Here is a 72089-nt window from a genome sequence, read left to right as displayed (position 1 = left end):
AAATACAGAGAACGATGGCTTTTGGGATAAAAGTTATTTCTTTTCTTTTTTCTTTCTTTCTTCTTTTTGACATTTTTAACAATAAATCTATTTAATATACTGTTTTATATACTATAAGTGCTGTATGGAAGTTTGTTTATTAAACAAAGTAAACCCTTGGTGGCTATTTGTATATTCAAGGATCCTGAGAAAGATGTTGGGACCTAGAGTAGTCCCTGGTTGCAGTAATTAGTTACCTTACCTACAGAAGGCAACCAATACGTCCATGCATAAACTAGAAGAATCTTTGAATTAGAGTCATTCCAATATAGAATAGTATTTAGAAAACCAACCAAATCTTTTATTTTATATCTCCAGAGATCTTTGTTTTCTGCCTTATCTGAGGCTTTATTAGGGATGGGATATAAGACAATATTCCGTCAACAACTTTCCCTCATTGGTGGTGGTCTTTGTAAACTGGCAACAGAAGGAACCAACATCATCATCCCTCGGCTCAGGATGTCTTTGCTTATTTATCTGGGGAACACAGACAAAGGCATCAGATAGATTTCACTGCTTGACTAAAGTAGGATGTACCTGGAATTAATGGAGTTATGTATAAGCTCTAGGGTAAAGGTAGAAGAAGACTGTGGTTATTCACAATCTTATTTGTAAAAGGGGGTTAATTCCCACTTGGATTTGGGTCAGAGCAAGTTTCTTCTCTGTTAACATTCCCATCAGCTTATCGAATTTATTTCATTACGTATTTAAAATCCATCCACTTTTTTGCCTTTTGTTTTCTCTTCCAGAAAGATCATTAAAGTAACTTCTCTCTGGTGCCATGTTGGCATTCCCTAAGAAGATTCATGATTGGACTATGTTCCTGGGCAATATAAATCAAACCCGATGGCAGGAATATGTTGATAGCTTGAAGTAAGTGAAAAATAAATTAGGAAAGGAGAAGGCCTGGAGTGCAAGACATAAATCTCAAATTTAAATCTCAAAATCTGAAAACCTGGCTTAGACTCTGTTAAATGAGTCAAATGGAGAAGAAAGAGAATATGGAAAGTGGGTGATTTTGGTTTATACAAGTATCAGGAAGGAGAGCACATGGGCTTTAAGCAACACCAGGAGATCCATGTGAAGGGTGTGGTAATCACAAGAGAAATAGCTAATGGTGCTTTTGAACATTTAGATCATACAAAGGATTATCTGTGGCATTTTGGGTTTTTCTTAATTGATTTAATTCTTTATTGTCAGTAGTGGGGATTGAACTTAGGGCATCATGCAGACTGATCAAGGGTTCTCCTACTGAGCTGTAGTCCAAGCTCTGTTTGTGGCATTTGAAAAGAGAAATATATATGGACACACACAGATCTATCTATCTATCTATCTATCTATCTATCTATCTATCTATCTATCTACCTATCTATGTATCTATCTATATATCTATCAATCTATCTCTATCTACCATCTTGTATGTATCTATGTATCTATCTTTCTTCTATCTATCTATCTATCTATCTATCTATCTATCTATCTATCTATCATCTATCTATGTATCTATCATCCATATATCTATATACCTGTAATATGTATATACATCTATATATCTAAATATCTATATGTCTATATATCTGTATATCTCTATGTCTATCATATATATGATATATATCATCTATCATACATAAATGCATACACACACACAATACAGTCATCAGTCAGGCACCAGAGTTGCAAAGCTGCCTTGCTGAATTGCTTATACTCATTGGCTTTCCTTGGTATGTCCTCTACTGTCATTTTCTTCCTGAGTCAAAAGGCACATGATTCAGAATTCTCATGGAACTGATCGAAATAATCCTCTCTATAGCAATATAGAAGAAAAGATTTGGTGGTTTGGGTCAAAATAAACCTTGTCTTTGAGTTTTCTTTTAATTAGCTGTGTGATTTAGGGAAGGTCACTTGACCTCTGCATTTTAATGTCCCCAACTTTGATTAGACATGATGAAATGAAAATTGCATCTATACTGAATTCCACAATGCCCACCTTGCAATTTGTGTCTACAATGGATAGGTTCTTACTGAGATGCATTTCTATTTCTCTGAAACTTCATACTTCAAAGAAGTATTTACATTAGGCCAAATGAAGAAGTTAATTATAAGGCTTGACTTACCTAATAAGAAGCATGAATATCTGATCCACAATGGCTTACATCCTGTTAAATCTTATTAAAGTTCTCTCAATAGAATGATTTCAATGTACAGTACCTACTGCTCTTCTGCATATCCTGTCTCAGAGGGCTGAGTTGGACTGACTGAGGTCAGGATATCTACCCTATAAATCAGAGTTGGGGTGAACTGCATTCAGAGGCTTTCTGATTTATGATATTTGAATACAATTTGATTTTTTACAGATTCTTTAAAGTACATCTGTGTTTGCTTGCAAGTATGTACGTGCATCACCTGTGTACAGGACCCTCAGAGGCCACCAGAGGGCATTAGATCCCCTGAAACTAAGATTACTGATGCCTGTGAGTTGTCACTATCTGAGTGCTCAGTATTGAACCCAGGTCCTCTGCAAGAGCAGCTAGTTCTCTTGATCCCTATTGCAGTCCTGGAATACCCTGTGAATGGGTGCTTTTAAAATAAATTGTAGACATTTGACTATTCAGACTTGATAAAAAAAAAATCCCCCTTTTCTTTCTCAAATTATTCTCATGTGAAGAGTAAAATGCTTTCCTTTTACATAAATGAATGGCGTAAAGCAGCAAGAGAAAAAGTTGGCTCCTAAGATGCTTGAGTTTTTCAAGTGGAGTTGGTGTAGCTAGCCAGTGAACACAGATAATTTGGGGAGACGTGGGGTAGGAAGGGGGATTTGATTGTGTCAGACCATGTTAGAACTGTTACAACAAAAATCTAGATGCTAAATGGTTTATAAGCAACAGAAAAACTGGAGAACTAAGAATTTCAAAACCAAGTTACCTTGGAAAAATTTCTCCTCCTTCTCTTTTGTTGCTTTGTCATTGTCGTCGTCGTTGTTGTCTTCTTCTTCTTCTTCTCCTTCTCCTTCTCCTCCTCCTCCTCCTCCTCCTTCTCCTCCTCTTCCATCTCCTTCTCCTCCTCCTCTTCCCCCTTCTCCTCCTCCTCCCCCCTCCTACTCCTCCCCCCTCTTCCTGTCCCATCCCCCTCCTCCTCTGCTTCCTCCTCCTTCTTCTGTGACCTCATGTGGAAGTGAACTTGCTAAGGCTTGATTAATAAGTACAATATTTGATTTGTGAGGACTATGTGTTGACCTATTAATATTATCACCTTGGAGGCCAGGGATTCAACAAGTGATGTTTGGAAATGGGGAGGAACAAAACTATATAGACCAGAGTGGTATGGTATGTGAGAGTTTCTTTTCTCTGTATGGAAAGTTGTCTAAGCATCTCAGATAACACTAAAAGGCTCTTCTGGGAGGTTCTGGTGCAGTGTGAGCCCTATCATGTTTCTAGCCTTTGTTAGAAATATTGCAGCATCCACTTTGAGAATCTGCTGTGAAAATTACAAACTCAATAAAATAAGCCATCACACAAATTTCAGCCCTATTGGCCACAACCTCCAAGGCTAGGAGAGTTTTCAGTTCTTCCTCACTTTATAGGGGGAAATGATAAAATAGCATAGGTTTAAGCTAGAGAGTGAAGTTTACATAATTTTGTATTTGTTTTATAATGTGTGTATTTATTGTAAAGAAACTAGGAATGTAAAAGCTAGAAAGAATAATATAAGTTTTTTTAATGAACCTATCTCTAAGATAGACACTAATTTTACATTGGAAATGGTTTTGAATATCTTCCTGGAAATTCCCCAGATGTCCTGGGTCACTCTTCCAGAGAAGGAAGGATGGGGAGTGTCAAGATATTGGAAACTCATGTTTGTGCCTCGGGGTGGTGTAAGCTCATTTCTACAGTTGTTAGAGACAGTGATTTGCCATGGATGAAGAGTTTATGAGAGGATAAAGGATTGGCCACAGATTGGCAACTTCAGGCTCTTGTCTCCTGAGCATTTTTGTATCCTGTTTCTCCCTAGTTGCTGTCAACTCTGCTTGTGACCATGGGAGCTTGCCAGACCTCCCAGGGCTTGTGAGCTCCCACAGGGTCCCTAGGGATTCTCAGATAAGGCTGAGTGATGGACTGATGGCTCAGAGCAGGAGACCTTGGCCAACGTTCTGGAAGACACTTGTCAGTCCATTTCATTTGGGTTGACTTGTCCTAGGATTTCCCAAATTGCTGGTCAGAGTTCCCTGAAAATGGAGGTTTCATGGGGGAGGAAATCTCTTCTATTTAATCCAAGGAAGATACTGAGTTATTTCTTTAGAATTATAGCAAAGGCAGCCCACTACAATTTCCTTGCAGGGCTGTAACTAATGGGGTAGCTCTGAAATAAATTAATCCTGCTGTGTTGGCTGGTCACGGGAGGATCTTCAAAGTGTATTTCCCCCCATTAAACTTCTTCCTACAGAGGAATTTGAATGAGATCAGAGTGAGAAAAAACAAAAACAAATAAATTATCATAAGATTTTGAATAAATGCCTTAGCTACCTCATGGGCTCCCTCTTTAACTCGGAGCCCTCCCAAGTGACAAATTTAGAAATGAAACATCTGAAAGGATGCATATGCTATGAATAATGGATGCAGTGTATATATGTGCCTGTATGTCTGCATATGTATGTATGTTTGTGAACATACATGTGTGTGTATGCACGTGTGTGTAGGCCAGAGGTCAACTACTGATATTATCCTCAAGAGATGTTTACTGTTTTGAGACAGAATCTCTCTCTCTCTCTCTCTCTCTCTCTCTCTCTCTCTCTCTCTCTCTCTCTCTCTCTCTCTCCCTCTCTCTCTCTGACCTAGGGTTCAGGCCACCCAGCAAGCCACAGGGATTTTCCAGACTCTGTCTTCCTAGTACTAGGATTAAAAGCACAGATTCACATATCCACGTGCTAGGATTTCTATGTAGGTGCTGGGATCGAACTCTGACTCTCTTGATTCTGTGGTAAGCACTTAACCAACTATGCTGACTCCCCCTAACCCCCAGCCACAGTATTCTTTTGACCTCAAAGACTTCACATGTGCTCTAACTTCTGCCAGTAATTCACACCCAGTTCACACAGTTCACTTCCCAGGACTCATTGCGAGTGAGCTTTCATGTTTCAAGCCAGTATCTCTTCCAGAAAGGCTCTTCCTCAGCCTCCATCCCGCTCTGTTCATTCTTGGTCTTCAGTCCTTCATGCGCTATAGAACATCTTCCCTAATGTAAGGCAGTTACTCATTCCCTATTCTCATTCTCTCCCTCAATAATGTCTGCGATGACAGGGACTGCAATGCATTTCAAAGGCAGTGGGACCACCCACACAGGGCCTGGCATACACAGGCACAGACCAGCATTTGCAGAACAAATGGGTTAAGAGCACTTAATGCTTTTACATTAAAAGTATGTAAAGTCTAATCTGCCTCACAGAGATATTTCTAATAGTTACTTTGAACATTTCTTTTTTCCTACAAAGAGCTGTAAGTGTGAAAATATGATAGTAATACTTTCTTTTAAAAAGAGAAAAGGGTGGGTATTTCAGTTATATGTTTTATGTTTCATCGATGCAATGAGCTATTACAGTCTGATTCGCAGTACATGCGGTAATCGACCAGATCTTGCTAAAGGCTCTAGATAATGTTCTGTCTTCCATATCCACAAGAGGATAGAGAACCCCTGCTAGAAGTTGCTCTTTGGCTCTCTGTCTATCTATCTGTCTGTTGGTCCCTCTCTGTGTCTCTCTTATGTATTTCTTTGTGTCTCTCTGTCTCTGTCTGTCTCTGTCTCTGTCTGTCTGTCTGTCTCCCCCCTCACCTCTCTCTCTCTCTCTCTCTCTCTCTCTCTCTCTGTCTCTCTCTCTCTGGATGAGTATCGTGACGGGACTGGAATGTTTTTGAATATTCAAACCTTGTCAGTGCCAACTTGCCAATGAACCTCATACATTTCTAATCGTACCTCCATTTTTTTAAAAAATGGTTTATCTATCTTAGGAAAAATACCCCTCATATGTATTGTGCCACATGTTAACCAAGGCGGATCAGTCACCTCTGGAAGAGGAAAAATGTTAGCTAGTGGAAGCTAGCCTGAGCTAGCTTCATGCTTTCTTGACAGTTCCAGGGTGAATTAGAGATCTCAGCTTTGTACAAACCGTTTCATTCTGTTGGGTAGTAGAGTCCAGAATTTTATCTGTGATCAAAGAGCCAGAAATGCAAAACTCCCAGAAACAAGCAGAACTGTACACACTTCTGTCTGAAGTCTCCGCAAATGATGTGTAAGGATAAAGTAACAGGTCGACAAGTTAGACTTCGCTAACATCAAAAACACTTGTGCAGAGGCTGAGGACACAGCACAATGGGTAAAGAGACTGCTCCATAGGCATTGAATCATAAGTTCAGAATCCTAAAACCACGGAAAAGCCAGGAACAGCAATGTGTGCCTATAACCCCAGTGGAAGAGAGCCAAGATTGCAAGCTCCAGAAGAAGTGAGAGACCCTGTCTCAGAAAATAAGACAGAAACTGACAGAGGAAGACTTACAACACCATCATCTGGCATCTACATGCGTACCCACACCTATACACCACACAAAATGCACCCATGTGCTGCAGACACACACACACACACACACACACACACACACACACACACACACACCACAATACACATTTTTGAAACATCCCATATGCATTAAAGGACACTATGAAGAAAGCAGAAAGCTCACATTCAGAATGGGGAGAAAATATTTGCAATATAAACCTGACATGATCGAATATCCCATATCATAATGAATGCTCACAATAGAGTAACAGAAGGAATAAAAGAGACCAAATTAAAGCCTGGGCTTTAATTTGTCGACATTTCTCCAAAGAAGGTCTACAAAGGGCAAGGGATTGCATAGATGAAGGTGATAGTCACCATCTTTGTTCACCAGGGAAACATGCCCTGAGTCACAGTAGGCATCATTCACCATCCTACAGGGATGATGATTTCAAAAGCAGAAAAATAGCAAGCAGCGAGGGAAAACTGCATCATCACTGGTGGGAATGTAAAGTGGGGCATCCTTAGTGGGAAACAGTTCAGTGATAACTAAACCAAATCTTACGCACAGTGCTGGTACTCACAGCAAGACAATTTATAGTCGCAAATAAATAAATAAATAAATAAATAAAGAAAGAAAGAAAGAAAGAAAGAAAGAAAGAAAGAAAGAAAGGAAGGAAGGAAGGAAAAGAGAAAAGAAAAGAAAGGAAAAGAAAAGAAAAGAAAGTGCTGGCAATAACTCAAATGACTATCAACTGAAGAATCTAGAACCCTCTTCTGGCTTCCTTGGGCACCTGTACTCGGGTGCTCATAGCCACATAAAGACACAGACACAGACACAGACACAGACACACACACACACACACACACACACACACACACACAAAATCACATAAAATAGAGAGAAAGTGATGGCTTTAAAATGACTCCACATCATCTCAACTTTAAAAAATATGTATGTGTGTGGTGTGTGTATGCGTGTGTGTTTGTATGTGTGTGTGCAGGTTTGCATGCGTGAGTGTGCCTATTCGTTCGTTGGTTCAAAGTTGATATAGGTATCTTACTTGATTGCTCTCCAATTTATTTACTGAGGCAGGGTCTTACATTGAATGCAGAACCTGCCAATTCTAGCTGGTCTAGCTGGCTATCCTATCATAAGTGTTAGAAGTATAAGCAGCTCCCATGCCTGCCCGACTTTTATGTGGATTCTGAAGAACAAAACTCTGGTCCTCACTGTTACACAGAAAACACTTTATTCATTGAGTTATCTCCTGAGCTCTTCTTTCTTTTTCTATTGTGTTATGCTTATGCATTGTATACATGGTTGTGTGTGTGTGTGTGTGTGTGTGTGTGTGTGTGTTGTCCTGAGGTTGATGTTGATTTTTGCATTGATTGTTTTCTATCTTATTTTTTTCTGAGACTGGGTCCCTTGCTGAATCTGAAACTTGGGGGTGAGGGAACTAGACAGGTAGACCAGTAAGCTCTAATCACCCTTGTGTTTCTCTTCCCTAGAGCTGGCATATTATTGGTGCATGCCATCCCATTTAGCATTATATGTGGGTTATGTGGGAATCAAACTCAGGTCCTTATGTTGATGCAGCCATGGCTGTACTGACAGAACTATCTCTCCAAACCATAGGCTCTTTTCTTCTGTGTTCGAATCTTTAACGAAAAACCTTCTGTTTTCTCAATAAAGCAAGCATCCTTTGTAGCAGAAGTATATATTTTTCGAGGCTACAAGGAGCAGTTTCCTTGTGATTTGTGAAGCTGTAGATGGGCTTTTCATTTGTCTTGTATTCCTTCCAGAGAGTATGCCGCCTTCAAACATTATGCCAAGAGCTGCAATAATTTAATCAATATTATAATTAAACAGTCCCACTGTAAGTATATATTTATACTATGGAGTTGACAACTGGCTTTAAGGAGCCCCAAGTCCAACAGTTCTGGGCATCATTTACAGTCCCCCTGAGGCACTGACATGATTGATCAGCACCACAATTAGGAATTACGTCCTCTGCAGAGCCTCTTGTGGATTGGGAGAATTGATTATCTTTCCCTGGAGAGGTCAAGTCTCATAATGCAGATGTTAATTAATTTTTTATATTAAAAGCTAAATACAAAGATTGAATCACTTTTATTAGGAACTTCTTCTAATGAATCCCCTGCCCTCTGAACCCAAACACTTTATCTTTGGACACATGCATTCAATTAAAGAATAAAAAAACAATTGATTGTGGAAACCCACCCATGGAATCTTCCTATCAAATTATAGATATATGCTTAGGTGTCCTCTTCAAGTGTAGGATTACCCTGAGTGTTAGCAGGTTCTTCTCCTTTTTATCCTTTTCCTATTTCTCTTTGAAAAGTAATTTGGAAAAGAAGTTAGGACATTGGAACAAATACCATCAATTTTTCTTTTACCATGAAGATTGAAAGAAAATAAACGCATGCAGTTTATTTCAAATACATCAGATAAGAGTATATCAAAAAGCCATGATGTTGATGGGACTGGAGCGATGGCTCAGCAGTTAGAAACACTGTTGCTCTTCCATTGGATCTAGGTTGGATTCCCAGCGCCCACATGGTGGCTCACAACCCTCTGTGGCTCTAGTTCCAGGGGATATAACACCTTCTTTTGGCCTCCTTGGGAAACAGCCATGGAAGTGGTATACAGATAAATAGATAGGCAAAACTCCCACATAAGTAAATATTTACAATATGTAACTATGATGCAAATTGCAGAATAACCTGTAAATCATCTATAGACCCACAGTTGCTGCAAATGTAGTGAAAGTTCACAACCAACTTTAGAACAATTTCATTGGAAATTTCAATTAACACATAGCCAATGTTGGCTGGCATCCAGCTAGCTAGTCTTTGTGTGGTCGGGTTTCCCTGTAAGGTATGTGGTTTTAACTGCTATACTTGGCATTGACTTAAAAAAAAGACTTTCTTTATCAGTGAGATTAAGTATATTTTAGTTTCTACCTATTTTCTTACAGAAGGTTTTTTGGGACCAGGTGGAATTTCACTTCTTTCTTCCTAGCATGGCATCATATCTGTAGTTTGTTTTTTGAACACTGATTCGGTATTTCAGAGCAGCGGGATGCCTGTAATAAGTCTAAAACAACTCATTAGATGACGAAAGAGAAAGCCTTCAATGGGCTCCCCAGCAGAAGGCATGGTATATCACAGTATGCTTTCACACACACCTTAGTCGAAGTACCTCACGTGAGGGGCTGATTCTCACTGGGAAAATAGGCATTAGGAACAGTTTATCAAGGGACAGTTACTCATTTCTGAACAGATGTGGTTCTTGGCTCCTTGGTACACATTGATGGCTATAAGTGTTTTTGACCCTCGATGTTGGCTTACTAGGCAGTTTGCTGGGGCTGTATTGATAGCCCATGACTCAAATGACTTCCTCTTTGCAGTCTCCATGCTGGGTTTAACTGAAATATAGTGACAACTTGGGTGGGCTATTTTCAAGTTTGTGGGACTTTGTTGTTGTTTTGTTTATTTGTCTGCCATATTCCCCTGTTTGAATGTCTGTTCTGACTCTGTATCTTGGTGCCTCATATCTCCCACTGTCCAACAACTCTCAGAATGATAGTCAGGGCCTTATCCCACTCAGACATGTTACACTCAAACAGTATATAGTTCCCAGGCATCAGCAGGGCAGCATCACTTGCCCTTCCACTATTCTTTTTTTTTTTTTTTTTTGAAAATTACCAAACATTATTTTTTTTCCTTTTTTTTTCTTTATTAACTTGAGTATTTCTTATTTACATTTCGAGTGTTATTCCCTTTCCCAGTTTGCGGGCCAACATCCCCCTAACCCCTCCCCCTCCCCTTCTTTATGGGTGTTCCCCTCCCCATCCTCCCCCCATCGCCACCCTCCCCCCAACAATCACGTTCACTGGGGGTTCAGTCTTAGCAGGACCAGCCCTTCCACTATTCTAAGGTACCTAGAAGAAGGAGAACACAAAGATTTTAAATATGATACCACATGAAATCCGCTCCACAAATTCTAAGGCTCAAGTCAGGGTTTTATTTGCTTCCTCATAATCTGAAATTGCATGTTTTCAACAAAATGGAAAGTTGTAGTAATTTTTAAATTTATATCGTTCAATTAGAAGCATTTTCAATCAACTTCTAGAGAACCAGGGGTTTGAGGAAGGGGCAAACACTAGCTAGAGAGCTCAGGTCCTTTGTCTATACAAGGTAAACAGGAGCTGAGGAGGAGATGGTTGAGAGACAAACCCATATCTGAGTATAGGAGAATGGGGAAGAGCTGGGAGCTGTGGAAGTGAGGAGTAGAGACACCTGGCACCTGTGACATTCGACTGACATGGAGAATAAAGTAGGAATGAGGCCCTTCAAGTCTTGTTTTACATGTTAAAAGCACTTTCCCCTTCACAGCTTAAGAAAATGCTGCAGGGTGTTAAATGCTCTTTAAATATTTTGGATGTTGAACTGAGATTTTTTAAATGGCACCTAAGGTAGAGCTTGGCCCCCAGATGAGCCCATCCCACCTAATACTCAGTTGTGCTTGGAAGGTCCCTCTTTAGTTTTTTAACTTTTTATTGACTCTTTGGGAATTTCACTTCAGGCATCCCAAATCCACTCATCTCCTCATCCCTTTGTATCCACTTTCCACTCTTGCAACCTCAAAATGAAACGATAAATAAATATAATAAGAAAGAAAGGAAGGAAGATGCAAACAAGCAAACAAAACATCTCTCCATGGAAACTGCAGTGTGTCACAGCATGTCCCATAGTATACCCATTTGTCCAAACATCTTCACTTGCAAATGTTCATTGCAATGAGTTGATCTGGTTTCCATCTCTGGCTTCTGCTATACCATCAACTCTGGGACTCTTTTTGGATATCCTGTTGTTGCCCTGTGCCATGGAGATCCTGTTGCTTTGGATCTGTAGGATAGGCTCCTTTACATACTCCAACAATTCAAAAGTAAGTTTGATGTCGGGATGAGTCACCTCAAAGCCCTGTATCTGAGACTGGGTAGTTACTGGATTGATCAGCCCACAGGTCTCCCACACTCCCACCTCCAGGACCAGCTCTCCAGCAGTACTCTGACTAGCTCAACCAGTGTAGCAGCCAGCAAGGGACAGCTCTCCTGCTCCCAGGGCCTTGGAGCTAATCCAAGCCCAGGCCACCATGTGCTTTACTGTGCTGCCTAAGTAAGCTCTCCCTGAGTGCCAGAGCCTGCAAGAAATCAGGGCCAGCTCTCTTGCCTGCTGCAGGGGGCAAGGGACATAAGTGGGGAGGGCACCTCTCCCTTGCCCATGTCAGGGGCGGGGCCACGAGTCTCCCTCTTGTAGGGTGGTCAACTTCTACATCTCTGGCCATGAAATAGGGAGAAGGGAGCATACGTTTTACCTTTCCCCAGCAGTCTCCCAAGCTTTAGCACGTCTGTGAATTCCCAACTCCTATTTCTTGGTCTAAATATTTTGCTATCTTCTCATCACTATCTCGAGAGTCTATTTTCTTATGTTTCCTTATTAGACTCGTGCGGACTGTTGGTTTTAATCAGGTTGGTGAATTTTCTTATCTATTCTGAGTTAGTAGTACTTGTGAATCTGTTCACAGGAGAGTGTGTCATTGCAGACATCATGAAGAACCAATGACATTCTCTTCCTCTGTCCCTAAAAATACAGCAAACAGAAAGCCAATTTTACATTGCAAAGTTGCTTCCACCTGTTTTTCTATTCTTTCTTGAAACAAATGTGTTTCCCTCTGTCTTTAGTAATTAGAAAGACTATTAAATAAGGGGGAAAAAAAACCAAACATTTGGTCAAAATGTTTGCTAAACACAGCATTTTGCTAAGCACTGGATTGTAGTAGAATGGGAAAGAAAAAAAGAAGACAGTCTCCTATCCTCACAGTGTTTGCAGGAAAAGGAGAAAGATGAGTGTTGTAGTAGTCAAATAACTACCTACAGAAATGCATATTCATGGACTACCTTAAGTACTGTGGGAGAAAGGAACAGGATGTAAAAAGACTATGACAGGATGTTTTCCTAGGGTGGCTCTTCAGTTACAATCCTATGCTGTGCTAAAACACCCTGACCAAAAGCACTTAAGAGGGAGGAAAGGGTTTATTAGGTTCACATTTCCACATTACAGTCCATCACAGAGCAAAGTCAGGGCAAGACCTCAAGAAGGAAGCTGAAGCAGAAACCACAAAGAAAGGGCTGTCTCTCTTCAAGCTACTGTGTCTCATAAAGGTTCATGCCTGGCTAGTTTGTTTGTTGTTTTTCGTACAGCCCAGGCCCAGCTGCCCAGGGAATTACTCTGCCTGTAAGGAGTTGGGTTCCCTTATAGTCAATTAATAATCAAGACAACTGTTGCCCTCCCCCAAAGGCATACCAGCAACCCAATCGGGTCTGGGTATCTCCCCAATTGAGAGTGCCTTCTCAAGGGACTCTAGGCTGTGTTGGGTTGACAGGAAAAGCTAACTATGACAAGTGAGATCAAAGGAGACTTCCTTGAGGCATTCACCAGGCAAAGGTAGAGACGAAAAGTAGTCCAGACAGCCAGGAAAAAAAAAAACTATACAAAGATACTGAGGCAAGTCAGAGGACTGAATATTTAAGAACCAGAATGAAGTCACTGTGCATTCTAAAGGCAGCTGTTTGAGCCTGATGAGGCAAAGGGGCCAAATCCTGCTAAGTTTTGAGGGCTGTGCTAGGCATTTTCAAATAAGAGCTACATGTGGGAAACTATGGATATGCTTTAAGCATCAAAGCAGCATGGTCATGTTTGCTTAAGAGCATCGATTAAAGGAAGGGGGAATATCGAAGACAAGCCAGGGGCTACAGCCAGAGTCCAGCTAGGGTCTGATGGAGGTTTGGTATGAATTTGTAACAAGGACCTCACAGTTAAGGGAAAGACTTAACAGATGCATGGGGGATAAAGATTGATAAAGCTAATAAAGTGATTGACCATAGAGATACAGAAAGGAAAAAAGGGAGGGCAGTAGAAAAGAAAGAAATAAGTAGTTGAATGACATGTCTGTCTCTAAAATCATTCTAGTAATAACTGGCTGGTGATATGACTTGGTTATGGTACCCAGCATAGGATATATTATATAATATACAGTTCTTGCTGCAGAAGAGACCTTCTGTAAGAAGACAACTCCAGTATGACATGGTTACCTGTGTGTATATTAAAACTTCATGCCTGTATGTAAATAATCAAATTAATCTTCTCTATTGATATTTTAAATTCAACCAGCATAAAACTACCGCTATATGGAGGATAGATCTTGTGTTTCTTATTAACCTCTGAACTCCAGAGTAATTTAATTCCAAATCCAAGATAGACAAGATAATATATAGCCAACTTGTGCTATGGCATTTTATCTTTGCATTTATTTGAGCCTATAAGTTCACAAAGTCAGTAAAAAAAAGTGGCATCCTGGTTCTAAATAATTACAGTATTTTAACTTTAATTTAATTACCGTGCACTGAAGAGTAGACCTTTTAAAACTATGTAGCGATTTGCCTCAGCGAGTTAGACTAATCAGTATACCTCATTATCTGCAGCACATAAAAGGAATATATGTCTCCCACTCTATAACACGTTCCTTCAATGTGCTCCCACCGAGCCATCAAAGCCGATGCCCTTGCAAAGCTGCTTGATTTCCTTTTAAAATAAAAGTCCTCAAGGGTGAAGTTTTGCAAGGAACAGTCGCGAGGGAAAGAAAGTGGGTAAATCAAGAAGCCAGCCTCTGCTTTGGCAGCATCTAGCCTCTGCAGGAGTCACAAAGCACTGGTGAGTTAATTCTTTCCTGGCAGGTGACATAAAGATGATCTATGGAGTCATCACTATCTATACGTGGATGGAAAAAAGTATGAGGACCTGTCAAATGAAAATAGCATTGCAATCGAGGTTAGGTTGATGATCCCCTGCACGAGTTGGCATCAAGGCGGATGAGCGAAACTCTTTCAAAATGACCGGCATCAAATTTGTGTGGTGGAAAGAATAGCAAAAAAAAAAAAAAATTAATCAGCTAAATGAATAATTCTTAGAAATTGTTTTGGCTTCTAAGGCCAGGATTGGTCATGTTCACTGGGAAGAGAGGGAGAGAGAGATACTTGGATCTCTGGTGACATTAGCTAGCTAGCCTAGCTTACTTGGCAAGTTCCAGGCCAATGAAAGACCCCTGCCTTTAAAAGGTTAGCATCACCCGAGAAAGGACACCTGAGGTTGTCCTCTGGCCTCCACATGCATGCATACATGCACACACACACACACACACACACACACACACACACTTACCTATACACAAACACATGCAGATGCACACAGGACCAATACAACGTTCCGAGCATTGATAGACCTGATTCATTGCATAAGCATCAAGAAGGGAAGATGAGAGAAAGATGGAGAGGGGTACGGGAGACCGGACCAGACAAACCTAAGGAAGATAAATTAGGTTAAGGAATTGGAGGGTGAAAATGAACAGACACCATATTTTCATGGTCATTGAGTTCACGATGGGAAGAGAAGATGAAATATTTGGAGCAGTGAAAATGAGGGCTGTGACTTGAAAGATGGCCAAGCTGTGAAGGCACCAGGCCCAATAACCCCAGCCCACCTACAGGACGCTGTGTAATAAACCAGCATCATTTAAATGGATGACATACCTCGGCTACTGGATCACAGGGATCACATAACAGTCCTGTAATCCCCGGAATATTAAACAGCAATATGGCTTTATTTATTTTCCAGTGAGTTGTAGGAGACGGTCGAGCATCTGTGGTTTGGATGAAAGACATGCCCCCTCTCTTCTCTGCTTCTAATCCCTTGCAGCCATTTGCCTTCGGTTTAAGTCTGCAGATGCTAATGCCTTCCAAGTTGCTATAATGGAAAGAAATGGCCTGATATTATAGAGGTGGGATGTTGGTGGAACAAACCCAGACACCCCACAAAGAATGTTCCTCGGTGGATGATGCAGGTTTTATTCAAAGCCGCCCCTTGAGGGCTCTTCCCGGTGCCAAGTTCTGCAATAATACTTTAGCCATGGGAATTTGTAATGAGAAATGGCCTCATGTCTTTTCTTTATTTGTATCCAGATACTCCAGTGGGTTTTCAGAACAGCATACAGTGAGAAGTATTCATCTAGAAACAAATTATGTCTCCTATTTATCATTGAAAATATGTATAAGACTAAGTCGCATCCATCCATCCATCCATCCATCCATCCATCCATCCATCCATCCATCCAAACAACCAACCATTCAATTTGCTTCAACTTCCAAAACTGTAGTCCCTGGCCACTTCCTACAAGTATCTTTAAGACAATAGAAGCTAGCTCTCTAAATACTCATGTCTCTCTTGAAGATTTTGTCTTTTCCCCCAGTCCTCATGGGTCTCTTTGTCACCCACTCCATGAGAAAAAAACCAAATTCCTTCCTGCCCTTCTGGGTTCCCTAGCTCTTTCTCTTGCTTCAGTTCCTGTTTTTTTTTTAATAATTTAATTTATTTATTATATATAAGTACATTGTAGCTGTCTTCAGACACTCCAGAAGAGGGCATCAGATCCCATTATAGATGGTTGTGAGCCACCATGTGGTCGCTGGGAATTGAACTCAGGACCTTTGGAAGAGCAGTGCCATGCTCTTAACCACTGAGTCATCTCTTCAGCCCAGTTCCTGTCTTTTAGGCAGTATTCTGACTTCCTGTAGCGCCATCTTCCTCTCCTGCCCATCTCTAAACATCTTTCTTTGGATATTTTCTGTCAGTTTGTATTTTCCTTTGTGGAAAGTCCCTGATTTAGTGGGGCTCACCATATGATTCTGAGGTGGCATGAAAGCAATATGCATTTCATACAAAATGTATTTGAACTTTTATCTTCTTCCAGCCTGGAGATATGTGGTATGATGGTCTCTTGTATGTCTGGCCCGCATCCATAAGCTACATCCATACAGCTCTAGAATAAGGCCAGAATAAGGGGCAAGGCCCAACACCAAGAATACTACATTACCTGCAGTGTTTGATAAATTATACAAAACAGGGCTGGCAGGATGGCTCAGGCGATGAGCCTGATGATCTGTGTCTAGGGACCTACCTGGGAGGAGAGGACTAACTACCACAGTTGTCCTCTGACTTCCACATTCGTATGATTATATGTACACCCACAAAATAAATGTAACTAAAATGTTTAATTTTAATTTGAAGAAAATATAGAAGACAAGACAAAGGCAGTGAATAATAACTCATTTTTTATAATAAAGTTTACATTGATGATTATGTCCAACCCAAGGCTAATGAAAGTGTTCTGAGTCCAAGACCATAGCTGATCTCTTTTGACATATTTTCAGCTTGTGGTGACTTTATTGAGAAGAAGGTTTAGGAGTATCTATGGTTTAGACCTGACTCTCCTTTCTATTCTTCCCTGTATTCACCACCAGCACACACATACAACTACACACACACACACACACACACACACACACACACACACACACACACTCACTCACACACACCTTTCTGGCATAATCTCATGTAAATGAGGTTATCCTTAAATTCTCTCTGTAGTTGAGGATGACCTTGAACTCCTGATCCTCCTGCTTTCAGGTATATACGATGGGTCTCGTTTATGCTGTTCTGGTGATCTGGAATGCGTGGCTGAGGGAGGGGAGCCTACTGCCACTGGGCTGGTATAACATGCAACTTACTGTGGAAGGCACCCACTTGACAATTTGGCTCACGTGCTGTGAGCATCAGGTGCATCTAGAGGCACACAGAGCACACATTTGTTCCCAGAAGCAGGGTACTGGGTGGGGGCTGCTGGTGGGTATTGTAAAAATGCAGTTCCCTGTTTTTCTTATGAGTTTTGGGCTCGTCACTATCAGGTCAGAGTAGAAGTGACTTGTTAACACTCTTCAAATATGTGACTAGATAAGGAAATTAAAGTAAAATTTGTCATCTAGTGCAGCTACAATGACACTTTCATACTAAAGCGATGACTGTTTTTAAACACCCACACAAACAGAGATAGAAGTCATTTTCTCTATTCTTTTTTTTTTTCTATTCCTCACCTTAAAAAATGTTCTGGTGTATATGACAGAGAGATGGTTATTTCTATTCCAGATTTAGAAATCAAAGCTCAAAGGATAAGTTCATATGACTAAAAACTATTTCACCCCTTAAACTTCTACTAAAAGAAAAGTTATTTCTTTTGCCTTCCAAATAAAAATGCTTAAATGGTGTTTAGGCGTATCATGCTCTCTTTGAGCTGTAAGAAAATTACATCTTATTCTACAAATATTTATCTCTTCCTTAGTGTCTCTGGTGTTAATGTAGAAACATTCAAGCTATTAAAAGGTGCATTGAAGGTCTCTGTGAGAATCTGTTTGGGAAACACAGCTCTGACCTATGACCCCTGAGAAGTTACGAGCTGCCTTCTTTCACACAGGGCTTACTCTGGACCAGAGTTGGGAACTGGTCAGAGCCTTAGTGCTGGGGACAGAAGGAGAGTACTAGAGCTGAGGTTCAGACCCAGACAGGTAGAGCAAGGAGGCAGGGGGTGAGCTCTCCAAGATGGTACTTTCTTAAAGATGATGCTTGTGTAGAGTATATATCATCTGTGCATACCAGGCTGCATACCACATACAAAAGAACACCCTATCTTCTAATTCCTGCTCCTCAACTTCTCCTTCACACCAATCAGACTTAGTCTTCTCATAGGAAGATCATGACATATGCTGTTTTGGCCTCCTTCACATTTCCATGCTCTGTCTCTCAATTATACCCCTACCATTGTTTTCTACCATTGTTTTTGAGTCAATGAAAGCATTGCACTATCTCTCCCCCATCATCAATGGCTCCAAGCAACCATAACTGGTCAGATACCTTTCACTAGCCCTATATCATCACTAGGTGTAAATTAGGTGTTCAAGGCTCTCCTACCCATTCAGTGTAGGAATAGAAAGGGGTCAGGGAGGAAAGGAAATGTACTGTCATTTCGAGCATTCACTCTTATTTCAATAGCAATAAATTCAGTTGTTGTTCTTAACAACAAAAGTCATTAAAATCAAACTATGTGGGCATCATCCTAGTTCATTTTCTGCTTCTATAACCAAATGTATTGAGTTGAATTGGATAATCTATAAAGAAGAGAGGTTAATTAGACTTGGACTTTCTGGGGCTGGGAAGTGCAAAACTGTGAGGCCACATCTGGCAAGAGCTTTGTGTTGCTTTGACTAATAGAGAAGCAGGGGGCAAGTGGAGCAAATGCAGAAGAGAAGGGGAAGCCTTGCCTTATGACAGAATCATCATCATGGTGACTAATCTTGTGTCCTGAGACTGAGAACCCTTTCACTATTATGAGAACTGACCTGGTCACTTGAAAGAGACATTAGCCTCCTCACAACCTGGTCATATCGTGAAGGTCCTACCTGATAACATTGTCACATGGCAATTAAATGTTGACTCACACTTCAGAGGAGATAAAACATATTCAAACCCGGAAAATATCCTCTTTATTTCTTTTGGACTAGGAGGGTAGATTTCCTACATTGATACCCAAAGTGCTGAGATTATAGATATGGGCTGCCATATGCACATGACCTGGCCATATCAAGCAACATTCAAATCTTTGTTTCATATAAAGGATACTTTTTATTTTTGTCCTTAGAAGGTATATTATTACTATGTATATGTCTGATATGTGTGCATTAATGTATGCATGCTGTGTGTTTATGAGTGGGCGCATTTGTGTGTGTCTTGCATACTGTATATTTGCATATGTGTGTTGTACATAATGTGTGTGTTGTACATGGTGTATGTTTGTGTGTGTGTGTGCATATATGTGTGTTGTACATGACTTATATTTGTGTGTGTTGTTCATTGTATGTGTTTGTGTGTTTGTGTGTGTGTGCGCATATGCCTATATCACACTGAGTATGTGGAGGTTGGAGAACAACTTTAAAGGGTCAGTTTTCTTCCTCCACTGTGGGATCTAGGAATTGAACTCAGTTTTGCACAGCAAGTGCTTTACCCAACTGCACTGTCTCCCCAGCCCCATTTAGACTTTTCACCTCTACCTTTGGGAAGCCGCATCATTTCCTTCACTCATAAGGGAGACAGGACGGAGTTAAAAGAAGTGGCGCCATTAGTGAAATTCTTATAAGTGGTTTTCAGAATCGGGGTTAGAATTTGGAATCCCTGGTGTGTTCAAGGCATTAGCCCGAACAACCCTAATTTCAGACAGATCCCTTCAAGTGCAGCTGAATTTCATGCTAATTCTCATGGCATCTATTCTGTGAGCAGTCCAAGAATATGAGAAAAAGTCCTTGACCCACTTAATAAGCACAACTAAGTGATGTGGAGTAGTGGGTGCCCTATAAATCTGTCTTCAGCATACCGGAACATCACTAAGGCAAGTGACCAAGTTCAGCTGACCCCCTAGTATCAAAGAGCAAGTTCAGAAGCCTGTGCTTGAATACTTGGCTGGGAGCAAGATGGGTACCTGTGTCATGGTCACTTGGGGCATGCCATGAAAGCAATATCGAGTAGAACAGATAGTTTCAGGAGTCATCTGTTCGTGTCTGTCAGTCTATCCATCTTTCGCACTCTCTGCAGGCAGTTTGATGGTTTTAAGAGCAATTGGAAGAAATGTTTTATTCTCAACATCCCAGAGTTTGAAAGCTCTGACAAATGATTACATGTTAGAAGTCTTTGGTCACTCTACAAGGGACAGTGTAGCCCTGGCATCCCTGGTAGTGCACTGAATGGATGGGATGCAGTCACCTCTCCTAGCTCCTTTGTATACTTTCGTTTACACTTCTAAGATTCCCACCTACACTGTTACTCCCCGAAGATGCTAGCTTCTTAAGAAGAATCAGTGGCCCCACAAGTATCAACTAAGGCATGAGGGAAGCAATGAAAACATCTAAGCTAAAGCCCCAACTTGGAACAGCACTGTAAATGTAAGTAGTGAGTGGGGTTTGAGCATCACCCTGCATCTGTCCAGATAACCGAGTTTCCGAATGGGAATCCTTTTCCTAAGCTGAGAAGAAAAGTACAAATCATAATAAGAGATGTCTGAAAACCAATCTGATACGGTGGATCAAACTTCCACTTCCCTAAGGTTTCAGTCTTTTGATAGGAAACTTTGAACCCACCACTTTTCAAATCATTCTGAAGTGTAATTGTGACAGTAGGAAGTTAACTGATAGTTTTTCCCGGAACAACAATGATATGATGTTCTCCAGTATTCATTGGGTAAATTTTCCTTCTGAAGGTCCAGCAAAGCCCATTTAGGGTTTCCCTCATCTTTGTAAGAGGGGAAAAAGCAAGACAAGATAGAAATCAAAGCCCTGTTCCTGTCAGAATGTTTCAGTTGACAGAGGCAGGAAGCAGCATAGTCAGTATGATACTTGGAGAGGCAACACTATTAGTTACTAGAAAAACCTTTCTGGCAAAGAAAGCTATTGGATGTAAAGGAATGTTAACTACTTTTCTCTGTATTTATTTGAGAACATTCATGTGCAGAATGGATGAATTTGCTCTTACCAAGCAAGCAAGAGATACAACAAAACAGAGCAAACACCTACCGAGGATCTCTTTTGCTATCGCTACTCAAGGTGATTGGTGTCATTTAATGAGTCCCACAATTTCTATAGACTAGACTGTGGGCTTCTGCTGGGTATTGTCACTTGTCTTCTGCTTCAATTGAGACAGTGTGTCCTGTTGCTTGCTGCCGCGGTTGCTGGGCTAACTGGTCTATAAGCTTCTGGGGGGGGGCATTATGTCTCTGTTCCCCTCTCTCTACAGGAGAATGAAGGTTACGGAGCCCAGCTCCATGTACATGGAAAGCTTGTCATGCTTTACAAGGGTGCTATACAGCAAGTGCTTTGCCCACTGAGCTGCTTCACAGGTCAAACATTCACTTTTTTAATAGGGAAAATTTCTTTAGAGGAAAAATAGCCCATGGTGAAAGTACGAGTGTAACTTCTAGACCCACCTTTTATCACACGTTTTAGGACTGCCGGATGTTTTAAACAGGCCTCATGGTGTGAACCTGGATTGTCCATATTGGCAAAAATAATTGGCAAAGGAAGAAAGTGTCCTGAATTATCAAGGTTGTAGAAGCAGATCGGACGGTCGATTGTTGTCTATAAGCCCACAAGTCAGCTGCTGATAGCACCGTACACCAGTGAGGAGGGGTTACCATTATTCTTGATTTTGAAATATGGTAATTGACGGGACTTCTAATGGTGAAGGAATGTTTCCAATATGCTTAGGATGAGTGGCCTGCCTATGTGTCAAGTGCTGACTAAGGGAGCTGTGGCTAGTGAGTGGCTGGCAAGCCGAGAGTAATGTTTGCTGGGTGTTAGCTCCGATCCCAGAGATTCTAAAGAGCCCCCCCCTTCAGTTTGTCAGGGCTAAGTTTTCAGTCTCAAAATACAAAGGTTTGTCTAAGTTAGAACTTCTCAGCATCAGCAGATCTGAGATTTAAGGGCAAACAACTCCTTGTTGGGAGACAGTGGGCTATCCTGGGCACCATCAGATGTCTAGTAGATCTGTGCCTTCACTGTCCAGAAATGTGTGTTGTGTAAGCTCTTCTCCCAGGGTAAAGACCTCAGAGATACTTAAGCATTAAGCTCCCAGAGAGTAAATGCACTAAATGAGGATCATTGACTTAGATGTTTTCAAAGAAGGCCAAATAAGCTTTAAATTCCTAAGAGGTGTGTGCATGCATTTGTGTGTGTGTGTGTGTATGTGTGTGTGTGTGTGTGTGTGTGTGTGTGTGACACAGAGAGAGAAAGAGGGAGAGGGAGAGAGGGGGGAGAAAGAAGAGAGAAAGAGAGAGAGAGAGAAGAGATAGGAGATACAGGAGAGAGAGAGGAGAGAGAATGTTGTGTTTGAATACATATATATGGAGAAACCCTCGGTCAATATTGGGTGTCTTCCTCAATCATCTCCTCCACCTTATCCTTTGAACCAGGGTCTCTCACTGAACCTGCAGCTTATTGATTCAGTGACTGACTAGTGAGCACCAGGGAGTCACCTGATCTCTATAGCTGGAGCTATAGAGATGCGGCCATATGTGGCTTGTATGTGACTTCTAGGGACCAAACCCAGGTCCTTCTGTTTTCATAAGAAGAGCTTTACCCACAGCTCTCTAGGTGTAGATTTCTTAAAACATCATGCACTCTCATTTATAGTTTGTGATGTTAGGAGCTGGGTCGTGATTTGTATTTCTTCAATTTTCCTGGATGGTAGATGATGCAGAAATTAAGAAAATACTTCTGATGGCATCGCGTAAAGACAAGGACAGGGACTGAAATATTTTTACAGAATTCTCTTGCTCTAATTTTGAATGAGATCAGTACTCAGTAATGAATGTAAGGGTCGAATATTAGTCTCTCAGACTGGAGGGCCCTAGAAACTTCTGCACAATGTCTCTCAGGCCTTTCAGCAGAATCCAGAGACAGAGATCGAATGGATTGAGCAGCCAAGAAGCACAGGAGCGAAAAGCTTGGAGAGCTTTTGCATTAGCAGAAACACTACAGGTGGGGCTGAGAATTCAAAGAGATTAACAAGGCTTTTAGGCGCGACCCTCTCCTGACAGGAAAGAGGCCATAAAACCGCTCAGCTGAGGTGCAGGGTCTCATTCTTTTGCAGCAGGGAAAATTCACCAGAGGGGCAGAACCAAGCACATACAGAGTGAAGCATAAGGCAGATGGCCAAGCTGAAACCACAGAACACTTGACGGCCAGGGAAGTTTGTCCAGCTAGAATTTCAGCTCATACTGCACAGAAGGCATTTTACCTTGCAGTTGGATCCCTACTTAATTATAAATGCACATAATTATTATCCCACACCTGTACCGTCACTCTGTCTGGAGCAGATAACTCGAGCATTTAGTTCCATAGACAGAGAGGCATTGTGGGTAGGGGCTCCTAATGTATGGTTTGAGTTGAAGCATTTAGAATTAGTGATAGGCCAAAAGCATCACACAGCCAGTAGAAAAAGTTTCTCAGATTTTGAATTCCAATTCTGGCCTAGAAAGAGGCAATAGGGTGTTCTCTCTTGAGGCCGGGCAGCTCTCAGCCACAAATGGCAAAATTGAAAACTATTTGAAATTCTAATCACAAAAGATTGATCACTGAATTGCATACGGCTCAAAAGATTCGAGGGAGAAAAGACCAACCATCCGACAACAACAATAACAACAACAACAAAAAATGGATAAAAATGCACACACACACAAAATTTCCAAAAAAAAAAAATAAAATAAACCAAAAAACCCTAAGACTGTTAACAAATGTCATTCAAACATATGAGAAAACTCACAATCTCACTAACAACGAAACATGAAACTATAGTTTTTCATGTGTTGGCTTGATGAAAATCTAAGGCTTTCGAAGTGCAGTATTTTGGAAATATTGAAAAAGCAACATTTTGTATTTCTGGTAAGAATGAAATGTTGTCCTGGTAATATCTATAGCTAATTATACCTTCATGTAAAATACCCTTTACACAGCAATCCAATTTCTAGGAATGCAGCCTAAAATATGCCAAAAAGTGTGAGATGATTTATGTTCAAATTATTCACAAGAACATCTTTTAGAATCTTTGAAAATTGAAAGTGACCTCGATGTTCATTCATTGAGAACTTGTTGAGTGACACAGGGGCCTTTGTGTGGCAGAATGCTTGGTGTCCAAAGGACCAACAAGGAAGGTTGCTGTTCGTGGTCACATAGATGAGAAACGAGATATATATCTTAAGTAGAAAAGGGGTAAGAAAATAATATGAAATGGTAGGTTTTGTGAAAGACAGAGGATTAAAAGAATAAATGTAGAGGTGGAGAGATGTCTTGGTGGCATTGATATATTTCCTGCTCTTTCAGGGAACCCAAGTTTGGTTCCCAGCACCCATGGTGAATAGATCACAAATGTCTATAATTACAGCTCCAAAGGAGTCCAATACATCGGGTCTCATGTACATATATATATATATATATATATATATATATATATATACACACACACATACCTTACAATAAAAAAGAATAAATGAAAAGTTAATAAAAGTTATTAGGTACGGGAAAAGGAAGGATGGGACACTGCTAAGGATTAGGCTTCTTTGAATATAGTTGATTGCAGGAATATCAATCTGGAATCACTCAAATATCTTATAGAGTCAAGCATTTAAATAGATTCAAAACAAGAAAGCAATTCCTAAAAGCTGAAAAAAAGAATAAACATCTGTTACTGACAGGAATACAGAAAGAATATTTTCTCACACATTGGCAGTGTGAATTAAAACAGTTTTTGAAAGCAACCTGCCTAGAAATATCTATTAAAATCGTGTGTGTGTGTGTGTGTGTGTGTGTGTGTGTGTTGTGTGTTTTCTAGCCTAACAATTCTATTCCTGAAAATAATCAATAGAGAAATGAAAATATCTAAGCATGTAAATATATTATTATTTAGCAGCAGCAAAGAAAAAGAATATATTGGAGGCCAGGTCTAGCTTTTGGTAGCAGTGGATGGCAAATTCAGTGTGTCTCCACCATGCAATAGTATATAGCAGTTAAAAGACCGAGCAGGAGGCTGAGGAGATATCTCAGGGGTTAAGAGTGCTTGAGGTGCACGCAGATGCATGGATTCAAATTCTAAGCACCTGTATAAAAGCTTGGAATGGAACTATGTGCCTGGAACCCCTGCCAGTTTTGTGAGAGGTGGAGATATGTGACTCCTGGGAACTCAATTACCAACCAGCCTAGCCATAGTGCCAAGCTTTAGATGTAATGATGACCTTGTCTCGAAGAACTAAGATAGAAGATGGCAGAGCAGACACCCTCTCTGACCCCTACACACACACTGTCAGCACACACTCCCTCCCTCTACAGATGCACACACCACAGATTCCCAACAGAACCAGAATGATGCAGGATTCTTACTAATAGACTGGGCGAACGTGCTGTGAGTATAAACTTACAACGTAGAGGAGCGCCCCTGTTCCGATTTTGTATTTACAAAAACGAGCATTGAGATAAAGCAATATAGATAGGCATATCTCTATCATTCTGTAATCGTGGGTGCATCAAAAGCTGTCAATAAGAAGTAGCTGTGGAATTGGTGCAAATGTGAATGAGCTCGAGCCAATCTGATAGCATGTTGCTTTCCCTAGTGTTAACGAGAGGGCGCGCAGCTCTGCTCTTAGACAGGATACGAATGTAGGATCTGGATCAGGATCAGACGACTATAGAGCAAAACTAGAGCAGAGAAATGTGGAAGGCAGGAGGGGGGGCTAGAAGAGCAAATCTTCCCCCAAAGAGGTCCAAATGTGGTACAGCCGGCGGTCCAACAGCTTGCTAATAGCCTTGCTCGGCTGGTGGCAGCTTCCGCAGCAGAACCTTTCCTTTTTAATCATGCAGACGGTGATCGTTGCCTGCTTACTAACAGTCGTGCAGTATCCTCATTGTGCAAGATCCTCATTGTGCCACACAGGCTTGTCTCCGTCAGGATCAGCTCTGCATTCCTCTCCACATCTTCTCACAGAAGGCACGGAACAAATACTTACCAAAGGACTTAGAGGAGATGGTAATTCAACCCTTCCCTTTCTAAGGCATCTTTAAAGGCAGAACGAGAGGAAAGTGTTAAGGTACGGTGTGAGAATTCTCTATGAAGGTTCTGGACCAATCAGTCTCAGGAGTTCAAATGGTCAACGGCGTCCTCCTGAGGAATCTCCATGTGTTGGCTGAGGTGGGCTAGGAGAGTGAGGTCAACTCTGGAGCTGTAGACCAACTAACACAGCCTTAGAGGTGCACTGTCTGCTGTCCTATTAGTAAAATCAGACTGGAAGAGGCTTGAGTGGTCGATTTGGGTTACTGTTTCTCTACAAGCCCAGAAATAGCAATTCGAGGGGGCTGAGGCAACCACAAGTGAAAGTGAACTTTTTCCGTCTTAGGATCCTCAGAAGAGATCTCTGCCACAGACTGCCTCCATTTTAAAGAAAGAATGCTCTGGAGCCTAGGAAGCTGACTTCCCCCACCTCCGCTCTCTGTCATTTAACTTGGCTTGCATTCTCCACTCTTAACCTAGGTCTTTCCTTGGCACTCCACGGCCTGGTTCCTCAGAGCCCACACCTTGCACTGGTGGAGGCTTCTCCATCGTCACCATTTTCTTCTTACACTTTACAGAACCCCTAGCTTGAGAGCTTAAATTGCCCAGGTCTGGTTTTAATTCATTTTTTTTTAAGAAAAAAATACTAAATCTATTCAGCAGTTTTGAGTTATGGGAGCAGGGCGATAAAAGTGTGTGCCTTTCCATTTCAGGGAGCTATGTGCATAAATATCTTCAAGCAATAAAATCTCATAGTTTCATACTTTTCCAACAGTACGTCCCTTATGTGGAGTTGAAAATCTCAGACAAATGGGATGCTTTAATAACGTGGCGTCGCTTAGCCATTTCATCCACCTCAGCCGCATATTATGACGGTGTACACATTTCTATATTTAACGCACATGGTTTTGAAAACAGGAAGAGAGGTCTAAGACCAAAAAGGTGAAAATGATGAAGACAGTGGGAAACACGCTGGCTTGAAATAAACCATAGAAACCACAGTGCACGCGAGAAAAAATATATACTTTATAGGCATAGTTGAAGTATTAAAATTTCCTGACTTCCCTGAAATATGCTCTGGCATAAAACCTTGGGACCTGTGACTGTGGTCTGAAGGGCCTTCCTTCTGCCTAAGATTGCTGTAGGCAAATGATTGCATATTATAATTTATGTCATCTATTATTTGGACTGGAGCACAACATAAATTTGAATTCAGCGTGACTGGTGTAGTTCCAGTAGCTATTAATAGGTAGATCAATTCCTCTTATTTAGAAATGTTTTATGTAGTAATTTTCTAAACTAGTTTTTAATAAATTAGCTGTCTGACAGGTTTTTTTTCTCACGAAGATAATTAATTTTATATTTTTTCCCCATCATTAAATATTTTAAATATGCAAAGTCTGCTGGCATTTAGTACTGTCGATCACAGCTGTGCCAAGAAAGCCCACAGAAACTTGTTTTCCAAGAGATTGTTCACAAGCCTCCTTAATGGGGTGTAATTTGCATAAAATAAGCTTAAATTGATTACATATTTCTGGTAAGATTTTTCTACTTTACAAGACTTGGGTTGGGAGAAGGCACACTTGTCACCAGTGACTGGTCTCATTCCCTGGTCACCCCAGCCCAGAGAAAAGTACCATCAGTGTTGCCTTTGACTCTGCAGTCTATGACTGTTAAGCACGTGATTACCTGATGAGTAGGTGCCAACCAAAGGAAAGAGAAGGAAGAAAGGAAGGAAAGAGTGGGGAGAAGGGAGGAAGGATGGAAAGAAGGAAGAAAGGGAAGAGAGGAAAAAGGGAAGGAAGGAGGGAGGGAGGAAGGAAAGGAAGGAGGAAAGGAAAGAAGGAAGGAAGGAAGGAGGAAAGGAAAGAAGGAAGGAAGGAGGAAAGGAAAGAAGGAAGGAAGGAAGGAGGAAGGGAAAGAAGGAAGGGAGGAAGGAAGGAAGGAAGGAAGGAAGGAAGGAAGGAAGGAAGGACGGATGGCATTTAATATTAAAAGAACCTTGTGCTCTACCATTCTGGAAGATATATGAGACTGAAAAATATTTGAGTTTGAGGGAGCAGATAACAAAAAGCTTGGTTCATCAGCAAAGATGTGCTGTTGATGCAATTTCGTGTGAATGGATAAAGAACCAAAGGAAGACTGAGAGACGTTGCAACCTCACAGAAATAAATTTGACAGTTCCCAGTGACTGAGTTATTTATGGCAGATGAACACAGACACAGACACAGACACACAGACACACACAGACACAGACACAGACACACACACACACACACACACACACACACACACACACACACACCACACCTACAGACATACACACTGAAGTTTGGAGTTCTGTGGTTCTTCTCATTCACCTCTCTTCCACTCGATGTAAGTCAGAATGAGAGTCATGTCTCACACAAGTGGTGGCCAGTACACTCACATTCAAACGGAGGAAGCAGCAGACCTTGCCCTCATATGACTTGGTCCATGTGCTTAAAGAAGTCCGGTTGCTGAAGACAGGCAGTGCTTCTTTGAACCTTGTACGCAGAAATCATGGAGGTCATGCGAAGATGTGGTCCAGTTAAGGTGGGGTCTGAGACAGATTGCGGATGCTGTTGTCTCCACACCACACTCACATCACTCTGGGTTTTAGATGTGGTGGCAAGGTATGTGGTGGGAATGAGTCCCTTGGAATCAGTGTGACAGGATTCCACCAGAAGGATTCTGTCCATGAGCCTCCTCTGCCCTCATTCATCCCCAAAGCAGGTTGCCTCCTGCTGAATTTTTCAGAGCGTAGGCTTCTTTCTCCACCTTTAGTCGTGTGCATGTGTCTGTCTGTCTGTCTGTCCATCCATGGGTGCATATAGGTGTAAAATCAGAGTATAACCTTGGCTTTTACTCCTTTGGAGACATACACCTTGTTTTTATTCTGTTTGTTAATTTTCTTTCATTTGTTTTCTGAGATAAGTCTCTCACTGGCCTTCAGTTCTACAAGCAGACTAGTCTGTCTGTCTGTCTGGTGAGCTCCAAGGATCTGCCTCCCTCTGCCTCTTTGTTGCTGGAATTGTAGATATACATGCACCACTAAGCCTGAGTTTACTTTTTAAAAACATAGGTTCTGGGGATTGGATTCAAGTTCTTATGTTTGCAAGGCAACCATTGTATCTGACTGAAATCTCTCCTCAACACAGTAATAATTAACTAATTAATTATTAATTGATTAATTTTGTTGGGCTGGTAAAGGAACCTAGTGTCTCACTCATCAAGATAGGCATTTTATCACCAGATGCTTCCCCAGACCTCATTCTGCAGTTTTAGAACCACAACTCTTTAAACTAATGAAGCAGTGGTTTTAAGTGGTGTCTGTAGTGGAATTAGAGGCAGAGATGCATGAGGCCTCTGTGTACTTGTGTTTGGAGAGGAGATTTGATCTTTGACTTATCTTTCAGTGCTCAGTATCGCACTTTGGATGTGCACTTTAGGTCCCCCAACGTGGACATTGAAACAGATACTGCCTTTACAAGTAATTTACAAACTTATTGATTATCCACAGTTCAGTTCAGGTATAGATTATGTACCATGTGGCCCAGACTAAGGAGGTGGCTAGTCTGGGGAAGCTGGAATCCACACGATGAAGAGATGGCCTTAGAGGTAAAGAACTCCAGGCAAGGCAAGCAGGCTGTGTAGCACATGCCCTAAGATAGAGGAAACCTGTGCCTTGTAGTGCAAGGTGCATGTGTAGTCTCCTATTATGATAAAAATGAACAACCCTCTGGTTTCTTTCTCTTGAGCATGAGAGCTTTAGCCCTGAAATATACTTAGTGCTTGCAGGTCAAGTGCCTTCTATGATTAACTAAAAACCTGACTTCCTTCAATTATTCTCTTTAGTCTTTTGCCTGACTGATGGTATCCCAGTTAGTACCTGGACAGACAGACTCAACGGTCCTTGGTCCACTGTGTAAATGCCTATGGTTTCTAGTAGAGAAACTCAAGATGTCACCCGTGAAAAGCCAGTGCTGTTGGAGAAAACGTCTTTGTTAGCAATATGCAGCTTTGCACTTGGTGCCATGGGTGTTATCATATCCCATTTGAATTCCCTGGGTTCAAAATTTAGCCTCCTAATGGGTGACAGCTATTTTGATCTATTTGTAAAAACAGAATCATTAAGTGGTAAAAGCACAAACACAGGCTATAACCAATGAATTTTAATTCAAAGCTATTTGTATCGCAACAAATTTATCCATGAAACAAGATTCAATTAGTATTTTACAGACTCTTATAACTAATTCAATTCAAGTTGTTTCAAGTCTGATTATACAGAACACACGAGTGTTTGTCACTTTTATATGTTTGAGTATTTACTACTGTCATGGTACAATTCTTGAGAACTCAAGCTGTTTCGTTTGTTTGGTTAGTTGGTTGGTATAGATTTTTCTACCCTGTGCCAGTTGTCACCTAGTTTTATCTCCAAGAGGGTCCCCTCATCACCACCCCCTCACCAAGGTTAGCTATGCAATGCTTCAGAAAAAGGAAGTATAGGTGATACAATGTAGAGCCTTATGGATTGATTGTATGGGTGATACAATGTAGAGAAATGGATTGATTTTCTTAGGCTACTAAGAAGTGTGTTTGGAAATTCAAAGTCATCTTCTTCATGATTAGATTATTATGTTTAACCTAAAGAAGAAACAATAGAATACACACACACACACACACACACACACACACACACACACTCAGACACACACTTGCACATACATAATATCCATTATCACCTTAATAAAAAACAAATGTCCGGATGGTGGTTATTGAAGATAAGGCTTGTAAGAGCTCTTCAACAAACTTTAATGCCACCAGTCTAGATTGCCCTTCGACATATAAATTATCACAAAGCATCTGGAATATTTAAAAACTGCGTTCCCTTTCAACTACATGAGGATTTATTGGTTTAGAGGATAAGCCCTTTAGCAATAAAGAAAAGGTTGAGCTGATGTGACTACTAATTTTGCTGCCCGCCTCTGATGTCCGTTTAAGCAATGCTGTGCCTAGCGGAGAGCCACGGGTGCCTGTGGGCTCCATTATTTAACCACAAGCTCATGATTTTCTTTGATTATCTCACGGCCTCCAGCAGGCTTATCCAGAACTGGTACAAGCTAGAAATGGAAACAGCTTCAAGAAATGTTTAGATAAACTCACACTTGGGCAGTGTGATGAATTATTGGGGGAGCCTGGCATGGTCTGTGTTACCTCAGTGGCTTTTTATGCGGGTGAGATCAGAAGCAATAAATGTGTTCTCTTGCCAAGCTGCTATCAGAGACAGAAAGGAGGTCTTCATGGAGCAACTTGAAGAAGGAACATGTTTATGACCTTTCTAAATCACATTCTATTTTAAAGGAAAGGAGTATACGCATAATATCTTGAGTAGATTCACTTCAGCCATTTAGACCAGATCAGCTCAGTCGTGATGGAAAGAATGATCCATCCCTTAGTCAGGCAGGATGTGGTCTTAAAAGGCTGGGCTGCCAAAACTGCCACGTTGCAAATTTGGCTTTAGTCAAAAATGTAACTGTGCAATATCACCGTGATGAGCTAACTATGCAACTATTTTTTTTTATGGTTGCAAACTCGAAATTAATCAGGAAGCTGTCTGGGTGCAGGCCAGTGCTTGATCCCTTCCCATTTACATGAATAGTTGATATTTCCCATAATGAAAAGTTTCAGGTGGTTGTTAGTAACGGCATTGTTGAAGAAAATTGACAACACTAGTTATATACTGGAGCTAGAACTGATGTCATTAAGTCCTATTTAACACATGGCCATTCCCTGGGCCAAGTGTGAACTTCTATTTCAAATGCAGAAATCAGTTTCCAGTGTTTCTATGGCTTGGCCAAGTAAGGGTGGCCTAGAGCACCTGCTCAGGCAGTGGGTGGGTTACTGCCAAGATCATGAGAAAATTGAGGACAAGAGGCCTTCTCTGGCCATCCAATGTGCATACGGCCATATCAGGACAGAAATTGGGAAGGCTGGTTGGCATAGAACAAAAGGGAAGAGATGGAGAGTAGCTGGGAAGCAAGAAATCAGGCAAAAGTCAGCAGATTGAAGGCCACTGCCCGACTTTCTCTCCAGACCGGAGCTTAGTGCTCTGCGCTGGAGTTGTTCTCCTTGTATAGGAGGCCCACAATCCTTCAGTACAAGCACTCCCTACCCAACAATATATTTTAATTATTATCATTTCCCCTCCCCCACTTCTCCCAGTTACCTCCCACCCTTCATATTCTTTATCTTTAGAAGCAAAATAAAAGGAGACACAAAATAAATAAGAAACCCAAAACCATCGAGTTTCTTTTGTGTCAGTGAGACTACTATTGAGAATGGGGACTGCCCTGAAATGCAGTTGATAGACCCTGGGACATTCCATTGGGGAACACTCATCTCCCATCTCCCAGCAGGTACCAATTGCAAATAGCTTCTTTGATAACGATCGGAATTTGTGTCCACTCCTCAATTCTCAATGCTGGACTTTCGTCTGGTTTGAATCTGTGCGGGTCTTATGTGTACTGCCACAGTCTCTGGGAATAATGTGTACATAGGCCCTGTTACATCTAGAAGATAACTTTTCCTTGGAGTCATCCACCACCTCTGGCTCTTATAATATTTCTCCTTCTTCTCCATAGATTCCTGAGCCTCGAAGGAAGGGGTTTGATAGAGTCATAGCATTTAAGGCTGAGTACCGTCTATACATTGTCCAGTTGTAGGTCTCTGGGTTAGTTAACATCTACTATAAGAAGAAGACCTTCTGAAGAGTGTAGGGGGGGTGGATACATTGATCTAGGTGCATAGCCGTATGTTATCAAGAGTCATTTTACTGCTACATTCATTTAGCCACGTAATAGCAGTGCATTTCACTCTCGGGCTCATGGTCTGTCCGGTCTCAGGCTTTTGAAGACCGTGAATCTAATTAGTTTGTGGTTAGTAAAGTGGCTGGTAACTTCCACAACATTTATACCTCTACTGCACCATGGGTTATACCTTGCAGCAGTCCACTATTGTAGCTAACAGGGTTTGTAGTTGAATGTGATTGGTGATCTCTTTCTCTTTCCGGTCATGCACACAGTACCTTCCAGCACTGCAAAAGTAGCCAGTAGGTGTGAAGCTTCTAGTTGGGTACCAGCTCAATTTCTCCATCTCCTTCGATGTAAGCAATAGGGCCATGCGCTAAGCATGTGGAGAGTAACCAATAGCATGGGCATTAAACCTGTAATATTTGGTGGGGTCTATGGAACCCCTTTGGCCAATGACTCAAAAAGTATATAACCCATTCCAGGCACTAGGAGTTTGATTTGGTAGCATGTAATATCTAACTAGGGCAATGTCTTCAAAATTATAGTGTAACTTTATTTAAATCCCTTTATATGTGTATGTATTTTAGGAAGCTTCTACACTAATCGGCTTCCATGTGGCTTTTCAAAAGACCTTGAACATTATTTATCCGTCTCTGTATCTCCCACCTATGCTGTTGTCCCTCCCGCCATTTAATCCTCTTATTCCAGTTTCCGTTTTGCCTCTTTATAGCATTGTATTCTATTTCCCTTCCTGGGAAAACCCTTTCCTCTTCCCTGGTTCCTTAGCAGCTATCGAATATCTATCTATTGTGAGCAAAACACACTTATCTACGGCTTTAAACCTAACATCCTCATCTAAGAGAAAACATTCAGTGCCCGCCATCTGGGTCTGGGTTACCTCCCTCAGGATGATTATTTCTGACTCCATCAATTTATCTCCAAATTTTATAACTTTATTTTTCTAAACATATGAATAATATTCCACTCTGCTAATACACTACATTTTCTTATCCATACGTGAGGTGATGGACATTTTGGTTGTTTCCCATTTGGGGGTATTAGGAATAAAGCAGAAAATGAGCATGAATAGGCAAGTATCTTAGTGGCGAGATATAGAATCCTTGGGGTAAGTGCCCTAGAATGGTATAGCCATATCTATTTTCAGCTTCCTGAGAAACTTATAACCTGATTTTTATAGCGACTGCACAAGTTTGCATTCTCACCAGCAGTAAAATATGTTTTTCCCTCCCTACATCCTCACCAGCCTGTGCTGTCATTTGTTTTATTAATCCTGACAACTTTGACTAGGGTAAGATGAACTATCAAAGCAGTTTGAGTTTTCATTTATATAATGGCTAAAAATGATAAGTGTTTTTAAATGTTTTTTATTTGTTTATTTATTTATTTTTCTCATCTTTTGAGAATGTTCGCATTACTTCCCTGTCCCATTTTTAAATTTAGCAACCCTTTGACTCTTAAAGGAACCTGTTCCCTTTGGAATCATGTTATTTTTCTACAGTTCTTCCATTCTGAATATTATTAGGGATTTCACCAGGACAGGGGAGTAAGGAAAACACTCCCAGTTATCTGCAAAGCTCAGCCAAAGTCCTAGATGCTAGGTGCAGAAGACTGGCTCCCACCTTAATCACTCTGATCCCTCCAATTTTTTGTCTCTCTGCCATAGAAAGCATTCATTTCAAATTGTGGCTGGACATAATAATAAGAAAAATGACTGAGCTGGAAGCATTCCAAAGGCCATTCAACATCTGATTCTTCACACACACACACACACACACACACACACACACACACACACACGCACGCTGCCATCATTGACTATCCCTTTATCATATACTTAATTTTTCTTGCAGATATCTGAGTACATTTTCAGAACTTAGGAAAGGAGATGTTTTCCTCTTGACAAAGAACTCAACAGACGAGGTAACAGTAGCAAAGCACTTTAGTTTTGAGCCTGTGGGTGGAGTTCTAACCAAGAGGAATGGCAGCCGTGCATTTGAGTGTCAATCATTCTTACAGTTCTAATGCAAGCGCTTCCACATCTTTCCCCACTGCAAAAGTACTTGAGCAGGTGTAATAGTCTTTTTTAGATGTTGTGGTTTAAAGGAAAATGGCCTCATATGGAGTAGAACTATTAGGCAGTCTGGTCTTATTAGAGTAGATATGGCCTGTTTGGAGAAAATGCATCACTGGGAGTAGGCTTTGAGCGCTCTCTCTCTCTCTCTCTCTCTCTCTCTCTCTCTCTCTCTCTCTCTCCCTCCCTCCCTCCCTCCCTCCCTCCCTCCCTCCCCCCCTCCCTCCTGCTACCTGCTACTCCACATATAGAACTCTCAGCTCCTTCTCTAGCACCATGTCTGCCTGCACACCACCTTGCTTCCAGTCATGGCAATAATGGATAAAACTATGAACCTATAAGCCAGCTTATAATGTTGTTCTTTATGCAACTGTTGTAGCCATGGTGTTTCTTCACAGCAATGAAACCCTAAGACAGCAGTTACCACAAGTCTGCAGTTTCTACTTAGCCTGAAATACCAAGTCGGTTTATCTTTTTCAGTTTCCATTCTGAAGCGTGTGTGTGTGTGTGTGTGTGTGTGTGTGTGTGTGTGTGTGTGTGTGTGTGTGTTGGTGTGTGTCATATGTATCAGGTGTCTTCAGAGGCCAGATTCACCGGACCCAAAGTTACAGCTGTTGTGAGTTGCCATATGTAGGTGCTGGGAACTGAACTTGGATCTTTTGGAAGAGCACCTTGTACTTTTAGCTACTGATCCACCCCTCTAGCCCTACATAGGTCTCTTGGAAAATAGGAAGAATCTGCAAAAGCATCCTGTGCTTCTTCAATTGTTTGAAAATGGGTCACCAGATTTTGTTGATTATGACAGGGGATGATAGAAACTTTACAGTAGGAAAAGGGCCCTACATATCCATCTGGATCCTCCTTTAACCAGAATACCTTGGTTATAGAAACTTCCCACTCAGATTGCTTTGTAGCATTCAAATGAATCAACACACACACATACACACACACACATACATACACACACACACACACACACACACACACACACACACACACACACACACAGAGAGACAGAGACAGAGACAGAGACAGAGACAAAGACAGAGATCCCCACCCTGGTGAGCTATGCCTTTATAACAAGAAACGTGCCTGGAAAGCTGAAAATCGAGACAGACAACTTTATCTAGAGTCTAAAGTGTATATTCCCAGTGTGGTGTTTCTCCAGAATTGTCTTTTGCCTTGCATGGCCAATCCTTTCCAGCTGTGCAAGAGGAAGTGGTCATCCGGTCTTCATCTAATACAGACACTGAGTGTCAGGTACTGTTAGAAAGCTAGAACCACTCACTAGGACAATTTTCCTCTTTAAAGCAATTTTATTGGCTTCTCTTTAGAATTGGAAGCAGAGATGTAATATCCACCCTAACGGGATGAAACCACCTTTTCAGCTAGTTTCTTTCTTTTCTTTTCAGTTTTCCCTTTTTAGTAACTTCCTTCCCTTCCTCAGTCTGACTTTCCTGAATTCCTGCAGTGGGATAAAGTATGTCCAATTGATTTGGAAGGTAATAAGTGCTTACAGCTCTTGGATCTCTCTTTTTAAGAACTAATAAAGGCAAAGTGTTTTCATTTCACAATCATGGCCTTTTATCCCAGTCGGTGACCCCAGATTTCTTTTTATTTTCAATATTCCTCTTTGTGCTCACCAGGAGCAGGTATTATACTACTAATAATAACAATCACAACACTCACTTGTTTCCTCCTCTAAGTTGGGCACTGTGTGAGACACATCACATCACATATTCTTCTTTGCAACTGTTACCACCAGCCTGACAAGGTAGATATTGTGACCATGACTTACCCTGTCAGGAAACTGAGACACAAGGGAGTTCAGGATAGAATTTCATATTGCTGTATCCATCTAAGACTCACAACCATCAAAATCACTTGTAGTCTGTGCCTTGAAATGTCTTCTTTATTTACTGTCTGCCTGTCCTATACTTTGAACACTAGACCCAGGAGTAAGGATACAGAGCGAGTATAGCAAAGGAGCTAAAGGGTCGGCGAACTGCTTCATTTCTTTGAATTTCACTTTCTTCATTCACAGGGCAAGTAATCATACTTATTTTCAGGTTAGTTTAATTTTTGCAACTCACATTTCTGATGTCTAAGGAGGATCTCAATAAGCACTACGTTTCTTTACTTGCCATAATGATTGTGTTTCCTTTCAGTGAATCACAGTGGGCCAGATGCACTCATGGGTTTTGTAGCACCAGCCACGGAGTAGTCCAGCCCCTTGACTTTAGTGATTGGTTCACACAAGTTACTGGACCAATCACAGTGCTCCTCAAGGTTATTCGTGGCACATTAGTTGGGGATCTAGGCCTTAACTGTCTCTTTCCTCCAGAATCATGGATTTTAGGAAGTAAGGGCTTGTCCCATGTGTCACCATGTTTTAGGATTCACTAGGCCAGTAAAGAGACAGATGCAGAGATAAGAAGCAGAAAGAAAGCAATGTGCAGTTTCTGCTCTCCAGTTTTGCAGCCACTAAGAATATCCTCCTGTATTTCCCTCTCGTTTTGGGGTGATTTCATTCACCCTTTTACTTCCCCCCATTTGTCCTATTGGGAAAAAATAGTATTATTTTTGCTACTTTGAGACATTTGAAATCTTACAAAAACATTTTGTGTCATTAAGAGGATGGTTAAATGGAAAATGCATGAATGTGGGTGAATTGCTCCAAAACCATATCATTTAAGTGCTGACAGAACCTGAAGGGCTGGAAAGGGCAGGATTCATTCTGGGTTAGAGGCTGAAGGTCTGAGTAGGCTAGGGACAGCCTTAGGTTAGAAAATAAGGGATAGATGGGAAGGTCAGCTCTGAGTAGGAGGCTGGATAGATAGATAGAGCAGGGTCTGTCTTGGTTAGTGGCCAAAGGGATGGCTGGAGCAATGTCATTTCAGAGATACAATATGAAAGGAAGGTTGTGATAGGATCAGCCTAGGGTTAGAGGATGAGGGGACATACAGGTTAGGATCAGCCCTGGTTAACAACATTTGCAGATATGTTATATATATATATATATATATATATATATATATATATATATATATATATATATATCATGAAGAAGAACACATTTGATCCTATATGCTACTTAGAGGAACTATTCTTTTTTGATTGTTGTTTTTATCTTTTAAATTCTTCATGGCAGAAAGTTCAACTAAGTAAACAGAAACAACAGCCATAAAAACTCATAGACCAGTTCATAATACCAAGATACCAGGTCTCACATATCTAAGAAACTGGAGAATGGTATAGAGCAGATCCTGCTGGGTAGAAAAGAGTAGCAAACCTTTGGTTGGTTCTAGGAAGAGAAAAACAAACAAAACAACAACAAAAACTAAAGAAACAAAAAACAGATTAAAAAAAGAAGAAAAACACAAGGACTAGGTAAAGATACTCAACTGTTCTCTGGGTAGAACCATGATAAGGGTGAGAAGGGGTAAGATCAATACTCATATGGCAGATTCATGAAAGGGTGTTGTAAGAGATCACATCCCCAACAAAAAGATGCACAGGGGAATCATTTCCTGGATGTGATCTTAATTAGGAGTGCTTGTGTTTGGAAGTTTTCCCTTCTCTTTTACTACTGTGACTAGACTGTAAAGGCATCTCTTTGCTCACTCATTCATTCATTGATTCATCCATCCAGACATTCATTCACTGCTTTCATCCATCTACGTATCCACCTATCCATTGATACATCCACCCATCTACCCTTCTACCCATCCATCCACCATCTACCTGCCTTCCTGTCTACTCATCCATCCATCCTCTCATCAATCCATGCATCCACTCATCCACCCATCCATCCATTTTTCTGGCCATCTACCTGCTGACCTGTCCACTCATCCATCTATCAAACATCCATCCATCCATCCATCCATCCATCCATCCATCCATGAATCTATCTCTCTATCCCCTGGTTCCCCCATTCATACACTTGCTTATTCATTCAGGTAACTTTTCATTCAAGAAGCAGAAAGGAATTGCTGAAGCAGTATCTGGCAAATAGGTGGTGCTCAATAAACATTTCCTGAGTAAATGAATGGAATAAAGGAGACACTATAAAGAAGCACCTTTAATTATGGAACTTTTAACATTGCATCAATATTCAATCTGCTCCATTTAGAAGCCGCCAGAGTCTCAGCTACAAATTCTATCTTGAAGGCCATAATGACTTGGCCAGGAAAACACTGTTGCTGAAATTTCACATAGACAGCCACAGCTTGAAATTTGTTCTAAATGACAGAGTTTGAAACCCCTAAATCAAGTTTTCTATCTTTGAGTGACAAGGATGTCAAAAAGATGGAAATTAATCTTTCAAAATATGGTTTTTGCTTGTTGAACTGAAAACCTTTTAATATTTTTTCCTGGGTGGAGAAGCTCTCTCAACAGGAAGAATCTGTGATGTCTACTTAATTGCTTTAGTAATTTTAATGGCAGTTTATTTTAAAAGATGTCACAAACATTTGTTATAACTAATTGACAAGACTATTAGCTGACTATATTTTCTTACACTGTGCATATTACTATTTTGTGTTCATCAGTGGCTTTATAAGGTTCAAATTAATCTCTTTATTAAGGACATACTTTGTACAGGCTATTCTGTGCTACTAAAAAAATGAGAAGGCATTGAATATAATCAAAGAATTAATGTGCTCATAGAATCAACTGCTTTAAAAAATGAACAGGAAAGCCATCATAAGTTATGTGCAGGCTCCTGGCATGCATCATACCAGGCGCTACATTCTTCTTGATGAACTGAATCCTTGCAGAATGAGCCACAACAATAATTCTTCACCCTACAGTTCCTCTTTTTCTTCAAACATGTGAAGGTAAATCTCACCAGAGAAAAGAGACCCTGAGGAAGCAATATTTGTGCCACCCCAGTACACTAGACAAGTCCAGTCTTCAGAAGACACTGTTTCTTAAAAAGTGGGGTTCTATTTTGAGAATGCTTTAGTGCTTACAGAAAAATAAATAACATTAAGACATTAAAAAACAAAAACAGGGCTTCTGGCCTCCATCTGCACCCCAGGGTTAACCCTGTGGCACAGCTCTCCATACCCAAATCCTGCCCTGAGAGAACTGATCTCCCAGGAGTGCTGTCACTCCTAAGTTCACAGGCTCACAGACTCAAAGGAGGGATAGTCTCTAGTCAGAGATAGCAAGACCAAGTAACACCAGAGATATCCAGATGATAAGAGGCAAGCACAAGAACCTAAGCAACAGAAACCAAGGCTACTTGGCATCATCAGAACCCAGTTCTCCCATTACAGCAAGTCTTGGATACCCCATCACACTGGAAAAGCAAGATCCAGATTTACAATCTTATGTCATGATGATGATAGAAGGTTTTAGAAAGGACATAAATAACTCCCTTAAAGAAATACAAGGCAACACAGGTAAACAGGTAGAAACCCTTAAAGAAGAAACACAAAAATCCCTTAAAGAATTACAGGAAAACACAGCCAAAGAGGTGAAGGAATTGAACAGAACCATTCAGCATCTAAAAGTAGAAATAGAAACAACAAAGAAATCACAAAGGAAGACAACCTTGGAGATAGAAAACCTAGGAAAGAGATCAGGAGTCATAAGCGCAAGCATCACCAACAGAATACAAGAGATAGAAAAGAGAATCTCAGGGGCAGAAGATACCATAGAAAACATTAACACAATAGTCAAAGATAATGCGAAATGCAAACAACTCCTAACCCAAAACATTGAGGAAATCCAGGAAACAATGAGAAGATCAAACCTAAGGATAATAGGTATAAAAGAGAGAGAAGATTCCCAACTTGAAGGGCCATTAAATATCTTCAACAAAATTATAGAAGAAAACTTCCCTAATCTAAAGAATAAACAGATCATGAAAACAGAAACTAAACAGAGACACAGTGAAACTGACAGAAGTTATGAACCAAATGGATTTAACAGATATCTATAGAACATTTCATCCTACAACAAAGGAGTATCCCTTCTTCTCAGCACGTCATGGTCCCTTCTTCAAAGTTGACCATATAATCGATCACAAAACAGGCCTCAACAGATACAAGAAGATTGGAATAATTCCATGCAACCTAACAAATCACCGTGGAGTAATTCTAGTCTTCAATAACAACAAAAACAGCAGAAGGTCCACATACACATGGAAGCCGAACAATACTCTAGTCAATGATAGCTTGATCAAGGAAGACATAAAGAAAAAAATTAAAGACTTTTTAGAATTTAATGAAAACAAAGGCACAACATACCCAAACTTATGGGATATAATGAAAGCAGTGTTAAGAGGAAAACTCATAGCTCTGAGTGCCTCCAAAAAGAAACTGGAGAGAGCATACACTAGCAGCTTGAGAGCCTATCTTAAAAACTCTAGAACAAAGGAAGCAAAAACACCCAAGAGGAGTAGGTGGCAGGGCTAAAATCAACCAAGTAGAAACAAAATGTACTAAACAAAAAATCAACAAAACCAGGAGCTGGTTCTTTGAGAAAATCAACAAGATAGATAAACCCTTGGCCAGACTAACCAGAGGGCACATAGACAATATCCAAATTAACAAAATCAGAAATTAAAAGGGCAAGATAACAATAGAAACCTAGGAAATTTAAAAAGATCATCAGATCCTACTACAAAAGCCTATATTTAACAAAACTGGAAAATCAGGAAGAAATGGCCAATTTTCTAGACAGATACCAGGTACCAAAGTTAAATCAGGAACAGATAAATCATCTAAACAGTCCCATAATTCCTAAAGAAATAGAAACAGTTATTAAAAGTCTCCCAACCAAAAAATACCCCAGGACCAGATGGGTTTAGTGCAGAATTCTATCAGACCTTCATAGAAGACCTCATACCAATACTGTCCAAACTATTCCACAAAATAGAAACAAAAGGAGTACTACCCAGTTCCTTCTATTAAGTCACAATTATGCTTATACCTAAAGAACACCAAGACCCTATAAAGAAAGAGAAATTCAGACCAATTTCCCTTATCAATATCAATGAAAAATACTCAATAAAATTCTCCCAAACTGAACCCTAGAACACATGAAAATGATCATCCATCATGATCAAGTAAGCTTCAATCCAGGGATGGTTCAATATACAGAAATCTATATAAAGAAAAATAACAAATTATCATCTCATCTCATTAGATGCTGAGAAAGCATTTGACAAATTCAACACCCCTTCATGTTAAAAGTTTGGGAAACCGGGAAAAGGAATAACCCTTGAAATGTAAATAAAGAAATATATCCAATAAAAGAAAAAGTCTTGGAAATATCAGGAATTCAAGGTCCATACCTAAACATAGTAAAAGCAAACCAGTAGACAAATCAAACTAAATGTAGAGAAATTTGAAGCACTCCTACAAAAAATCAGGGACTAGACAAGGCTGCCCACTCTCTCCCTACTTATTCAATATAGTATTCAAAGTCCTAGCCAGAGCAATCAGACAACAAAGGAGGTCAAGGGATACAAATTGGAAAGAAAGTAGTCAAAATATCACTATTTGTAGATGATATGTTAGTATATTTAAGTGATCCCAAAAATTCCACCAGAAAACTCCTAAACCTGATAAACAACTTCAGCAAAGTGGGTGGATATAAAATTAACTCAAACAAATCAGTAGCCTTCCTCTACTCAAAGGATAAACAGGGTAAGAAAGAAATTAGGGAAAAGATACCCTTTACAATAGTCACAAATAATATAAAACACCTTGGTGTGACTCTAACAAAGCAAGTGAAAGATCTGTGTAACAAGAACTTCAAGTCTCTCAAAAAAGGAATCAAAGAAGATCTCAGAAGATGGAAAGATCTCCCTTGCTCATGAATTGGCAGGACTAATATAGTAAAAATGGCCATCTTGCCAAAAGCAATCTACTGATTCAATGCAATCTCCATCTAAATTCCAACTCAGTTCTCCTCAGAATTAGAAGGAGCAATCTGCAAATTCATTTGGAATAACAAAAGTCCAGGATAGTAAGAACTATCCCACGATAAAAGAACTTCTGGGAGAATCACCATCCCTGACCTCAGGCAGTACTCCAGAGTGATAGGGATAGAAAACTGCAGGTATTGGTACAGAGATGGGCAGGTAGATGGAATAGAATTGAAGACCCAGAAATGAGCCCATACATCTATGGTCAATCAATCTTTGACAAAGGAGCTAAAACTTTTCATTGGAAAAAAGATAGCATTTTCAACAAATAGTGCTGTTTCAACCAGAGATCAGCATGTAGAAGAATACAAATTGATCCTTCTTATCTCCTCATACAGAGCTCAAGTCCAAGTGGATCAAGGACCTCCACATAAAATCAGATACACTGAAACTAATAGAAAAGAAACAGGGGAAGAACCTTGAATACATGGACACAGGGGAAATTTTCCTGAACAGAACACCAATGACTTATGCTCTAAGATCAATAATAGACAAATGGGGCCTTATAAAATTACAAAGCTTCTGTAAAGAAAAGGACACTGTCAATAGGATAAAACAGCAACCAGCAGATTGAGAAAAGATCTTTACCAAAAGACCTTTACATCCAGTAAAGGGTTAATACCCAATATATACAAAGAACTCAAGAAGTTAGACTCCAGAGAACCAAATAACCTTATTAAAAATGGGATACAGAGTTACATAAAGAATTCTCAACTGTGGAATACTGAATGGCTGAGAAGCTTCTAAAGAAATGTTCAACATCCTTAGTCAGCAGAGAAATGCAAATCAAAACAACCTTAACCAGTAAGAATAGCTAAGATCAAAAATTCAGGTGACAACAGATGCTGGCAAGAATGTGGAGAAAGAGGAACAGTCCTCCATTGTTGGTGGGATTGCAAGCTAGTATAACCACTCTGGAAATCAGTCTGTAAATTCCTCAGAAAATTGGACCCAGCAATACCACTCCTGGGCATATATCCAAAAGATGCTACAACATATAACAAGGACACATGCTCTACTATGTTCATTAACCTTATTTATAATAGCCAGAAGGTGGAAAGAACCGAGGTGTTCTTCAACAGAGGAATGGATACAGAAAATGGGGTACATTTACATAATGGAGTACTACTCAGCTATTAAAAACAATGACTTCATGAAATTCTTAGGCAAATGAATGGAATTAGAAAATATCCTGAGTGAGGTAACTCAACCACAAAAGAACACACATGGTATGCACTCACTGTTAAGTGGATTTTAGCCCAAAAGCTCAGAGTACCCACAATACAATTCACAGACCACATGAAGTTCAAGAAGAAGAAAGACCAAAGTGTGGATTCTTCAGTCCTTCATAGAAGGGGGAACAAAATAGTCAAGGGAGGAAATGTGGAGACAAAGTGTGGAGGGGAGGCTAAAGGAAAGGCTATCGAGAAACTGCCCCACCTGGGGATCCATCCCATATAAAGACTGCAAACCCAAACAATATGGCAGATGCCAAGAAGTGCTTGCTGACAGGAGCCTGATATAGCTGTCTCCTGAGAGGTTCTGTCAGAGCCTGACAAATACAGAGGCAGATGCTGGCAGACAACCTTTCACTGGAGCACAGGATCCCCAATAGAGGAGTTAGAGAAAGACTGAAGGAGCTGAAGGGGTTTGCAACGTATTGAAAGAACAACAATATCAACCAATCAGACACCCCCACCCCGAGTTCCCAGAGACCAAACCACCAACCAGAGAGTTTACATGGAGGGACTTATGGCTCCAGCTGCATATGTAGCAGAGGATGGCCTTGTCAGACATCAATAGGAGGAGAGGCCTTTGGTCCTTGGAAGGCTTGATGCCTCAGTATAGGGGAATGCCAGGTCAGGGAGGTGGGAGTGGGTGGGTGGGTAGGGGAGCACCCTCATAGAAGCAGAGGGAGGGAGGATGGGATATGGGGTTTCTTGGGGGAAACCAGGAAAGGGGATAGCATTTGGAATGTCAATAAGTAAAATATCTAATTAAAAATAAACAGGGAATAAACCAGTGATGTTCATTGGAGTTAATATAAGTAATTAATATAAGTCCATACTTAGATCATCTTTCCTTAGTTTTAACTCTGTTCCCTTTTTATGCAAATAGAGACAATATATGAGTTTGGGTGATGGCTTAATAGATAGTGATTGTCCTGCAAGCATGAACATCAGAGTTCATAGCCACAGAACCCACAAAAACAGTGTAGCAGGCATGGCAGCCTATACCCTATACCCCCAGTACTGGGGAAGAGGGTACAGGGGAAGAGATCCCAGGGCAAGATGGCAGCTAGAGTAGCTGGAATTGGCAGGCTCCAGGTTCAGGAAGAGACTGAGTTTAGCAAATATGGTGAAGAAAAATTGAAAAAGATACCCCTAATCAACCTCTGACCTCTGTGTACATGTGCACACAGACATACACACCTAGAATGCACAAATGCACACCACCTACATATATACATGAACAAATAAATTTAGAAGGAGGATTTGAAATATATATATGCATACATACAAAAATACATATATAAATGCATATATATATACACACCTATATGTGTAAAAGTTGTCATAGTCTAAAATTGATGGCGAAAGTTGAACTGGATATGGTGTGTCTGGAATCCACACATGAATCCTCACCCAGCACACTATTTGGGAATGTTTTATCATTGACTTTTTGCTGTGGCTCTATTGGGAGAGTTCTTGTTTTCTCCTGTTCAGGATTCTGCTTGAAATCATCAAAATAATTCAATTAGTTTTTGTTTCCTGGAACACCACTAACCCACCCCTCTTCCAGTTACTCTGGAGATGTAGGATACATTTACCTTCACCATTTTCAGTATTTCCTCAAGATCTTTTTCCCACTGTGCTCACTCAGACATGCCCTGAGATATCGAGTTGGATAGCCCATGCTCCTATGTCTTCTTTCCAACCCCACAGAAGTAAGGGACGTATGAGAAAAAAGACGGAAAATACCCTGTATGGATGGTGTACTCTATATACCAGGTATCAACTCTGAATTGGCTGCTAAGCTGTGCCATTCCTCTTGGAAGTCAGCCACCAGTGTGAGGTTGCTTTCCCCATCTGTCATGGAGGAACCATGCAGAGGGAAGGTTGTCATCAGAAGATACTAGAATTGGCCTCTGGGCCAAAAATGTCAAGGATGCATCATTATATGTGTTTGCATTTGAGTGCTCTGTAAGTAACCACAATCCTATGGTCCCTGCTTGGAGATTTTAGTTTACTCCCCTGTATTAACCTCAGGATCCACGGCCCCCAAATGAAGGTCCTTGCTGCCACCTTGATCCTTGAACTTAGATATGTTTTCAATTCTATTCAATCATATTTTTTATCCTGAGACACTCAGTAATATTTATGGTTAGACTGAATATTCACTTCACTTATAATTTGTGAATATCTCGTTCCCGTTCTGGTGTTGCAAACAACTCGATTTATAAAGGTAGAAAAGCATCAGGGTAGGTACCTGTGATCTATGACAAGGCGTGTGGGAAAATGTTTAATATTGTTAGTCATTTGGAAGATTCAAAATAAAACCGCAAGAAAGAGTTCAAGAGACCTGCACCTCAAAATTAAAATAAAAAATAAGAAAGATGTACTTCCATGACTTGGCATGCACACGGCCCTGGATTCAACCCCAGCACCCCAAATGAACAGTAAAAACACAAGATGGTAGCACTGCCCAGTCTTTGGTTGCTAAGCCAAAGCGGCTGAGGAGGCAAGCAGCTCCTGAGTATTTCCCCAAAAGAAATGCAAACAGATGTTCACACAGTACTTGGAGTCGAGGACTTGGAGTGCTTGCTTGTGCCGAGGAGACAAAAAGTGGCAAAAGAATTCAACTGATAAATGGGAAACCCACCCTGATCCAAATTCTACAAAGAAACATTTCTCATTAGTTGAAAAAAAATGAACTTTGGACACATGAAACAGCATGCCTAAATCTTTAGAAATATGTGAATTGAAAGAAACTAGTGTCTTAATCATGGTTTCTATGCCTGCACAAACATCATGACCAAGAAGCAAGTTGGGGAGGGAAGGGTTTATTCAGCTTACATTTCCACATTGCTTTTCATCACTAAAGGAAGTCAGGACTGGAACTCAAGCAGGTCAGGAAGCAGGAGCTGATGCAGAGGCCATGGAGAAATGTTACTTACTGGCTTGCTTCCCCTGGCTTGCTCAGCTTGCTTTCTTATAGAACCCAAGACAACCAGCTCAGGAACGGCACCACCCACAATGGGCTGGGTCCTCCCACCTTGACCACTAGTTGAGAAAATGCCTTACAGCTGGGTCTCATAAAGGCATTTCAACATCTGAGGCTCCTTTTCTGTGATAACTCCAGCTCGTGTCAAGTTGACATACAAAACTAGCCAGTACAACTAGTCATTTAGAAAAGTATGACTGTAAAGAAGGGCAGGGGGAGGGATTAAGGGGATGTTTGCCCGGAAACCGGGAAAAGGAATAACATTCAAAATGTAAACAAGAAATACTCAAGTTAATAAAAAAAAGAAAAGTATGACTGTGTGTCAATGAAATTATGGAAAATGCAAAAATATAATGACTAAAGCAGAGATTCTTCCAGGACTGAGGTTCATGGGAGGAAATTGTTGGAACTTTGTGGGATAAGGGACTTTGAGGAGTGGTGGACCAGTATATGGGCCATCTGGTAATAGTTATAAATTTTAATAAATATATTTGTCAGAGCTCAGACTTTAACCAACAAATTTACAGTTTTGTGCTTTAAAGAATTGATAGATTTCTTCTTTCTAAATGCTAAGAATTATGGCATGTGTCTTATCTCTGTTAGGCCTTTACTTGGAGAAATTTTATGTCTAAATTTAGTGCTCAATCACAGTAACAAAAAATGCCTAGGGTCAGCAGTAAGCACACTTTATATAGGTGCAGATGAAACCCTTCATTTGATCTCTTCTAAACTTACCTTTTGCATATCTTTCATTAGGATACTTAACATCGTGTGAACTGTCAGAACATAAAGTTATAAGGAGACAGGAGTCTAATTGAGATCACCAATTAAAAGAATAGAACAAAATCAGAGCATGTGCTCTCGGATTAGTTTTAGTTTATGGTTTAACTGCCTGGATGTTGCATGCCTGTTCCTGGGGGAGATCTGAGTAAACATCTGTTCATCTCAGAAAAGACACAGACAAACCAAAGGAATGGTTCTGCTCAAATCCAGCTTAGTGAACTAGTGAAATTATTTGCATTGTTTGCAGTGCACGGGTCACTGAAAAGCCTGCCTCAGCAGAATGATAGCTCATGACAGTACCATCCTTGGTACCCCTGGACAAGACAACTCCACTGGTCAGAAAGTCTCCTCTTCCCACCAATTGTTACTACTTCTGTAACCTTTAGAAGGGACTTTGTGACTCTTCTAAGTGTCAAGAACTTGAGACTTGTGAAGTTTTGTTTACCTTCTGAACTTTGTAATTCTTAGATACTTCCTAAGACCTATTGAGCCTTCCTCTCCTTTGCAGGAGAGAGTGCTTCCAATACAAAGCAATATTGATACATCATTGGGTTTGTGGCTGATTGGCTTCTTTCCCTGCCAGACAGGTCCAAGGTCAAGGGAGACCCTATTGTGACAAGGCTACACCCAGATAGGCAGATTTTTTTCAAGAATCCATTTTTCAGCAGATACTTGTTTATCAAGGAAAGCAGTTTAACTGTGAATAATCCTGAAATTATAGCGGAAATCAGAACATCTCCATGACAATGCTTCATGGGGTAGGCATTTAAAATGTGCTAGTGAACCGGGTGGTGGGTGGAGACCGTCTTCTACCTCCCACTGGGTTCTTCTCTGCCTTCCCCTCCAAGAATGGAGGGGGCAGACAGAAAAGGGAAAATAAAAGTAACTATTTGCCACATGGGAAGAAAGTGTTCCAAAACCCTCTTGACAAGAGAATGCCAATGGATAGCTGTTTCATCTCTAATCCAAAATTGGCTTTGGGGTGACTAGTTGAGAGATTGAATAACCCTATACTCCCATGAGCTTTGAGGTGCTGAATGAGAGACTGGATATAGCTTGAAAACACTTGGAGGGCTCCATTGTACCAGTGGAAAGCAGCACTTAGCACAGAAAGTTTGTAGGTCCCTCTCAGGAATGAAAGGAGTAGGTCACCTGTCTCTGGCAGGTCTTGAAGACTAGGGTCTCAGGTCTCTGGTGACTGAAACCATAAGTTCCTCTGTGCACAGCTGCGGATGGGGTCCTGGAGGCTGTCTCAGAGGAGTTCCCTGCCCTAGCAGAACACTCTGGTCCAGGAGAGCCATCCTTGTCACCAAGGAACTCTTCCTCCTGTCTTTTGATATTTTTGTGACTACAGCCAAATTCTGAAGTCCTTGTTTCTTCCTCCACCTTGGACTTTGAGGGAAAGTATAGACAGCGGAAGGTAGCCAAAGGGAATAAAAATCAGGTAGGCCCTGATGGCTGAATCTCTAACCACATCCAGCCAATCAGGAAAGAGCTGTCAAAATTCCCATCATCTCTCTTTGCTAAGGCTGCTTTTGCAGACCATGGTCTGTTGCTTTCTGGCCTATCACTCCTAATTCTAGCTCTCACAAGCTGGGGTCCTCATACAGCCAAGATTCTGTTTCTCCTTTGGCTCCTTCAATCTTATGGATGTGGGCTTCTCACTTTTCAAAGATATATGCATTTGAGTGGGAAGCTATACACCATGAGATCTTTCTATTCCCTATTCCTAGGGTATATTTTTATAGGGTTGAGTGATATTTCTTTCACTGCAAATATATAGTCCCTCCATCCCCCAATTCAGAAAGGGGCTCTAATGCATGGCTGCTTATGAGGCCTTCTCCATTCAGGGGCTAGAATCTTCTCTACTTCCATTGATGAAGATCCTAATACTCACCTCTGGTCCCCAGATGCATTGTTACTAAGTCTTTAGGAAGCTGATAGAAGTAGCTACAGGGAAATTATGAATGATGTTAATTTCCACTATGGATAGAGAAAACAGTACACAGTCACGAACAAAAAAATAATGTCCAAATGAAGCAGGAGATATAGAGGGTCTCCAGTCAGGTAGCTGCTCCTTCACACTGGAGTGATAGTGACCATTTAGCCAGAAGGATGAAGAAGTACCATCTCTTTAGGTCACCTAACGTTCCCTCCCAGTCTTGCAAGTTCTCTCTTTCCATCTAGCTTGTGCCTGTCTGGTGCAGACTGCAATGACAGGATAACATCTTATAATTAGATTCCTCATTATAGCTTTTGAATTACTCCCTCTTCCTGTTTCAGTGGTACAAAGCTTTGCTACAGACATTATCAAATGGCTTTGGTGGACAGCTGACTTTTGCTACTATAGTCTATAAAAGACAGGCCACTCCTTCCTCTGTTACCTGATTCTGCCATGTCCTAGCTTCCTCAGTGAAGGCCTTCCTTTTCCACTTTCCCTGCTAACCCCTATGCTTAAAGAGGTTAGTTGGGCTGGGTAAAATATCAGGTTTTCATTGGGGTCCATTTCAAGTATCAGTTTCTGCTCTCAGTCTTTACAACAGCATGCTTAATGTTACAATATTATACCCCCTCACAGCAGTAGTTGGTCGGATTTCCTGTTGAATCACTTCCTCACTATTGTCTGTGCTAGAGTCAAGCTGGGAGCAGCCCTTATCAGGATGGAAGCAATTGTGCAGGCCTCTTGGACTTGAACCAGAAAGGGTAGGAAGACAAAAGGTGATCTAGAAGTCAGGCCAGTCCAGCAGTCTATCGAGGTCCAAGTTTATCCTAGGCCTAGGCTGGGTGATACATGTATCTTTCTTTGTCTTCTAAGCAAGATGGTACCTATATGGAGAAAGCAAGGCACATTCTTCCAGGTTCTGTGACAATCATATATAGTGTCTTTTGCCCCTGGAATGTGACTGTTGAATTTCAGTACACCTAAGAATCACCTGTGTGCTTTGTTTTACTGCAGAGGACCTTATATTACCCTTATGGAATTTGATTTGGAGTTTTCAATTGAAGACAGAAAATCTGAATTTTTATTTGTATTTATTTTATGTATTAACAAATCATTAGTCCTCTTGGACTGAAAACAAGGCTAAAATATCCAACAAACTTGAGAATCCTAAGTGAGCAAAGACTAAATGACAAGACTTAAATAGTATGAGATGACACTGACATCTTAAGTGTTGGTTAAAACTAAGAGCAAAAAGAATTCTGAAATAGGTTCCATGCAGACCTCCTGGGAGCAGGCCTTAGGACTGTGGCACTTGTATAAGCATTGCTAATCACTTTTACGAATGTTGGCATCTAAGGACCACAGAGAAAGAGAGCTGGTACCTGCCCAATATCACCCTCATTACTAGAGCTATCCAGTGAAAGTAAGGTATTAGTGAAGAACGTGATATAAAAATTTCTAGTAAAATTTAATAGCAAACAGCCATGACTTGCTAAAGTTTACCAAAATCCACAGCAAAGAATCATGTAAGAAATTGCCGAGACTAAGTTAAGTCTGACACTTAGCCTGTGTGGTTTCTTCCTGTTGTTTTAAATAGCATGAATTATGTCTCTTATAGTAACCCCGACAGTTGCTCTGATGGTAAGAACACAGAGCCAAGAACGCACTGTTTCCTGCCTCCACTTCGATATCTTAATGGAATGAATGCAATATTATTCATCAGCCACAAGCTTGATGGAATATATCGTATAAATCATCTCAAAAGTTATTTGCCACCTGCCTGCCTGCTCCGAAATGCATGCAGGCTTAATTAATCTAATTAGTCGATGCATAGATCAGGAGCACATTTACAGCTTCTCTGGCATCATAAATAAACTAGTTTTGTTTTCATAGGCTAAACAATTCATTTTGAAGATGGATATAAGGAAGGAACCAGGAGGGCTGACCTCTATTACAGTAAAACATGGAATAACGATGGTCGGGTTTTCCTTTTGTTCTGCGTGCCCTCCATTAACCTTCTATTAAAATACTTCTCTGTGGAGGAGGCAAGAGGGGCTGAGGTGGCACTCGGCAGAAATGTCATGCCCTCCCACCTGGAAAGGCTTACCTGCTATTTCCCTAAGAATGAACGTACCTAGTTTAAACCTCAGGATTGGAAGACACATGGTCTCTAAAGCATAAGCATACACATGGACCATAGACGCTGTAAGTTCAAGAGCCCACACAGCTGGCTAATGACAATTTCAAATGGCGGCAGAAGAAGAAGAAGGAGAAGGAGAAGGAGAAGGAGAAGGAGAAGGAGAAGGAGAAGGAGAAGGAGAAGGAGAAGGAGAAGGAGAAGGAGAAGGAGAAGGAGAAGGAGAAGGAGAAGGAGAAGAAGAAGAAGAAGAAGAAGAAGAAGAAGAAGAAGAAGAAGAAGAAGAAGAAGAAGAAGAAGAAGAAGAAGAAGAAGAAGAAGAAGAAGAAGAGAAGAAGAAGAAGAGTCAAGGCAGAACGGAAGGCATGAGGCAGTGAACATGCAGTTGTTGTGTGACTAGGCACGTTTCTTTGATAGCCAAGTATACCAGGTATAACTACAGTGGCAGCATGGTCCCACGTCAGGGAAAAGACAGGCCCACAATAGTGGAGTCATGTAACATAAACTAAGGGTGTAGCCACAGGCTTACATGCACAGTTTAATAAGTACTGTGGGTCTCCCTGCTCTTGTCAGATAGTCAGATGATATATTTCAGAAGCAGAGCAGAGATGGCTATGAAGCGGGCAGGGCATTCAGAAGCCCTGTGAGTATGTATGGTGAAGGAAGACCATGGGACCAGCTCCAGTAGGCAGATCAACTTCAGTTAGGGTGACTCAAAGCTTATGATGTTTTGGGGAACTGAGGGCAGGCACATCCAGGATAAGCAAAGACCATCAGTTGGGGGTCTAGGGTACCTTTAATGGCTCATTAGCATGGGGAAGTATGTTCAGGAATCTGCTGGCTGAACAGGTTTTGTCAGAAGAAAGGAAATTGACTCTATAAATTAATTGAGGCTACATGATGTTCCTCAGATAGAGGTGTAGGTGGGGCTTACAATTCCCCAGACAAGGTCAGAGAAGAAGCCTTGTTATTGAGTATCCCGTATTGTGCTGAGCCCAGAGGCTATCCAGTCGTGGTAGACTTCAACCTTAATTAATAGGATTTTCCCTTAAAATACCCCATCTTCCACTGTGTACATGCTGTGTCTCTTAGATGATATACACATACTCTATATCTTGTTGCATTTCAGTATTTTGTGGAAACTGGACAGGCATGTTTTAAGGGTCAAATAAGGTAGTCCAAGCACATAGCATGTGAACTGTATTACTCAGGGTTCTCTAAAGAAATATATATATATATATATATATATATATATATATGTGTGTGTGTGTGTGTGTGTGTGTGTGTGTGTGTATTTACAAATATAAATATATATTTGAAATATATATTTGGTATATAGTATATAATATATATATATATATCAAAATGGGGCCAAAGTAGTCTAACAATCACCATGTACTGAAGAAAGGCGAAGAGTCTGGTAGTTGTAAAGTCCACACGATTGCTTGTCTCAGCAGTCCCACTCTGCCACTGGCATCCTGGAGAATTCAGAAAGAGCTGATGGTCTTCAGTTTACGTTGGAATCCTCAAAGGGTTGGCAGCAACGGGAGAGATAGACTTTCCAGCAAAAGTGAAGGCAAGAAAGTCCAAAGCAAAGTTTCCTTCATCCATGTCCTTTCATGTAGACCAACAGGAGAGGGCGTAGCCTAGATTTAGGGTGGACTTAGTCATCTGATTAAGAATATCCCTCACAGGAATGCCCAGCAGCTTGGGGTGCGGCTAACGCCAGATGAAGTCAAGTTGACAATCAAGATCAGCAAGCACATAACCCATTCCTAAGATAGGTGAGTAGCTCAGGGCAAGAGTAGGAATGGAGTGCCTTATCCCCAGCCCGGTGGTGTTTCTTCAGCTTCTTCCTGCCATGCTTCATTACTGCACACACCTTCACCTTGGGACCTTTCACCCCTAGGGAGAGGAACCTCATAATGAGATCGATGTGGGACCTGGAAGTCAGTATTGGTTCACTGGGACAGAGATGTCTTTGGGCATGGCCCCCACTTCAGCATAGTTTGAGACAGGCTCTCTGTAATTTCTCTGTATGTGCCAAGCTGGCTGACCTGGGACCTTCTGGCACTTCTCTGTCTCCACCTCCCATCTCACCATAGGAGCTTAAGATTACAGACAAATGCTACCATATCCAGCTTTAAGCATTTTCTGGAAATTCATACTTGGGTTCTCATGATGTCAAAGGGATCTCTTTATCTACCAAGGCATCTCCCCAGACCTTATTTAGTATTTTAACTGATGCCTTTTATTTTCCTCTTGGGTGGTGTGATAGTTAATATTAATTGTCTACCGGACAGGATCTAGAATTACCCATGGGGAATTATGTATATTAGCATAGTGGCTAACTGTTAGCCTCTGGTCATCCCTGTGAGAGATTTTCTTATTAGGCTAATTGAAGTAGAAGACCCTCCTTAAATATATGAGGGCCTTCTGGTATCAACCCTGAGATGAAGAGAACCAAAGAAAAACATTTGCCTTTTTCTGTTTGTCTTCCCATCTTGCTAGTGAGTTTTGCCTACTCTGTTGCTGCTGCTAGTTTTTACTGATATCAAAGCCCAAATTCTTTGGCATTTTGACTTGGACTGAGGACCAATGGTTCTTTGGGGATCCTCTAGGCCTTTATCTCCAGATAGGGATTGTTGAGACAAACCGCCTCATAGACTGACGAGCTGTCAGATAACAGTTTATCCAATGTGAATGAAGAGAGCCATTGTTAGAATACCAAGACCACATCATTTAAGACAAATCATACAACTCTGTGTGCATACACAAGAGCTGTAACTTTGGGTCCAGTGAATCTGGCCTCTGAAGATACCTGATACATATGACACATACCAACATACATATACACACTCATACAAATACACACACATGCACACACACACCCACACACATCTGTATATTTAATGTTTCTTAAAGTCTTCTGGAGAGTAACATATGGGGTATGCCAGCTTCGATCATACTTTATTCCTAGACTGAAGGTGAAACTATTACAAATACTCCCATTCGGATGGACGGTGGGGGCAGACCTCCAACCAGAGAAAAGATTTTCTTAAAACTTCACCTCTTTGTACTAGCTAATTTGAAAATTACATGTGTTTAGAAAACAAAAGCACAAATAAAATATTGTCTCAAAGCAACAGAAGAACGCATCTTGAGAAGTGAATTTCAATATATGCAAGCTCAAACAATAACCAGGATTATATGTAGCCATACAGATTACATCACACAAATCAAACTGTATCACAAATGGTATATGATGAATTTATGGGCCTGGTGGTAAAAGAGGTGCCCCTAAATGGCCCGAGAAGGCAATGTTTGCGCTGGGAATTATTAGGGTTGACACTGGGTTCTAACTGATCATTTTGCTTCTGAGAATGTGGGTTAAATTCTGAAAGTGCACAGTATGTATATTGGTATTAGATGTGTAAGTGAGTGGATGATGGATGAAAGCCAGGTTTCTTGCTATTGGAGTGGGAAAGGACAGATAAACAAGGAGGGAAGGTCAGGAGGCCCATGTTTTACTGGATTAGTCTGAGACATAAGTATGAACTCATGTTTCAGTTCATATAAGCATAGATAGATAGAGATAGATAGGCACACACATTCTTATCTCTCATTACGTGGTTGCACAGTTGTGTATCACACTATCCAATTATGTAGTACTTCATTCTTTTAGCTAACGACACCTAAAAGTGCATTCAACAAGAAGGTCTTGATTTTAAAATACTTTTCTCTTTGGAGAAATGCATGATTCTGGGACTTTGGCATGGATACCATAAGCATTGGTTGTGTTATAGTAACAGACAGTAAAGAAGGGCTCAAAACCTTAAAGGAATGGGACATGTGAAAAGGAGAGAGGAGTTACCTTAAACATCTCTAGAGGGCCAAAACTAAAATTTGAACGACCAGAGTAATTGCACTCCTTATAAACATAATAGTATTGAGTTATAATCCACAGTATAATATGTATATGTGAGTCAAACTATAAACCAACATATAAAATAAATATGCATGAGTCCATAGTGGCATAAGTAAATAACTGAACAAATCAGAAAAGAAGAACAAATTTTCCTTACAGAAAACTCAACACCCTATACCTAGAATCTCCCTTCCCAAGAGGTACAGTTCAGCCACAGCTCTGCCACTAACGGCTGTATTGAAAGGCCAGCCTCTGAAGACTAGCTATGAAACGCACACTGGGTGCAGACCAGAGGAGATTACAGGGAAATGGTCCATCAGTTCAACTGAATATCCTATATGGAACTAAGGGGATATACTGATAAACAACCCTGATAAATCTGGAGTTCAGAAAAGAGAAACAAACCAGACTTGTTATGCTGGACAAAGACACCTTGGTTATGTAAACTAGACTGTATGGGGAGTCTGTATTCTTTTTGAAGCTTTCTTGCAAATGTTCAACTTTTCAAAAATAAAGGTAATATTTTTTGAAGCAGAGATTGCTCGATAGGTGCTCACTGGACGACAATCAAGGATCTAGATCCTTGCCCGCTGATATGTCTCACCCGTGGGCCAGGCAGAGGGGAATGTGTCTTAGACACGAGTGTGTTATCCTGGGAACCCACATAGTGGAAGGAAAATACTGACTCCTTCAAATTGTCCTTTGACCTTTGACCACCATAACCCCTCCACCACCACCACACTCAAGCGCGCGCGCGCGCGCGCGCGCACACACACACACACACACACACACACACACACACACACACACACACAAATTGAAAAAAATAAGTCCTGACGTTGTGCTATATCATCAGGGCCCTTTTGGTCCTGGGATCTTCTCTGGCACTTAAATCATAGTTAGTAAATTAGAACATTTCAAACATTCTTAATCTGGGTCTTGGCTATTTCTTTTCAACTGGCATTTTTCATTTGACTCCCAGTCAACACAGTGACATATTTACATTCGGTGTTAAGCAAAGAGTCAACTCTGGGGGGTGCCACTAAGAAACAACTTTCCCCTGGTTCCAGCATGCAGATTTACAACAGAGCTGTCTGCCAAATTAAGGCTGAGGCAGAAACAAACTATTTAATTGGCACATTGCAGTCACAGGGGCCATTTATTGTGAATAGCTTCAGAGACAACAGGAGTCCTTTGGTTACGTTCCAGAGACTCTGGTTGTATTTAAACATTTCCTTTGTAGAGCAACACTGATAATTTTGCAGGCCATGGTTATTTCCATTTGAACCTGTCTCTCTCTCTTTATTATTTAGAGAGCCCCTCGCTGGTTCCTGAAATGCATGCCCTGCGCTGCTGCGGTTTCCCTTTTCTGTCTCATCCTCAGAATTTCTTCCGGTGGTAACAGTCACAGAGGGACGCCCCTTGTTTTCCTTGCCTGTGCAGTGATCCTAATGGGGAGGCCAGAGAGAAGGTTAAATTCAAAAGCAGATTTACAGCAGACTGGCAGCCAGCCACTTGGCCTGGTGGCCTTGTGCAAGAGATGGGGGCCTTGCATGGTTTGATGCGACTTGGACACAGTGGGGGTTAGGAAAGCAATGTTCTTCTTGTCAGTCCTAGTCAGCATCTCTCTGGCAATCCCCTCCAGCAGTCTTCTCTCTTTCAAGGTGATTCTAGCAAGCAATTGAGCTATCAAACTGGTATAGAGTTTTAAAAGATTGGTGACATATATTTCATTGGATCCTTCTACATGCTACATTTGCCTTCTTCGTCAAGGCTCAGTCAGAGTTCCTCGCTCCTTTCAGAAAGGAAATTACTAAGGTATAGGTGTAACAGGCAGGGTTTCAGAGAGGGTCCTGCAGTGTTCGAACTGGGTTTCCTTGAGCAAGTAAGTCCACCTCAAGGACCTTCCATTTTATTCTCAGTAGATGCAGGTTCTACCGTTTATAATCTGGTAAAACGTTAATAGTCAGACAGCTATTTGAGTATATGTTCAGAGGGTTTCTCTAGATGAACAGAAACAGTAAATTATGCAAACATATTATAAAAGGACATCTAATAGCTTGGCTTCCATGAAGGGGACTGGGTTGCTCAACAATGACCCTCTGCCTACCCAAGAATGAGAATAAAGTGGACTCTTGGTCCATGATGGTGAAGGCCTGAAGTTCCCTGGAGAACTGTGGGGGTGGGGGTAGGTAGGGAAGGTGCTAAAGAAGTTGGAGCCTGATTTCAGAAGTGGACAGCAACAGCAGTACCTCCTTCCTCCCTTAGGGAGAAGACAAAGGCAGGCGCATGCTGTTCTGTGCCTCTAATCTCCGTATCTGGGCTGTCCATTGGAGAGGAGGGGGACACTCACTGTAAGAGAGAGTCCTCCTCCACTCAGTTAATACTCTCTGCAAACAACTCTTACAGTCCCAGTGGTTGTCCTAAGCAAAGCCTGCCAATCAAGCAAGGACCCAAAGCTTTGCCTTTGTGTCATGTAGATAGATGAGAAGAAGCAAAAGCCTTGGAAAACAATGCCCCCCACCCCCGTGACTGTCCCTCAAGGGAAGGAAATAGCAGTGCTGTGCAGTGGTTTACTTTGATCCTCTTGGCCAAAAATAGAATAGCAGGTTGGATCATGAGAGGGCATGGAGAATAATTAGGGTTCCAACAACAAAGGGAACCCTTCGGCTTGTTTGAATTATCATTGCATTCTGTAAACTGAACATCTGGGGACACATTCTACTAAAGCCTTAATTTTTGGGACCTTGAGCAAATCCCTTTGTAAGTCACCATGTCTGCAAACAAACTTTGTGGTTGAAACAGGTCATGTCTAACTTCTTCCTCATGGCCAATCTATACATTTGGGACCAGCAGGATGGCTAAGCAGGTAAAAGTGTTTGTTTCCAAGACTGATGACTGGAGTTCAATCCCAAAGACCCACAGAGTAGAAGGAGAGACTCAACTCCATGAGGTTGTTCTCTGCCCCATGTGTGATGTGTCCCTCCCCGACACAAGAAATATATGAATGAAAACATTAATAATTTAAGATTGTGATTCTCTTTAGGACTGGAAGCTGTAACCATGGCTACCCTTTCATTTAAATGCATCCTTACTAAGTGATGGTCCCTTCTCTGCAGGTCATATCCTGAGTAATCACTGTAAAACCACTATCCACCATCCAGTTGAGATTAAATATCATCAGAGTTTTGGGATAAGCAGCTTCACGCTGACTTACATTGCAAGCTGTCATAGAAAGAGATTTTGGAAAGCATACTTTGGTTCCATTTGTATTGTTTTAGTTGGAATGAACAGTCAAAGTTTTTGAAATTTCACTAAGACAGTTCACCATGTCAGGTCAACAGTGACGTAAAGCAGGACCACAGAGTAAAAGATCAGTTTAAAAATAGGAGGGATCTGGAGAGGCTGGCTGCTCTTACAGAGGACCTGGGTTTGGTTTTTAGCTCCCACACTGCAGCTAACAACCATCTGTAACCCCATCTCCAGGCAACCTGACAGCCTCTCTGGCTTCTGTGAGGCACCGTACAAACACACAGTCTGCTTACATACATACAGGCAAAGCACCCATATATAAAGTAAATAAATCTTTTTAATGCAATGTGGTTAAGTGTTAGTCACAATCGCAATTTAAAAAATAGCATTTTTTCTCTCTTAATCTTCCTCGTTCTCTTCTTTTATTCCTCTTTCCTAGCAGTTTTTGAAATTTCTCTTCTCGCTGTTCTTCCTCTTTTTTTTGCTGTCCAATTAAAAACAGTCTCACTTCGATTATCCACCTGGCTATGAGAACTGGCTTTACAGTTAGACGCCTAAAGCAACTTGATTCATTTCTCAAAGTTATTTTTTCTGCATTTGTAAATTGGTGTGAGCAATAAAAATATCCGCAGGAAGATATCTGAATAGGTCAGAAAGAACACGTGTAGGGAAATACTACAAACCACAGGAAGCTTGCTTAGACTGGTACCATTACACCTTTATACACAGAGCATGACCTAGGCCCTCTCCATTCACCCTCCACCCCTCATCATCCAGGTCTAGAAAACGCTTTCCCATCTCCACTCTGCCTGAGCACGAAACAGACTAGCCTGGGTAAGCTGCAGAATCATGCCCTACTTCCTGTTTCCTGGGCCTTAGTTTATTATACAATAAAGATAGGCATTTTTAGAACCACGTGGGATGCTGGACCAGATGTGCTAATGCAGTTGTGTGAAATCATCCCCCTGGCTTCGGGGAAAGAGGGCAGTGATGCTGTCCAATACAACTGGGAACATTATACCCCTGCTGGTAGCAGTAGCTTAAGGTCTTTTTAGAGGATCAATCTATAATTCTGTTCAGGAATTACACCTCTTTACACCTCTGTTACTTGATGATTAAGGGGCCACATTATATGTCACTGGCCAATCACTTTTCTTTATCACATTATTGATGTAGTTGGGAATTCCATTGTTTGTCTCTGCCCTTTGTAGATTACAGAGCATTGGCAAGAATTTTTATAACTTTTCTTCAACTGGCTTATTTCCTTGTGCGGTGTGTGTGTGTGTGTGTGTGTGTGTGTGTGTGTGTGTGTATGTGTGTGTGTGTATGTATGTTGTTTTGCTTTATTTTGTTTTGTTGTTTTTCTCAAGATAGGGTTTCTTTGTGTGGCCCCTACTGTCTTGGAACTAGTTCTGTAGACCAGGCTGTCCTTGAACTCACAGAGATCCACCTGCCTCTGTCTCCAGAGTGCTGGGATTAAAAGCACGAGCCAGCACTTCCAAGCTTTGGCTTAATTCCAGATGGTCTAAAGCAGTTTTTAGTAGACCAAAATAGGCACTTGTGTGAATAATTCCTCTGAGGACCATATCAAAATGAAGATTGCAGTTCAGGAGGTTTTGGTGGAGCCCATTTCTCCCAAACTCACAGTAGATACCTACATTACGATTTGTAGACTTCACTTGAGTGGCGGTGGGTGGTGATGTAGCACGTGATAGCTCCCCCATTCAGCTTGTTTCTTTCAGCTGACAAAATCTTGTGCTCACCATATCCAGCTTTGTGTTATTGATGTGTGCACAGGGTTGTATAATGAACCAGAGCTCTCTATGTTGCCTTACATGCATTTTCCTCTGGTTCTTATTCAGAGAGAATTAAGGATTCCAATATTGTCTTCCTATTCCAGATGCGACCCAGCATCCTTTGGATACAAAGAGAAAATGTCTGCTTTTCTTCTCCCTCTTCACTATGTGGGTTCCTGTGGAAGGATCAGAGGAAGGGAAAACATGGTAAGAAGAAGCTCATTGGCTGCCACTCTCCACCTCCACAACCTGACACAATCCCTTCCCCCAACCGTGTGTGTGTGTGTGTGTGTGTGTGTGTGTGTGTGTGGTGTGTGTGGTGTGTGTTACATAAGGTTCTAACTGCTGGGCTGTTTATTTCAGAGTAGATTAGACCAAGTACTTAATGTGTCTGCACTATACCTATACATCTCTGTTTAATCTGTGCTTATAATTAATCTAGAAGCTATCTATTGTCAAATTTGGTATAGAATTCAGGTTTCAATTATTTCTATAACTGATTGGCTTTGGAATTTTTACCAGTTGTAATGGTTATAATTATAGTAATTACAGTAACAACTAAGACTTTGGGGATCCTCACTGAACAATGTCTGGCATTGTTCCATCCCTGCAGGTATCCTACTCCTCATGACTTGCTTGTGGGGTGGGTCCTATTGCTGCCTTCATACTACTTCATAAGCACATGGAATATTTGCAGGTGCTTCAGACTGTTTTCCATTGCTCTAACAAAGTATCTGAAATTCAGTAAGTGATTAAAAAAGCCAAATGCCCTCATCTCTCTGTGCTGGAGGTCCAGGCCAGAGAGGTAGCATCTTCTTGGCTTCTAGAGAAGGTGTTATGATGCAAAAACTCATGGTGGGAAAGCAAAAGAGAAGGAGGTATGAGGCATGAACATGTGCTTAAGAGAAAAAATGCTCACTTTATAAAACTTCATACTTAGGGTAAATAATCCAGTTTGTTCAGATCATACTCACTAATGTGAAAATATCATTAGCCTTTCTTAAAGGACCAAGATCCCATCTGCAAGTGATGTTTTATTGTGGGCCAAGCCATATTCAAACCATGATGACAGCATTTTTTGGATTCTCTAACATGTTTTAGTAAAGATCATAAATTTCATCCTTGTTTTCTTCAGTCTGCACACAACGTCTATACATCATTCCGAGCCAGGATCAGGAACTATTGATCTGCTCCATTTATGAATCTTTACAGTGGAAGAAAATAATCACTCCTGGGAGGCTTGATAGTGAGTGCAGAGAGCATTCTGCTAGCACTCACTCCAAAATCTCCTCTAAATCTGGCAAGTTGTGGTCAGGTTGAACACTGTCGTATCACCTTTCTGCTCGCTCTTCCTTCAGGCTTGCCTTTCTTAGTCCACCCAATGCATAGCATCCTGGGTAATCAGTGTGATACCAGATGTTAAAGTCTCCAACCACTAATGATTTTTCAGTGCTCCACAGAAAGTAGAAGTTTGTTTCCAAAAGCCCCGCCTAGTACAGCCCCCATTTATGTCTTCATTTTATTTTCTTTTCCCTCCTCTGTATTTGTCAGAGCCCTTTCAACAATAGGCAGGTGTCTGTGTATATGTGTTTACGTGTGTGCCCATGAAGCATGTAAGAAGCTTCTCGCATGATTATAGAAAATGACAAGTTGGAAATCTGTAATGTGGGCCAGTTCCCTTATTGCCCGGGAATAACTGATAGTGCCATTCAAAGGTCATCAGCTACAGAACCAGAGCCAGTCAGTGTTGTAGACAGTGATTACTGGGAGTATCCCCAAACACACACGTCAAAGTACATCATTAAAGTAATTAATCTATTCAAGCCAGGTCAGACATTTAGACCTGAATGGTCTACGTCTTCATGGCAGGCCCCACCATGCATGACAGTTCTTCTCAATCTGAGGCATTCTAGGATCTGAGCCTTGCACTATGGATATGCACATTTCAGAGCAGGGGGTCATGGTCTTCATTAGATTTTTGAAGAGTTCATAGTCTGAGAAGTTGGAAAATAATAACTATAATAGAAGTGATTTTGTGCAAAACAATTTAAAAATATTCATCAAAAATGGAAATTGTCTTAAAATGACATAAATGTTACACATATTTTATAGGATCAAAATTGTCTTTTTTTTTTTTTTTGATAAAGGTATAAGACTTTTCCCCCTGTATGCTTTTGTGGGAAATTTGCTAATTAAGGTCAAAGTCTACCACTGAGCAGATAGCCTTGTGGGGCTCTGCGTGAAATGGGGACTCACTTGTTAGCAGAGTTTCTCCTTTTCTGACCTTGTCCAGGGTATCATAAGCTTCCACACCCACCTCTACCTGAGGAACATCACATAGCCTCAATTAGTTTATGGGATCAATTTCCTTTCTTGTGACAAAACTTTCAGTCAGCACCTGAGATTCCTGAAGTGCTTCCTCAGGAGACCCCAGTCAATGACCTTTGCCTATCCTGGGTGTCCCTTCCCTCAGTTCCCCAAAATTTTATAAGCCTTCACTCACCCTAAGTAAAGTTGATCTGCCTATGACCAGCAGTTTCTGGTGTGATTATTCACACTGTGTACTCACAGGGCTTCCGGGTTCCCTTTACGACATCTCTGCTCCCACTGCCCTTGTGGACTCTATCAGCCAACAGTCCACGAGGATGGGAAGACCCACATATTTCTGTAAGCTAGTTGATAGCTTCAAGTATACTAAGTATACTGCTAAGAAATTCAGCTAATAATTCCAGATTCAAGCTGGACCTTGAATGTGGGCTGTAATCTTGACTACTTAATAGGCTGAGACAGAGGGAGAAGGATCACAAGTTCAAGACCTACCTGGACTATATAGTGAGATCAAGGCTTTCCATAGCTTCTAAGTGAGTCAAGGTCTCTAAGTTAAAACCTAGAAGGATCTGGTGATTCAGTTCAGTGGTAGAACTTTTGGTTGGCATGTGTAAGACCCTAGGTTCAATCCACAGTACTCCTAAAACCCACAAAAATAGCTCCATATTCAAATTGTTCCAAATAAAAGAATTTGAAAACACCAGAGCAGCAATAAGAATGTAGAATTCTACATTTTTATAATTTTCTAGTGAGCATTTATAATTTTCAGGCTCACACTTAATAACATTTATTAAAATATTTGCCTTTGTCTTATCTTCAAGAAGTGTTCAGCTGAGTTGACTCAACAATTCTAGTCATATTTTACTACCTTAAGTAAAATTGAATTAAATAATGTCATTAACATTATTGAAGCCCACAAATGAGCCCGCCATCTATCATACCCTTCCCCGCACTGGTTCTGAACGAATGAATGACAATGAAACAACAGCAAACAAGGCCACAGCGCCCCTTATAAAGTAAGAGGAGCCCTGGTGTAGGTTTTGATTTAGTACCTTATCCAACTTGATGGTACAGCTAGAAGTGAGACCTGAATTTGACCACTTCATCTCAAGAGACCCTGGCTTATGATCCTTCACAGGGACCAGAGGTTTGAGGGAGAACACAGCATAGTCATCCTGGGAAGAGAATCCAAGCTGAGCCAGTCTTTCTGGATATTCTTTCCAACTTAACCACTCATAAATTGCTCCCTTGCCCCAGGGATAGAATGAATGGAGGGAAGGCAGGATTTGAACTGTGCTTTGGGGAAAATCCCACATTGTAGAATCATGGGAAAAGGAATTTCCCTCTAACTGTAACATGGGTGGTTTCTCAGGGTTTAGGGGTAAACCTGCCTGGCCCAGGTTGGCACAGGATTAATAGGCGACAGAAGTGAATGGCTTTACTGGAGAATGGTATCCCAGGTGAGTGTGTTCAGCCAGCATGCTTTCTAGAGGTGATGACAAGAGTCACTTAATCCTTCCGTCTCATAGAAGTCTCTTAGGAGAGTTTTATAGTCAGTAATATCTGTTAAACGCAAGCAAGTCTTGATCTTCCTGTAAGAAGTTAAACACTAGAAATATTTAGTCTTCATTTTACCTAGCCTTATTTCAAAATATGATTTTCATATGTCACTGAGTTTTCATGGATACAAGGAAATGCCCTTCCTGCAGGCAAAACTGAAAACATTCTCATCTAAAAATCTCTAGGATATTCATTCACGTTGCTTTATGACACCACAAAGGTATTTTTATATTTTTAAAATATTGATAATAGATGTGCAAAGCTAGTCATAAAAAGTTTATATAAGACGGAAATTCTGCAGCAGGATAAGGGCAGATTTCCTTCACAACAATTAAGAAACAAGGAACTATGTTAATTTCTCAAAAAAATCTTTGCCAAAACTTTATCTTTAGAAAAGTTAATAAAACGTAGACATTTGTTTAAAATGCTTTTCTTGATGTGGATCACTCACAAGGCTTTAAACATAGCCTGTGTTTGAGACTACTTTAAAAGATCTAATTGTCTTTATTAGCAAAGTTCTCAAGGAGAACAAATTATTCAAAAATATCTTTGTTACTTTTTAAACATTTTAACCCCCAAGACAGAAAACATGGGCAAGCATCATAACAATTTAGCAAATCCGTTCTCATCCTTACCCCAGGTGAGGCTGTCGGGAATGTGCATTGAGCTCTCTTTGTTTCCAAGAAAGGAAGTACTTCCCAATCTTCTTTGTCAAGTAGAGAAGCCCTCTAGTTCAGGATCCGCCCCCACCTCACGTCCTTTTCTTCCCTTCTCTCCATCACCACAATTTCACAAAATATTGTGACCTGTGAGTCGAGAGACAAATTTATAAATTAGCTTCACAACTACCAGTCTGAATGCTATTAAAAGCATATTTCTAAGAAAGGTCTGGGAGCCAAAGTAGAGATCCGAATACAAACTATTCCCTCTGTAACTTACTTTCTTACACATACAGATGTTGTCCTGGCTTTGCAAAGTCAAATTTGGTGCATAGGGTATATGAAAGTAGATCTATAAACCAACGAAGGATATTATTCTTTTTGGCTGCAAAAGAAACTGAACTGTTCACTCTATTATTCATCTCAGTAGAGCCGCACATGATCTAATACTGCTTTTCAAACCATTAGTCACCAGCTAGTACTTGGATGTGAAATCAATTTAGTGTGCTCCAGGTATTTAAAAACTAAATAAATAGAAAAGAGAGGAAAGTGACAGAGGGGCCTTACAGAGTAACATTATTTATTGTTCTGTAAAATGTTTCATTTATTTGTATGTGATATGCACATGGGATAGCTGCATACAGTATATTTCTTTATGTCATCTTTTGTTTGCTTTTTCAAAAAATATTTCTTCATGTATATGCACACATGTGTAGGGTTATGCTCATTCCCACCAAGAAGAGGGTGTTGGATCCCTTATAGCTGAAGAGTCAGGTGGTTCTGGGTTGCTGAGGACCTTTCTCAGGACTTCTTAAAGGGCATCAAACCCCATCTCTCCAGCACTATAATGCATTTCTTAGTGTAGAATTTTGTTGTCCAGGAGGCTGGAAATAGGAAAACACAAATAATAGAAAACAAAGAACCAAGGAATTGAGATGTATATGGCCCTAAGTGGTCCCCAAAGGTCCATGTGATAAAAAGGCTCACACGGAGGTGCTATCGAGAGTTGGATGAACCTTCAGGTGATAGGGCATAGTTGGAGGGTGTGAGACCACTTGAGATGGTCTCTGCAGGCCTGCTAGGGGTCTGCTTCTTTCTTCCTATTTTTCTCAGCCTCTATTGCTATACACCATGATGTTTTGTATTGCCATGGGCCCAGCAATTATGGGCCAATCAACTATGCAACTATAGACTGAAACTTGTTCAATTATGAACCAAAATGAACTTTGCCTCTAAACTTGGTTTCTTTCCTAGCCTTTCACTCTTCTGGTACTCCACATTAGCTTGTCCTTACCCAAGTACAAATTTCCTAGCTGAGCAGAATGCCTTTTGTAAGAACTTCTTGTTACTCTGCTATTCATAGCATCCAGTTAATCTGTTGGTTCAAAATCAGCATCTTTTAATAGAGAAAGAAAGGAAGAGGGAATGTATGTGTTCAAGGTATAGAAAAGAAGGTATTTTTTTCCTTTGTGTGAAAAAATTCACACACTGGATTCTCTTTCTTCCAGGAACCTCTTCTCCTGCAGCCAGACCAAATTCTTTGCAGCTCTGTACTGGGTTGGGTATCTCACACTCCCTGTCTTTATGTGAATGGTTTCTCTTTCCTTGTAGAAAAATTCTGATCAATAACTTATGAGTATCCGTGACATCATGACACATGTCCAAAGCTAGATAAATCTATTTGTCATCTATCTGATAGATTAATAAATGATATGAATGCATATATGCATATATAATGAGAAATGAGCTTACTGAAGAAAATTTACCCCTTTTTACTTTAAATTTATACACCCCCCCTCCCCTGCTTCCTTTTCTTTCTCTTTTAAACGATGCTGGTTCTGAACCAACAGATTAATTTTATCATCCAGTAATGGCTTTCAATCTACTAGATTGAAAAGATGCCATGACTCACACATGGGAATACTGTTTCCCTGTGAGTCTCTCCCAGAGTACTTACGGCCACACCCAGTACCCCTTTGTTTTCCATCAGCCAGAGTTACAGTAAAATTATTGGAGAATTTCTCATTAGCTCTGCTTAGCTTGGGAGGCTTTATTCTCAACAAGTGTCTATCAGTATCAGTCTGTTACAGGCACTGTGCTGGCCTACAGATGACTCCAGAGCATAATATGTCCAGTCTCACATCAACCCGCTGGAGTTAGACCCACTCATTTAATCTGGCTAAAATTAACTTTGTTAGGTTTACCCACAATTCTGGATGCTCTTTTTGAGTTTAATCTTGCCTTCATTTCTAAATGAAAGATCAAGTCATGTTTAACATCTGCATAGTCTCAGAAACAGAAGGAGGTTTAGTCTCTTTAGTTTTTGCAGCTAGTGAGTATGTTTCAAGTCTTGGTGGGCACCAAAGGTAAAGTTTACCATGCACCAAGTCAAAGTTAGAATTCAGCCCATAATCACCAAAGTACCATATGTATGGTTAACCCCAACACTCAATAGAGTATAATCTCCTTAGAGGGAGACATGATCACAATCTAAAATTTGCTTGTATTGGACATAACTTAATCTGTACAGATACTCAATAAATATTTTTCTGACTAATATATTAGTGGCTAATATAAAACATGAATCTAGAAACAGAGGAAAGACAGTTGTTAAATATATAAAAGGCACATAAAATTTCTTTAAACATTGATATCGCTTGATTTGTTGCTTGGTGGTTTATGTCATCATCTTCCAGAAAAGTCTGAAACTTTATACTTAGACCAGACTGGTCCTAAACTTCCTATGTAGCACAGATTAACCATGGATTTTAACTCTTACTTTCAATCTAGACTGAGGGGTGACTGTCAGTGTTTAAAAATAATTTCTGTCCTCTTCATATTTACCTGTGTTTATTTTAAATAATCTACTTGAAATGAACAAAGACACCCACTATTGTTCTGTGAGATTGTTTTTTATCAACATTTAATAAGCATCCTATTTTAAGATGATTGCATGAGATAGTCACAGCTCATTAAAATGGTTTCCTTAAATAAAGTCTAAATGGAAAGGGTTTATGGTGACTTTCCAATCAGATTGTTCTCCCAGGCAGAGAACAATCTCTGGACAGATTCCTGGACAGATGGCTGCCTCTTCTTAAGTCACTGGCATTGCTTTGTCCTCCATTGTCACCATGCTCCCCAAGGGCTCTTGGTGCAGCCAGTACTGCCTTGATGTTTCCTGTAAGATGAATTTAGAATTCTAGCTATTCTGAATAAAAGACATACAATCAGGGTGTTTTATTTACAAGCTATAAGCCTCAATTGTGCAGATTTAGAAATATTCTAACTTATTTCTCAGCCACAAGCTTCCTTGTTACTTGCTATTTTTTCTGGTCACATGTTCATGATCCATCTCCTCCCATGACAGTCTCCTTCACCTCCATCTCCTTTCTTCCTCTCTTCTTTCTATCTGAACCTCTTCACTTGATCCTCAAGTCCACCTTTCTCCCTCCACTGGCCAATCACAGGCTCTAGCATTATTGACCAGTTAAGTTGGGGAGCAAGGTTTACATAGTGTCACTTGGTGTATGTGAGGATCTGCTCACTGGGGACAGCCAGATTGTGAAGGCCACTATTAGGCATTAGAATACAAGCAGCATCAGACCAACTGGGTTTCAGCTATCAAAGCAGAGAGTGGTCATGATGGTTCAAAAGGCAAAAGTTGCCCCTAAACACCTTCCATTCCACCTCCCAACAGGACTAAACCACAGTGGCTTTTTCTTATACAGTTCTATTTGGGAACTGTGTTGAGCATACACTGTTAGTTTGAGCTTTGTGCCACTGATGGTTTAATATTCCCTGCAACCTATGTGGCCAGAAAAGCAGGAAAGGGTTGCTTATTGAGAATATGGTCTTCTTGGGGTAGAATGAGAGTGTGTTCATGAGTGATGGTGACAATGAGAGTGTGTTCATGAGTGATGGTGACAATGAAAGTGTGTTCATGAGTGATGTGACAATATTCATACTTCCCATTCTTCTTGTCCAGTGAGCACCATTTCTTCCCTTATTCACCAAGTGTTAGATTGTCACCAAATGTTTCTCAAGTGCTCCTAGGTAGTTGTCACATTCATTCACAGAAGTAGGGCTTCTACCCTTCCTAGAGGGGGAAGCTGCTCTAATTGTAGCCTCTCACATTGGTTCAACAAGGCAACCAAACATACAAATCAGCTGCCAGTGAGAGGTTTCCCTCAGGGGAGAAACAATGACCACAGAGACCTGAGGTGTCTACTTCATTTCTTCTTCACCTTTTGAGTATAAGTAGAACCATCGTGAGATACTTAATTTTACTTTTAAATCAGGGAGAAATAAAAAGAGGTCCAGGCGTCATGGGAGAACATGCTTGAGGCAAATAGTACATTGAAACTCATAATTATAATCGAGTGGATATAAAAATAATTAATATGGTCCTCGAGTCCTCATCAGCCCAGCTGATGCTCTTCCCCTCTGGCCTTGCCCTCTCTTGTTCCACAGAGGGCAAGCTTTGCTCTTTCCTCTGATTCATTGGATGGCAGATAGGAGCAGTACCCAAGGCCCAGTGACATTCAGTACTGGGATGGTAGCAGCATGGGTCCTCTCTGCTCTGGGCTCAGGTGCAGGGGGTTTCTTGTGGTCTCTGGTGTATCAAGGTAAGTTGAAGATGGGAGGTTCTGTTCAAGTCTCACACATGTCATCTGGCAAACCTGTGTTCCTGGCTGGAGATAGATGCACTAGACACTTTAGTGACCTAAAATCTCTCAGCATCTGAAGAAGCAAAGATAAATCAGTGTCACCAGTACCAAAGAGACGAACACACTCTCTGCTCTGGTTCATGCACACATACCTCCCCCCACACACACACCAAACTCATATGCTGGAAACTTTGTTCTTTACAGCCATGCTGTGAGGAGGTGGGGCCTAGATAAGGTGTTTGGGTCACAGAAATAGCACACTTAACCAATTGACCGGTGCCCATCTCTAGTGAGTGACTTCTTGCTGTTAGAGAACTGGTTTAATTATGTTGAGAGATGTTGTTGCAAAGCAAGTTTGTCTCCTGGTGTTCTCTCTTACACATCAAACAAAATCCTTTCACGGGACCTCCATGAGTTGATAGGCCATCATCACCAGGTGAGCAGATGGTATAGCCATCTTCCAGGCTTTCATAATTGTGAGGCAAGTAAGCTTCTTTCCTTTATAAACTGTGTAACTTTTCAGGTATTCTGTTACAGCAGCAGACCATGGACTGAGACACTCTCTACAGGTCTCCTTCATCTGCGTATATGCTGTTTATTGTACTGACCTCTCTGTGATCTGCCTTCTCCCTATATTAACCTGTTCATCACAGGTCAGCAGCATGTGTACTCCAGTGACTGCTTCCTCCTTTCCTTCCTTCAGACTTGAGGATCTTAAGAGCCCTGAGGTAGAGGCTTATCCTTCTGATTTTAGGTACTCTTTCTGTACTTTTGTAAGTATGCACATGCATACACTCACACGCATGTGCACACACAGAAAGAGAGATAGATAGATAGATAGATAGATAGATAGATAGATAGATAGATAGATAGATAGATAGAGTCAAAATATACAGAAATTCAGGAAAGAAAGGTGGGAATAATGAAAGATAAAAATGGGCCAGAAAGGGATAAATTTAAAATCTGCCCTAAATTAGTCTAAACCAAAGTTATATAAGCATAAATGTTATAAATATATTATGAATATATGTTATAAATATATAAATGTGATGCTATTTTTTTTCTTTTTTTTTAATTAACTTGAGTATTTATTTACATTTCGATTGTTATTCCCTTTCCCGGTTTCCAGGCCAACATCCCCCTAACCCCTCCCTCTCCCCTTCTTTACAGGTGTTCCCCTCCCCATCCTCCCCCCATTCCCGCCCTCCCCCAACAATCACGTTCACTGGGGGTTCAGTCTTAGCAGGACCCAGGGCTTCCCCTTACACTGGTGATCTTACTAGGATATTCAATGCTACCTATGAGGTCAGAGTCCAGGGTCAGTCCATGTATAGTCTTTAGGTAGTGGCTTAGTCCCTGAAAGCTCTGGTTGCTTGGCATTGTTGTTCATATGGGGTCTCGAGCCCCTTCAAGCTTTCCAGTTCTTTCTCTGATTCCTTCAACGGGGGTCCTATTCTCAGTTCAGTGGTTTGCTGCTGGCATTCGCCTCTGTATTTGCTGTATTCTGCTATGTCTCTCAGGAGAGATCTACATCTGGCTCCTGTCAGCCTGCACTTCTTTGCTTCATCCATCTTGTCTATTTGGGTGGCTGTATATGTATGGGCCACATGTGGGGCAGGCTCTGAATGGGTGTTCCTTTTGTCTCTGTTTTAATCTTTTCCTCTCTATTCCCTGCCAAGGGTATTCTTGTTCCCCTTTTAAAGAAGGAGTGAAGTATTCACTTTTTGATCATCCGTCTTGAGTTTCATGTGTTCT

The sequence above is a fragment of the Rattus norvegicus genome, chromosome 9, assembly GCF_021556685.1.
Source record: "Rattus norvegicus strain SHRSP/BbbUtx chromosome 9, alternate assembly SHRSP_T2T, whole genome shotgun sequence".
Lineage (NCBI taxonomy): Eukaryota > Metazoa > Chordata > Mammalia > Rodentia > Muridae > Rattus > Rattus norvegicus.
Note: the sequence above shows the minus strand (reverse complement) of the source record.